The 71171-nt window shown below is 46.5% G+C and overlaps 5 protein-coding genes across 5 annotated transcripts; 1 reads left to right on the top strand and 4 right to left on the bottom strand.

Moving 5' to 3' along the window:
• Positions 1–22134: 22134 nt before the first annotated feature.
• LOC112872725 (3-ketoacyl-CoA synthase 1-like) lies at positions 22135–24224 on the bottom strand. The gene has a single exon (XM_025935792.1). It carries the CDS (start codon positions 24107–24109, stop codon positions 22499–22501), a length of 1611 nt encoding a protein of 536 aa, XP_025791577.1. The 5' UTR covers positions 24110–24224; the 3' UTR covers positions 22135–22498.
• A 19233-nt stretch (positions 24225–43457) lies between these two features.
• LOC112876593 (spore protein SP21-like) lies at positions 43458–44576 on the bottom strand. The gene is made up of 2 exons (XM_025940737.1): positions 44275–44576; positions 43458–44144 (listed from the first exon to the last, which is right to left on the bottom strand). The coding sequence occupies exons 1-2, from the start codon at positions 44480–44482 to the stop codon at positions 43705–43707; spliced, it is 648 nt and encodes a 215-aa protein (XP_025796522.1). The 5' UTR covers positions 44483–44576; the 3' UTR covers positions 43458–43704.
• A 1506-nt stretch (positions 44577–46082) lies between these two features.
• LOC112876672 lies at positions 46083–47327 on the bottom strand. The gene is made up of 2 exons (XM_025940829.1): positions 47051–47327; positions 46083–46710 (listed from the first exon to the last, which is right to left on the bottom strand). The coding sequence occupies exons 1-2, from the start codon at positions 47265–47267 to the stop codon at positions 46274–46276; spliced, it is 654 nt and encodes a 217-aa protein (XP_025796614.1). The 5' UTR covers positions 47268–47327; the 3' UTR covers positions 46083–46273.
• A 1461-nt stretch (positions 47328–48788) lies between these two features.
• On the top strand, positions 48789–54914 carry LOC112872966 (L10-interacting MYB domain-containing protein-like). The gene is made up of 7 exons (XM_025936001.1): positions 48789–48805; positions 50581–50640; positions 50830–51139; positions 51216–51423; positions 51943–51946; positions 52006–52113; positions 54776–54914. The coding sequence occupies exons 1-7, from the start codon at positions 48789–48791 to the stop codon at positions 54912–54914; spliced, it is 846 nt and encodes a 281-aa protein (XP_025791786.1).
• Positions 54915–66575: 11661 nt separating this feature from the next.
• Positions 66576–67076, bottom strand: LOC112872965 (Holliday junction resolvase MOC1, chloroplastic-like). The gene has a single exon (XM_025936000.1). It carries the CDS (start codon positions 67074–67076, stop codon positions 66576–66578), a length of 501 nt encoding a protein of 166 aa, XP_025791785.1.
• Between the last annotated feature and the right edge of the window lie 4095 nt (positions 67077–71171).

The following is a 71171-nucleotide window of genomic DNA, read 5'->3' as shown; positions in this document are numbered from 1 at the left end:
GGGCGGCCGTGCGCGGCCCACGTGGGGAGGGGGAAAGGAGAGAAGGGGAATGGGCTGCCGGGCTGCGGAGGGAAAGAGAGAGGGAGAAAAGGGGTGGGCCGGCGTGGCCCATGCGGGAGTGAGGAGGGGAAAGGGGGCCCGAGAGAGAGAGAGGGAGCTGGGCTGCTGGGCTCTCTTTCCTTTACCTCCTCTTTTCTTTTTCTTCTCCACACTCAAACTATTCAAACAATCCATTTGAATTCAAATGAATTTGAATTCAAACTCTATACTCTCTACACAAAGAAAACCAATGCTCCAGCATGAATGCACAAACAAGTTGATCTTATATACAGATTTTATTTCCTTGCATTATAAAATTACTCTAAATGTAGGATAAATTAGAGTAGAACTCTAGAAATTTTATTTAAGCCCAAATAAATTCCTTAAAACTAGGGAAAATTACATTAGGGTGTTACAAACTACCCCCCTTACAGGAATCTCGTCCCGAGATTCGGATAGGCTAGCTAGCAAAGAGATCGGGATATGTCTTTCTCAACTCATCTTCTCGCTCCCAGGTAGCCTCATCCTCCGTGTGATGACTCCACTGAACACGGCACATCTTGATCTTCTTGTTTCTGGTAACTCTCTCAGACATCTCCAGAATTTTCACCGGATGCTCGATATAGGTCAGATCCTCCTGCACATCCAACCCTTCTATCGGTGCTTGCTCTTCTGGCACCCTCAAGCACTTCTTCAGCTGAGACACGTGGAACACATCGTGCACTCCTGAGAGACTGAGAGGCAACTCCAAACGATATGCCACCTCACCTTTCCGTTCCAACACCTTGAACGGGCCAATATATCGAGGGGCTAACTTCCCTCTTACGTTAAACCTATGGATTGCTCTCATCGGCGAGACCTTCAGATACACATGGTCACCCACTGCAAAGGTCAGATCTCGACGATGCACATCCGCGTAGCTCTTCTGACGAGTCTGTGCGACCCTCAGATTCTCTCGCACCTGCTGTACCAACTGTTCTGCCTCCTCAACAATATCCGGACCAAATACCTGCCTCTCGCCAATTTGATCCCAATACAGCGAAGTCCTGCACTTCCGACCATACAGGGCCTCGAAAGGAGATTTCTTCAGACTGGCCTGATAACTGTTGTTATACGAAAACTCCGCATACGGCAGGCATTTATCCCAGCTGGTACCATACTGAATAGCACAGGCTCGAAGCATATCCTCCAACACTTGGTTGGTTCTTTCTGTCTGCCCATCTGTCTGAGGATGATATGCAGTACTGAAGCGCAGCTTCGTATCCAGCGAATCATGCAACTGCTCCCAGAACCGCGAAGTGAACTGAGATCCTTGATCAGATATGATCTTCTTTGGAACACCATGCAGACTGACAATCCTGGAGATGTACAACTCCGCGAGTCTAGCGCCGGAGTAAGTAGTGTTCACCGGAATGAAGTGAGCAACCTTCGTCAACCGATCCACTACTACCCATATCGAGTTGTACCCTTTTTGAGTACGAGGCAAGCCAACAATGAAGTCCATAGTGATTTCCTCCCATTTCCACTCTGGAATCTTCAACGGCTGCAATAACCCTGCTGGTCTCTGATGCTCTGCCTTGACACGCTGGCAAGTGTCACAGATAGCCACGTACTCCACAACGGAATGTTTCATTCCATACCACCATAATCGTTCCTTGAGATCATAATACATCTTCGTGCTGCCTGGATGAATAGAATATGCCGTATCATGAGCCTCACTCAAGATCAACTTCCTGAGATCCGCTACATCTGGCACACATATACGGCCCTTGTACCACAAGGTACCCTGATCATCCTCTCTGAAATGAGGGGCTTTACCAATCTTAAGCAATTCACGGATCTCCTGCAGCTTCTTATCTTCTTTCTGATGCTGCCTGATCTCTGCCTCTAGAGTGGGTTCTGCCTCGAATGATGTACCCGAGGTGTGATGCAAGAAACCCAGACTCAACTGCTCGAACTCCTCGCATAACTCCTGAGGCATCTGAAAAGCCACGGCCATGTTAACGTAGCTCTTCCTGCTCAGAGCATCTGCCACGACATTGGCCTTGCCCGGATGATAGTGAATCTCCAGGTCATAATCCTTGACCAATTCTAGCCATCTTTGCTGCCGCATGTTCAGCTCATTCTGGGAGAAAATATACTTGAGGCTCTTGTGATCAGTGTAAATGTCACACTGCTGCCCAAACAAGTAATGCCTCCATATCTTCAGAGCATGCACAACTGCGGCTAGCTCCAGATCATGAGTGGGATAATTCAGCTCGTGCCGACGCAACTGCCGCGAGGCATAAGCTATCACTCTACCTTCCTGCATCAGGACACAACCAAGACCATCCCTTGAAGCATCACAATACACTGTGAACCTCTTGCTCTGGTCTGGCAGAGTAAGGACAGGCGTTGTAGTTAGCCTCTTCTTCAGCTCCTCGAAGGCCTTCTGACGCTCATCAATCCAAGCGAAATCCACACCCTTCTCCAGCAAAGAAGTGAAAGGCTTCGCAATCTTGGAGAAATTCTCAATGAACCTCCGATAATAACCTGCTAAGCCCAGAAAAGAGCGGACTTCCTTCACTGTCTGTGGTACCACCCAGTCAAGCACATCCTTCACCTTCCCGGGGTCCACAGCAATACCTCCCTTGGAGATAACATGACCGAGGAATGGAACCTCATCTATTCAGAACTCGCACTTGCTGAGCTTGGCATACAGCTTCTGCTCTCTGAGCCTCTGCAACACAAGCCTCAGATGCTTCTCATGCTCTGCTTCTGACTTGGAATATATCAGGATATCATCAATGAATATCACCACAAAGGTGTCCAGATAATCCATGAAAACCTTGTTCATCAGATGCATGAAGAATGCCGGAGCATTGGTCAAGCCAAAGGACATGACCGTATACTCGTATAGCCCATACTTGCAGGTGAATGCCGTCTTCTGGATATCCTCAGGACGTATCTTCAGCTGGTGATAACCCAAACGCAGATCAATCTTCGAGAATACACAAGCACCCTGAAGCTGATCAAAAAGATCCTCGATGCGAGGCAATGGATGCTTGTTCTTGATGGTGACTGCATTCAGATCCCGATAATCGACGCACATTCTCTTCGCGCCATCCTTCTTCTCTACAAGCAATACAGGAAAAGCCCAAGGAGAGAAACTGCGACGGATATAACCCTTAGCTAGCAACTCGTCGACAGTCTTCTTAACTTCCTCATGCTCAACAGGAGCCATACGATAGGGCCGCTTAGCAATAGGAGCTGTGCCAGGTAAGAGATCAATAGAAAACTCAATGTCGTGATCAGGCGGCATACCTGGCAAATCATCCGGAAAGACATCCGGGAATTCAGACACTACGCGAATACCATCCGTGGGTCTAGCCTCCATCTGATGAAGAAATCCAGAAGGCTCTGTGGCACCAACAGTAACCACCTGATCATCCGGTGCTGATAGAAGAACCGTCCTTTGAGCACAATCTATTCGGACTCCCCACTTAGCAAGAGTCTCCATCCCTAAGATCACATCAATACCCTTGGTGTCTAGCACCATCAGATTTGCGCTGAAATCTACCCCACTTATGGCCATACTGACTCTGGGACAGAAGACATGAGATCTCAACTGCCCTCCCGGTGATGATACTAACATGCACCTCTTTAATGTGCTAGTAGGAATACCATGATGCTCAACAAAAGACTGAGTGATGAAAGAATGCGTCGCACCAGTATCAAAAAGCACTGTAGCAGGATGGGTGTTGACCATAAACGTACCAATAACCACGTTGGGAGCCTCGGCCGCTGACTCGGCCGTCACGTGGTTCACCCTGCCCTGGGCTGGGGCCTTGGGCTGAGCTGGACGCCCCTGCGGTCCTGCCTGCGCCTTCCGAGGGCAGACGTTGGCGTAGTGCCCCGGCTCGCTGCAGTGGAAGCACACTCGCGGAAGTGCAGTGGCCTGCTGCCCAGGAGGAGTGGGCACTCCCTGCCTCTGAGCTGGTGGAGCCGGAGGCGCAGAGCGTGCCGGAGGCGCTGGAAACCTCTGGCCCGGTCCCGCCTGCTGCTGCTGCTGAGGACGAGGCGGGGACTGCTGCTGACGCTGCTGGTACTGCTGGACCTACCTCTGGTGCTGCTGCGGGTACTGGTATCGAGGCCGAGTGTTGCTACCCGATGCAGCAGGAGCCATCTTCCTCTTCTTATCCTCAATCTCCCGGCGCTTGCGCTCGGTGTTGAGGGCAGCATCAACTAGCTGGTTGAAGTTGTCAAAGCGGTGGTTCATGAGCGCATACTCCAGGTGGTCATCCAGTCCCTCCCTGAAGCGCTCCTGCTTATCGCCATCATGGGCGACCTCAGCGGGGGCATAGCGAGCGAGCTGGAGGAAGTGGTCACGGTACTCCGTCACCGTCATAGCTCCCTGCTTGAGCGCAAGAAATTCCTTGTGCTTCATCTTCATCACTCCAGCAGGGATATGGTGGTGCCTAAAACGCTCCCGGAACTGGACCCAAGTGAGAGTGTCACGGTCCCGAGCTGGGTAGGACTCCCACCAGTCGAGGGCTGAGCCTCGCAGCTGCCCTGCTGCGTACAGGACTCGCTCCCTGTCGTCGCACTGAGCAACGTCCAACTGGCGCTCCACCTGACGAAGCCAGTCGTCAGCCTGAAGTGGATCAGCCGCATGAGAGATCGTCGGTGGGTGACCCCTCAGAAAGTCCGCGCGCCTGTCGCGGGGCTGCTGTGGTGGAGGAGGTGGCAGCTGAGCGTGGATCTACTGCAGAGCCTGAACGGTGTTGTTCAGGGTAGCCATCATCTGCATCTGGAGCTGGAAGAACTGCTCCTGGGTCAGTGGTGGAGGCATCGGCAGCGGCTGGTCAGTGCTCTGGTTGTTCTGCCCCTGCTGGCTAGAACCGGTGCCGGTGCTCCTGGTGTTCACCATCTGTTTGTGGCATAGCGAAATTTATAAGAGATAGATATGGTATAACTTCGGGAAAGGAAAAACTCTGACGGGATAAAATAGGGAGAAAGGAATGTATGGTTTTACCCCCACGATCTATCTCAATTTTATTACTTAATTCAAGTTTGCGTTGAGATCGATTTGCATAAAGAGGTTCACTTCTAATCTATGCAATCAACCAAAAATCCAAATCAAACATTTGCACAATAACAAATATTCAATATTCACAACTTAGTCGAGTTTATCACACAACTCGACTAACACACTCGTTCTAGCGTATTTTTATTAGGATAGCCTAAACTTATAGCTGATAGGGTTAGACTACTCAGGCCAACGTCTACGGAGACTCAAGCTATTTCTCAGAAAAGATAGGAGAGATAGCAAATCAAAGGGCTTTAGATTCAAGGAATAGAGGCAGGAAATGATTTTAGGAGGTTTGCGGAAGCAAGGCAAGAGAAAAGAAGTCCTAAACACGACCAGTTCTATCTAGGCTTCGTCCTACAGTCGACACGGCTCTGATACCAATCTGACACACCCGATTTATAAGGACATAAATCGAGCAATCATATATGCGCCAGGATCAAGTCACGCATATATACAACAGATTATCAACATATCACTACACATGTCACGAATAAAAGCGTATAAATTGTAAAAGGAATGTCTTTATTACAACTGAATCAAGAATCAGTTCAAGGAATGCGGAAGCGTAAAATAAATACATGAAGAGTGGGGCGCCACAGGGACGTCAACTGGGAGACAACGCCTAGAAATCATCGAGTCCGCCGATGTAGTCCTCCACGTCGCCTGGTACTGAGCAGCAGTCGAAGGTATCCCAAAGAGAACAGAAGAGAGGAAGAGGCAAGTGTGAGTACACAACTTGTACTCAACAAGTATAACACGAGTATGAGGCTCTAGGGTTAGCTGACTCAACTGCAGTAGCTTTTAATCTTGGCAAATTTTATTAAAACTATTTACTATAAGTGGATGAATTACCATAAACCCATATTGCATAAGAAATTAATCAATATTAATTAAGAACTACTGAGAAATCAACCAAACCAACCACCCGGGGAAATCCCCCTAATCAAAGGTTGATAACCCCACTAATTAAAAGGAGGATCTGGGCCGCTCATGACTGTGAGCACAGCTGATATATCAGTTTTACACTCTCGAGAGGTTGCACAACTTTACCCACAAGTCGTGGGCTACGCTAGTTGTTCATCACACTTCCTTAGGTGAGATGGCTAGCAAGCACACTACGAGACCATTACAAAGGATCACGTTGGTAAGGTGTAACCGCTAAGGATTCTGAATCAGCAACGATGGGGCCCACCTCCGGAGGTACAAGACACACAGCACAGACCAAGCCGGAGGAGCAGGGACCATTGAAGCTTACCACCCCTCTTGCCCACGCAGGTAAGTTACCCCCGAACCAAAATGACCTAATTAGTAAGTCAAGACCGTCCCATTTCAGTCTTGTGGTTGCGCGGTTGTCCCAGGTTGTCGCTCTTTGAACCAGTCCTTATGGAGAGTGGCCAACCAAGCACTAAGCACCGTGCTGGCCCCCTAAACCAAGTTTCTAACAAAACATCTTTTACGGAGACGTGAGCCACTCAAGCACACAGCATAGAGGGCCACGCTCAGGATTAAGTTGCATAAGACCATTAATCAAATTTAATTAAAAAGGACCAAGTTTGTTATAGCGCAGCAACCTAGCACAACTAACCATAATGCAACCCAAAGGATATATATATATATAGGATATAAAGTGGCTAGGAAAGTCCATATAGGCATACAGTATTAAAATGCGGTATGAATTTGTATTTAAAAGTGGTAGGATGTTCATGTTATACTTGCCTTACTCAAAGTTCTCCTGCTGCTGCTCAAAAGCTTCAGAAGATGGTGGCTCCTGGTACTCGTCCAAAGGCTCCGCGTCTACTCACGATCATCAAGCATGGTCCACACATACACACATGCACAGACAATAGCAAACTATAAGAAAATAGTACACCAATACAATAGAACAGCACACAAAACTGGCCTAGAACTATTCTACGCATTACAACAATCGTGTGGACATAAAGAACACCTAAAACGGAGCTAAGACGCGAAATCTACGCTTGAAACAAGATCCAGGGACCTATCTGCGAGAAAAACTGGACTACAGGGGAGGTTCTGGACAAAAACCAGGGACCTAAACGCAAATAAAGGGTAGACACAGGGGCTAGCACGTGAAAACCCGGGGCTTGGACGGTGGGTTCAAAAACTGGAAAGCTCAGGGGGGTCCGTGCAAGAAACAGGGCTAAACTGCAATTATTATTGAACTGAAGTGGACCGCGGGTTGATTCTAGGAAAAGCCAGGGACTCTTTAGCAAAACTAACAGGCTGAACCGGTATCTTCTATTCTGGGCCCTTGGATCTCCATCTAACGGTTCGGATTAGATCTGTTTCGCGAAGGGGTACGCGCGCCTAACAGTCGTTGGATCCTGATCCGACGCTCCTGACATTCACTTCCCTTGGATCTAATACGGTGCGCTGGATCGAAGACGGACGGCTCCGATTTAAAACAAGGGGCAAACCGGTATGCGCGATTTGGGTCCCTCAGATCGCGATCTCATGGCTCAAATTCACCTCGAGCTCGATCTAATCCCGTCCGTTAGCCTCGGATCCTACGGCTTGGGGCTTCTGGGCGCTCGGGGCGGCGGCGCTGGTCACCGGTGACCAGCTCCGCGGCGGCGCGCGGCTCGGGCTCGCCGGAGCTCGACGTTCCCGTCGCTCCGGTGGCCAAACGTTCACGACTTCAAGTCAGGGAGCATCGCCGCGGCACGGGGAACTCTTCTAGGGTGAACAGAAACGGCCAAGGTGACCCTAGCGACGGCACAGTGGTGAAGAGCGGCGGACACGCCGGTGTGCACGCGTTCTAGCTGCTACAGACTGCCAAAACCCACGCTATCCGGCGCAAGAGAACCAGGGAAGGGAGGGGAAGCTCACCAAGGCCTCGGGGTGGCCGGAGCTGCGGCGGAAGGAGGAGAACGACGATGACCGGCGGTGAAAGGGCTCGGGCTCTCGCGGAGGGAGGTGATGCCGGGGTGCTCCAAGCTCCTGGGCTCCACGGATCGATGCGTGGTGCTCCTGCGAAGCCGGCGGAGGGGTCAGCGGGACCGGAGCAGCACCGGCGGCGAGCAATTGCCACGGCGGCGAGCTTACCCGAGACAGCGTTCGAGCCAAATTCCGGTGAGCACAGGGACGGAGGACTCGAGCACGGCTCGGGTGTTGACCCTGGCACTTAGGCGAAGCTCTTGCGGAGGTCTCAAGTGGCAGGACTGCAGTGGATCGCGTGCCTGCGGCGGCGGGGCTCGGCTCCAAGCAGAGGCAAGGCAGCGGCCACGATTAGGGTTTCTTGGGGCGGTGCTGTGGGGATGAGGTGGGTCCAAGGGTGGCGTAGGGGGATAAGAAGGGCAGGGCCGGGGATCTCGGGGTATGGTTGTGGCGGAGGAGATCCGGAGCTCACGGCCGTGCACCGGCGCGGCCGTTGCGGGAATGGGGTTGCGGGAGGAGGGGGATGACAGATGGGGCCGGCCTGGCAGAGGGAGAAGGGAGGAGAGGGCGCTCGAGCGGGGAGCAGAGGGGAACGGGCTGGGCGGCCGTACGCGGCCCACGCGGGGAGGGGGAAAGGAGAGAAGGGGAATGGGTTGCCGGGCTGCGGAGGGAAAGAGAGAGGGAGAAAAGGGGTGGGCCGGCGTGGCCCATGCGGGAGTGAGGAGGGGAAAGGGGGCCCGAGAGAGAGAGAGGGAGCTGGGCTGCTGAGCTGCTGGGCTCTCTTTCCTTTACCTCCTCTTTTCTTTTTCTTCTCCACACTCAAACTATTCAAACAATCCATTTGAATTCAAATGAATTTGAATTCAAACTCTATACTCTCTACACAAATAAAACCAATGCTCCAGCATGAATGCACAAACAAGTTGATCTTATATATAGATTTTATTTCCTTGCATTATAAAATTACTCTAAATGTAGGATAAATTAGAGAAGAACTCTAGAAATTTTATTTAAGCCCAAATAAATTCCTTAAAACTAGGGAAAATTACATTAGGGTGTTACAATTCTTCGGCAAACAGACTCATGTTCCAGCCCATAGCCTCATCACTATACCGCCATCCTGGCCTTTTGCTTGTTGGAGCCTCGACATGATTGGGCCCTTCACAACAGCGCCAGGCGGTTTCACCCATGTTCTGGTGGCTATCGACAAGTTTACCAAGTGGATTGAGTACAAGCCGATAGCCAAGCTCACACCAGATCGGGTTGTCGACTTCATCTCGGATATTTTGCACCGTTTCAGCTTCTCCAACACCATCGTCACGGACCTGGGATCGAATTTCATGGCCAACCAGTTCCGTGAGTTCTGTGAGAATGCTTGCATCGAAGTTAAATATGTCTCGGTCGCACACCCAAGGGCCAATGGACAAGTCGAAAGGGCGAACGGCTTGATAATCGACGGCCTCAAGAAGAGACTTTATGATGAAAACAGCAAGGGAGGCAAATGGGTGCATGAGCTGCCACATGTCATCTGGGGGCTTCGGACTCAGCCGTCCAAAGCCACAGGAAAAATGCCTTTCTTCCTCGTATACGGATCTGAAGCTATTTTACCAGCCGATATCATGTGGAAGTCTCCAAGGGTCGAAGTGTACAATGAAGGCGAGGCGGACGAGGCGAGGCAGTTGGAGCTCGATTGTGTTGAAGAGGTTCGCTGCACCGCTCTTGTTCAGTCAGCCCGATACCTGCAGGGGATCCGGCGATATCATGATCGCAACGTGAGGGAGCGGTCATTCAGCGTTGGTGATTTGGTCTTGCGTCGCATTCAGGACGAATCCGGCCTACACAAACTCAACTCAAGGTGGGAGGGCCTGTTCATCGTCAAGCAGGTTACAAGGGTCATATCGGTTATAATGTCCCGAGGGTCAGGATGTTCCGAACTCCTGGAACATTCAGAACCTGCGCAAGTTCTACCCATAATAAGATGCCCGGTGATAGCTGAATCCCCGGGGGCTTAGAAGATCTCTTTTCCTCGAATCAATTTGGAGGCTATGTGCCACAAGGTTTGGGTTGTAAATTCCTTTATGGGCACACGGAGGCCGCGGTCACGTGCAACACTTATATAAATTGACTTCTTGTCATGAATGTTACGGAGGTTACGGCCACGTTCATATCTTATTGACTTCATCTTTTGACGAAACCCTCGGCTCCGTCCAAATCCTCTACATATCGACTACCGCCGCGACCTTGGATGGTCGCACGCGACAGTAGTTGCATTTTCCCCAACATAATCGATCAGTTCGACTGATTTATACCCAGTTTGTTGGATGAGCTCATACAAAGAGCTACCTCGACTACATCCTAAGTAGTGGCAGCCAGGGTAGTCTCGTTTCTGCCAAGAGCATGGCATACCAGCGGCGACGCCCGCATTTGCTCCCAACAAGTCCGATCCGTCCGTTCGGGTCCTACCTAACTTGCGGAGCGCGCTCATATGAGGGGCGACCTTGACTACGTCCAGAGTCGATGCACTCGGGGTAGTTTCGCCTTAAGCATGGCAATCGCGCGATGATGCTCGCGTTCTTTTCTAACAGTTTTAGACCCACGATTTAGGGTTGTGGACAACTTGTTAGATAAGTTCCTACATGGAGCTATGGCTACCTTTAGGGTCGTTGCACCCAGGGTAGTGTCTACTACTTAAGCCTTGTAAGCCTGGATTCCAATTCAGCCTAGGCACATACACAAGTAGAGACATCAAAAGAAACCATATATACAAGGAAGTGAATACTTATTTTTAGTACCCTAATCCTGCATTACACTTTGAACTATACGTTCCGATACAGGTTGGGCTTCCAGGAGATATCTATCAAATTGATCCTCGGTGCAGTCCGCCGCCATTCCTTGAGCAAATATTTCCAGCTGCGCGTTTGGCAGGAAGGACTTCACAATCGTGAGGGCGTTGTTGACGCATGTGACAAGAGCCTCGGAGAGGAATTTGAATATTTTCTTCGGGGCCTCGCGGAGCCACTCTAGCAGGGGCCGAGGGTTTGTTTCGCCTTCTTTCGGTGGATCAACCATGTCCACCAGCTCCCGGGCGGCCCCCCTGAGGTCTTCGAATTCTTCGCCCAGCGTCTTGATTCGCTAAAGGCCGTTGACGAACTGTCGCTCAGTGTCGCCAATCACCTTCTGCAACCTCTCGACGTCATCTGTACGGCGATAGAGCAGGTGCTTCACATCAGTAAGTAGCTCTTCTTTACTCATTAAGATTCTCCTAAGCTCTGTGGTGGAAAGCTTTTCAGAATCCAAGGTGAGTCGTACAGTGCAAGTACTTGAGGGAAGCAATGGCTTACCTTGGTGCGCTTTCTTTTGCTCCCTGAGCTACTCCTGGTGCGCATGCTTTTGTGCCTCGAGCTCCTTCTTCTGTTCTTCGAGTTGTCGCTGGAGCTCGGCGTTGACTTTCTCGAGATGCAAGTTCTCCGTCTTCTCATCGTCAACACGTTTCTTCAGCGCAGCAATTTCTTTGTGGTCACTCACAACTCCCCGCAGTTTCTCTGATATCCTCCGGGAGTCAGTGATCATATTCTGCGTAAGGCAGGAAATCCAGATAAGAAATTCGCCGTGGTCACCAACAGGAAAGTGCTCAGGTCTTACCATGACAACGTCACACACCTTCTTGAAGTTTTCTATGCTGTCGTCTGACAGCAACGGGTCATCCGCCAGCTCGGCGGCGACGGCATCCCGATAACCTGACCCAGTCGGGAGCAGCTCAACGGGTCTCCTGGAGGTTCCTGTGGCTTCTGCAATCACAAACATTCTCAGCATACAGCACAAGGATTCCGGTAGCCAGCCGGGGCGGTCAGATGCTCACCTGTGCCATCCGTAGGAGCGGCATCGGGTGCCTCGACTTGTTCCCCACCACCAGCTCCGGCCTCGACTTGTTGGAGCTCGGGAGGCGGCAAGTCGGGCAGCATTGCGTCCGCCTCGGGGGCTAGCTCCGCAAGCGTCGACTCTTCGGGGGCCGACGGCTCGGGGGCTGGAGCTCCCATGACTGGCCCCGCGCTTGAAGATTCCTCTCGGGTCGCTGACCCGGGGGCTGGGGTCGTCGAGGCCGGCGTTAGCTGGAGGTCCGCGGCGCTCGCAGCTCTAACAAAGTCGAAGTCAGTCAGCGCACAAGTCGAAAGATCAAAATATTTATCGTGCAACCAGAGGCAGACTTACAGTATCGATTTCTTCTTGATGGCCCTTTTCATCTGCACGGCCTGTCGTGGCGTGTCCGTTGCGGGCGGTGGGGTTTCACCAGCCAACGGTGCGGTCCCCGCCATGGCGATGGTGACGGATGCGGCGGCCGATGGGGTTGTTTCTTCTTTTTTGGGCTCAACCCGGGAGGAGGAGGCGGAAGGACTACAGGAGGACATTGTAAGCATGACAAAATACCAACATATGGCAATACAGTAAGACAAACAACAAGTACCCGGAAGATTCGACTTCTTGCGCCTTCCGCTTCCGCACTATCCGACGACCTTGCGGCACCAGCGGCAAAGCGCCGGTCAACTCCACGATTGGCTCGGAGGGGTTGTCCAGACACGTTTCCTCTTCAGCTTCCTCCCCTGCCTAGGAGCTCACATCCTCGGTGGACCCGCTACTGCGTTGAGTTGCGGCAATGTGAGCTCTCTTTGCCTCAACAGCGGCACTGGGGAGGAGGTGGTCTGGCCGGGGGATGTCGGGTCGCGGCGGATAGCTGCGGTACAACTCTGTGTGTCCCTGCAGAAGTTTCTTCAGTTAGTAATGGATTAATAGAGGTTGATTTCAACAAAAAGTAGTCGAATACTCACTGGTTTGGGCGGATTTTGTGCGGAAAACAACGTTGGCACATACGGCACGGTGTCCATGTCCAGCAACACCCGCTGGACTCGCTGGAGTGCGGCTTCGTCTGATAATTCCTCTGCGCACATGCGAGAAGGATCAGCAGGGCCTGTGTACTCGAATCCAAGTCAATGGCATTGTTGGATTGGCTGGACGCGGCGTTTGAAAAAGGAGAACATGACGGAAGCACCGGTCACTCCCTTCTTCTTCTGTGCCTCTATGATGTCCAGTAGTTCCCTGACCTAATCCATGTCCCCACTGGAAGGTTCAAGATTCCACTCCGGCCTCACTATAGGCGGTCTGTTCGATTTTGCTGGGAGTTGGGGAGCATGGTTCTCGATATAAAACCAGTGATTTTTCCACCCAGGAAGGTTGGAGGGGAATTTGTATGATAGATATTTGTCGCCGGCCTGCTGACGCAGTTGGATGCTGGCGCCCCCTGCAACAGAAAGGTTTTTGGATGTGGGCTGTGGTTTGATACGGAAGAGGAAGCGGAAAAGATCCCAGTGGGGTTCAATTCCGAGGAAAGCTTCGCAGAAATAGATAAAAATGGAAATGTGGCAGATGGAATTCGGGTTGACGTGATGGAGCACTCAAGCCTGTAGTAATACAGAAGGCCGCGGAAGAAAGAACAAGAGGGGAGGGCCAATCCCCGTTCGGCAAAATGGAGAAATGTGACAATTTCGTCAACATTTTCCATGGGGAAAGGTTCACGGTAAGAAGGGCGCCAGTTGACAAGGTTCTTCTCTTGCAGCAATCCCTCAGAAACTAGCTTGTTTAGATCGTTGAGGGAGCACTTACTGTGTGTCCACTCTGTGGTTGACGGCTGCGCTTCCTTCTTCTTCCCTTCGATCTCTGACTTTTTGAGCGCCATCTCTGATTCGCTTGCCACGAGATGCTCGGGGGCTGCGGGGAGAGGGGCGGGGAGATCGGAGCGGGAGGATTTCTTTGGGGGGATGGCGGCGGCGCTTGGCTCTGATTGGGGATTTTGGTGGTTCTTGGCAAAATGCAGATTGAAAGCACAGTTTTCTCCCACTGTTGTCGCGGGGTTAAATAACCAGCGAGGTGGGGAAAAGTTACTGTTCCGAAGTTCAAGAGTCATTTTTTGGGAATATTCCGAAGATGAGGGGTCATTTGGTGGACTGTTTGGATTAAATATTTGATTAATCATTTTTTTAGGGCTAATTAGCCCAAAAAAGGGGTTTTTCGGATTCATGATCTAATTTCCATCATTTCTACCATCATTTTGGTAATTTCTCAAGTTGTCATTTTTTAGCTTGCATGCCACTGTTTTCTAATCCTTATCTCTAAATTTGTGGGATTTGGATTCAAGGCTCGGGGGCTGCGGGATACATGGCATCGACTACTTATTTTTTTCAAATTTCTTTGAAGGGATAAGGAGGATTACAGACTAAAGGACCCTCAGCCTGATTCTCCGATTCAACTTAAGGCTCGGGGGCCACTCCATATGGAGTGCGATTTTTCAAATCGCACACCATGTTAAAAATAAAATTCGGGGCATGAGCACCTCATAGCTTCGATGCAGCCAAGCAAGTACTCGAAGAAGGACTTCAGGATGAAGCTTTTCGAAGAAGTCGAAGTCTACTTCAGAAGTACTCGATAAGCCTGCAGTACTCAGCTACGAAGAGCTCGGGGGCTTGTTAGACCCGGGGCCACGGGGCTGTGTATATAGCGTAGTTTAAGAGATTAAGTCCGTCTTATCTCTTATTTACCTCGTTTATCTCTTATTTATTCCGTTTAAATAGGAGATAAGGCTAACCGATATAGGGGGAATCTACTTGAGATGTGTTCTGGTATGATTCTTTAGCTAGTGTTGGTTAGTATCTTTGTAACCCTGCCCTCTCGGATATGTAAGGGAGGACAGGGACCCCTCTCAAAACACGATCTCTAGATCATTCAACACCAAAGGCAATACAAATCATCATACAGGACGTAGGGTGTTACGCATCTTGTGGCCCAAACCTGTTTAAGCTTTGTGTTCCTTGCACCTTCGAGTTTCTGATCTCGGCGTCTCCTCACCCAAAACTTACCACCTTGGGTATATCCCTCGGTGGGCAGCCGGTTACACACCGACAGACACCCGCAGCACGTTCATGGTAGAGAGCCATAGAATCTCTCTCGTTTGCCATCTCTTAAAATGCTCGCCACAGAACTTCTCGGGCCTCAAAGCATCAACAAATCCAGCCATAAAACTGAAATTCCTATAATAAGGTTTTTGGATTGATGGAATAAATAAGAGTTTCAGTTTTAAATTAATCCAAAGATAAATCATGACCATGACGAAAATTGCGTACAGAAAATGAACATATGTAAACATGCTGATCAAATGATTTAAGATAAAATATTGCAGCAGCAAGATCAACCCTAACCAGATCATACTAGATATGAAAGACATAGTTAGCGATAGAAAACCGTATGTTTCTAGGCTGACCGGAATAACCGGGTAAAGAAGACGACGGCGACGATCAACACCTCCGCGTGCTTGACGACGCCGAGTCGCGCCCCACTGACGAGGAGGAAGATGTGGCAGAACCAACCTGAATTATACCGGCTCAAGTACGCGAGTCCACTCCGGAGGGCTCCAACGTGCTTCAAACGGTATAATCCCTTGGCCTGTCGGGTAACGTTCCGATAAACCACCGATACACAGGATCAAATAAGGTTACCTCACATGAAGTTGAGTCCAGAGATACAGTCACCATCACACTTTACATAACAGGGAATTACATTACAAGAGTTTTCCAAAAGTAATGCGAAGTTTCAATCTTAGAGAAAACACTACAAACTGTTAAAGCTATGATTTTTGGCAGCGGAAAACATACGCGATGATTACAACACGTCGTCAAGACGGATGTCATGCTAAGCCCGGGCACGACATCACTCGATATCACCAGTGCTGGCCGGGGACGGATCCCATTCCACGGACCAACATTCTGAAAGAGCACAGGGCCAAGGCAAGGGAAGAGTAGGGTCTTCAAGATATTACCTGCAAAACATATAGCTAGCAAGGCTGAGTATACTAATACTCAGCAAGGCTTACCCGGGATTGGGTATACTTTAGCCCATAACTAGACTTATGAAGGCTTATAATAGTTCTGGGTTTAGTTTCAGCTGAAAAGCAACTAAGAGTAGATCCTTATTTTCAACTTTTAGCTTTCAAGTTCTATGTGATTATCCATTCTAGATAAGCACTTATAACTAAGCAAGCTAGGTAGAGCTCTTTATCTCAACCATCAGTATTACTTATCATATAGTTGCTCTTGTTACTCTGTGTGATAAAGGGATTATGTAGTCTCAATCATCGTGAGAAGCGGACGATTCTGAATCGAATTTAACCTTGCAAGGTAAACCTAACTCACACGCTTGGAACACCAAAGGGTCGTTCCGAAGCAACCGTTTACCTTTCATTCCGACTCGTGGATCAGAGCCACCACAAGCGACTGCAGGACCATACGCACACCCAATGTGTGCAGGACGTACGTCTGTAGCGCGACTACAAAACCCGTACTCCTGGTTGCCCTTGCAATACGTATTCCCACACGTCGAACATGAGTAACCAGAAGAAGCAAGACGAGTGGTGGGAGGTACGTCCACTCATCGGGCCGATTGGCTACTAGGCTTACCGCTTACCATATTTCGCGGTATGTGGTTAGTATTTTCAAATGCTTAACCCCGATCGGCACACACCGCGACCTTATCAATTTCAACAACACAGACGGGGTATCACCTCAACCATGATACCTCATAAAACTCCCGTCCGTCATCCTTATAGTGATTGCAGGAATATAAATATTACAACTCCTATATTGCGCGAGTGACAGGAAATCACCCGACTTCTACCGGTCCTATTTAGCATAGCAGCTAGTCGGACTCAAGTGCTATTATTCAATACATTGGTTCCTAGGATCCATGCATCTAGGGTTTCAAGCAATTCCTAAGAACTTAATGCATAGGATACGTAAATAGATATAGATTGCAGTGTAATAAAAATAGTAGGTTATGTCCGTGGCTTGCCTTTATTGGTGGGGCTGAAGTCAGTAAAGTTAAGATCTTCCGAACTTTGGTTCGGGGCTTTCGATAAACCCTTGGTGACGTTCACTTGGTCCTCAGGAACATCCTCCGCAAGCTCCTGGGAGATCTTGTAGGTACCGTTGCAGAAGTAGTCGTATCTACATGTAATGCAACATTACATTCAAGTGTGCACACAAAACTACCTTACTTCACAATACAGTTGCAATCCAGCACTCATATAACACACTATTCACATAATAACCAAAAAGATTTGCAGTTAAACTCAAACAGAGCTGTAGGTGGACAACTAATTAGAATCGGCTACTCGTTGAAGATTACAACAGAGCCGATTGGGAACAATAGAGGTTTAGCTGATGGAAAGGTGCATTGGATTCCTAGATGATCGATGAAAGCATCGATTACCTTAGCAGAGGGATGATTCCTATAGCAGTTGTCTTAACTGGGATGTGCTTAAGTGTTGTACTAGGTAACTAAGTGTGGTTATATCGACTCGATTACGTCAGCACAACAATTGAGTGACGTATAGCCGAATGGAGTGTGGTTAAGGGTATATGACCGATAGATATATAGCCGATCTCTCAGTCGATAAATCGGCTGATAAAAGTGTGTGGACGAGGATGGGGAAAACTACGGATTGATCGGCCATAACCGATATGGAAAAACAACTAGAACCGGCTTGGATCGGCCGATAACAAGAATCTTAAAGTCATGCGTGAAACTCCGATACATCGTCTAGGTGCAGCCGATGTAGGACAGAACAAAGGAATTGTATCGATAGTAGCCGATATAGAAAGGTAACAACCGTATCAGCTAACCAGCCGATGGTAGAAGTATCGACTGACAGCTGTTATGCAGAAACATCATAGGCTTAAAGAAAACGGATGCTAAGTGGTTGGGTTGATAACCTGACACTGAAGCATAGCTGTCGAGACGTATTAGCTAAACAGCAGATATACATGGACCAACAGGAATCCTTATACAAAAAGGGCCTTAAGAAGATTGCAATCAAGACGAGAACAATGTCTTGATGGCAGGGATCTGAGTACTCGTGTGAAAAGATTAACTAGATATCACACATCTCCATATAAGACATACATTCTATGATTACTTTTCAGTTATAACATATGCATACAATATAAGGTTCAATAAAGCACTCATTCCCTAATATTTAACCTAGATCACAAATCAAAGACTTCCAATTCAAAAGCACAACACAAAATTTATAGATTTTGACTTAAAGGTCCAAATAAAACTGATTTTGTATTTTTATGAACTTCTTACGAAATTCTATGAAATGTAGAAGTTCATTGATTTGAAATAAAGAAAGTTCTGGAAATTTTATAAAGAACACCCTAGAACTTTCTAAAACATAGCAATCAAGTCCCTGGTCCGGGAAAACAGATAACAGGAAGTTAACGGCGATATTCCGCCAAAGGAATCGCCGGTATTAGAAAGATTCAGTGGATTAGGACAAACCTTGGGTAGCCTTGGTTATGAAGGAGAACACGCGGAAAGTGAATTCCCGCGATGAACAGGATCGGCGATAAGATGAGCTCGACGATGACGAGATTCCGTGGTTGACGAAGAAGTTTGCCGGGTAGGGTTGCCGTGCTTGGTTGCATCGAAGCTCCTCCGAGCTCGTCACGCCTAACTGCCGCCTTCGCTCCACAACTCCTCCTTCCGACTTGCCGCGCCATAAGCGCCTCTCCGCTTCTGCGAGGATCGAGGACGCTCGCCGTGCATGGCTCCTCTGAGCTCACCGCATCCGGTCGCCACCTCCCCACATCATCGCTCTGCATGTAGTCGCCCTGCGTGGTTATTCTTCTTCCTCCTGTTGTCGAGCCCGCACTCGCCTCGGCCTTGCCGCGTCGCAGGTCCCTCCGCGACCATCCTTGCCAAGGTACTGCCGTGCGCGACCTCGTTGCCCTTCGTGTGAGTCTGTCCCGAACCGCCACGCCTCACCTCCGCCCGCGCACGTCCGAACCGCGCGCGTCCTTGGCCCGTATCGTGCTGCTGCTCTCGCATCTGAAACCGCCCTGCACATCACTGCTCGCTCCGGGCCGTCCACCTCCGCTCGAGTCCTGCTCCTGCACTCACACGCCCACGCCGCCTACATCTGCGCCATGCTTGCTCCAGCCTTGCCGTGTCATTCCCGCGCATCCACGCACCAGCGCCCACTCTGCTCCACCGCGCACGTGCTACTCAATCCGTGCGTCCGCATCACCAGCCTTCGCTCCTATCCGCGCCACTCCCGAACCGACGCGCTGCTTCCACTGCGCTGCGCTCCAGCTCCTGTTCGCCCAACGCCCGCGAGCTAGCGCCGTCTGTTCGCTTGAAGCCGTCGGCTTCGCTCCTGCGCTCGGCTCACGCGCGTCACCCGCGCTCACCCAACTTCCCTGCACATCGTCGCCAGTTGCTCCTGCTCGCTCCGCGTTCGCGCCTCTGCTCGCTCCGCGTTCGCGCCTCCGCTCGCCCTTGCCGGGCCGCACGTCGCTCGGCCCAGACCGTGCGCTGCCGCACGCGGCCGGCCCCGCGCGTCCCACCAGCGCGCCTGCATCAGCTCGCCTGGCCGCCACCCTCCGCGCACTGCCGCCGCCTGGGCCACCAACCTGCGTTCCGCGCGCCGCCGCTCGGGGCCCACGCCTGCGCTCGCCGCCCTGGCTCCCTCCGCTCGGCCGCTGCCGCCACAGCCCGCGACGCCCGCGCGCGCCTGAAGCCGAGCTGCGCGCTCCGCCTCGGGCTCGCCCAGCCCCGAGTCGCTCCCGCTTCCGCGCTGCGCCGTGTAGCGCCCGCGCGCCCCCAAGCTCCTGCCGTCGCTCGCCCGGACCCGCCGCTTCGCGCGCCTGGGCCGCGCTGCCTGGGGCCGCCGGCTCCGCGCCGAGCCGCCCGCTGCGGCCTCCGCCCCAGCGCCCAGCGCGAGCGCCGCCTGGGCCCGCCGGCCCGCGCCGCTCGCGCCTGGGGCCGCGCGCTCCGCTCCCCCGCTTGCGCTGCCCACTGCCGTTGGTTGCTGCCTGTTTGTGCTGAGGAGAGGGAGGGGAGGGGAAAAGGAAATTGGACAGAGCTACTGCCGGTGGAGGAAAAAAAAGAACGTAGACGCCAGGATAAGGTAGGAGAGAGAAGAAAGACAGGATTTCCCCAAGGGCTTATATGTAAATACAGAAAACTGCAAGGACTTGCTTGTAAAATAAAATTTCCCGTTGATTTAAAACCCGAATGAAGAAATGCCCAAAATGAAAGTTGGAGAGTTTTTCAAACTCTACAACATTGCTTTAGGGTCCAAAATCAAAAATCCAAAACTTATATTTTTACACGTGAATTTTTGAATAAAAGTCGGATTTGAATTGCTTTTGTCCTAAAAGTGTAATTTTATAAAATTCAGGACTTAAATGCAAGCATTTATGACATGTCATGATGACGGGATAGAATCGTCATAATAATTGGATAGACATGTCATGATGACTTGCACTTTTACACTTTAGTCCTGAGTAAATTTGAAAGTTACTTTTGTAAATCAAATACTTGCGTAAAAGGACTTGTACTTTTATAAAATTACATAAACACCTTAACTTTTACCATTTTACCCAAAATTTTTACACACTTCAACACATGCATTTCAAATTATACTTTTGAATAAATATATATTTTTACAAGACATAAAGTAAGAAAAACATATTTCACTTATTTTGAAATTACCTTAATCCAAATACATTTTGCAAAAACAACCCTAGGTTTTTCTATAATTATAAAAATACCCTTTTTACTTGTACTTTAAATTTTCAAAAGCTTCACAAAAATACACATGAGCTTTATACAAACAAACATATATTTCACACTAACAAATTATATGCCTAGTTTACAAACACATGAACTGTCACAGAAGACGAGCCGTGGCGACGAGGATGTAGAGGACGGCGATGCGGAAGCGTTTGAGCAGTCGCGCAGAACGCTTTCCAAAAACCTTATTCGCCCTCTCCCGGTGCAGGATTGCTGAGGACGAGGTTCTGGAGACCTGCTCTTCCGATCACCGGTGCATGCCGACGAACTAGACGAAGCAGCGTACGCGGCAGCGCAGCAGGCAGGTAGAGGCGTGTTGTGTGTCTTCTATTATGTTCTATTTCTAGCCGGCACCTGTGCGTATTTATAGGAAGGAACCGTTAAGGTTTTTGGTGTCCCAAAAACCAAGTCCGTTACGAGTCCCAAAATTCCGCGCGTGAGATCCGTAACTAATTTGAAGTGGCAAAACAAATCTGCAAAAGGAAGCCGCGTTCCCGCAAGGATTGGATAGGATTTTGGCGGACCATTCACGCGCACGTCGCGCGCCCGCGCCAGGCCCGGCCCCGCGAGCGAGCACGCGCATGTGTTCTTCCTTCTTCCTCTCACCCGTACTAGCAAGAGTATGGAGAGCATCCAACTATTTAAGTTGGATTTAGTCCACCTCCACTAGTAAGGTGGGACTAACTTGTTGCCATGCACTTTTGCTACCTATAACTTTAAGATTTTATTGGAATTATTTAAATTTATATGGTGGGCAGTTAGTGGCCAAATATTCCAACAATTACCGTGTTACCTACGTATATATAGATTCTGCTCGTAGCTACAGGATATAAAATGAGACGTATAAAACATTGCAGCTCAGGAACGAGCCATCACGTCCGTCCAGTCAAGGCATTAAGCTCCTCCGGTATTGTCTTTTACATAAGAGCGGGGATTTATAAGTTCAGATTAAAGCTTCACAGGATTAAAACTGGAAAAAAGCGTCGGCATTTGTACTTTGTATACGAAAGAGTGAAGTTGAAATAAACTTGAAAGTACCCAACTTTTAGGGTCAATAAATCCAACGCATATTTGCATAAAGGAGATCGTCGAGGTCACAATTGTCAGATATCCTTGAAACCAAGTCGTACTTTTTGTTGCCGCCGCTGCTACAAGCCAACGATAATCACGCTTCCGAGTACACCGGCGGAGACTGATGATGAAAGCAATCTTTCAGTAAGTTGACCAAACATCAGCTGAAGGTTACTACAAAGCATGCTGATTTATCAAGCCCACTCAACTACCGGTCTACCACATACAAGTATGATTGATTGACAGACAGTACTGTGAATCAAATAAATAGCCGCTGTATGCCTAACAACGTAGTAAATGCTATGCCGTGAAGATCGGCAGCACCGAGAACAGTCGCTTTCAATCATGGACTAACTTGTCAGTACTACAATCTCTTACGGAAACGCAAATTAATTTACACACGCATTCACATTACTACCAGCATCTGTTACAACTTCCAACGGCACCCCTGATCTCTGATTTGTACATCTACTTAATAAGAAAGGTGAAAGGCAGCCCAGTGATCTCATCCACAGTATCATTATCCTAACCATTCACCCATCCACAGCACAGTACTACAGACATTGTGGTCTTTCATGCACAACAGATAGAATAGAAGAAGATTCAGCAACTCCTACATGATGAAGAAACAAATTAAACGAAAATTATAGTCCTGTGTGTCGTTTTATCATACAGTTCTCGTGCAGCTGCAACTGATCCAACGGCGCGATTCAGTCGCAAAGAAGATGACGCTCAGTCTCAGATGTATGCTTTCGGCGGGTAGCTCTGAATGCTGTCCACCCACGGGTTGCAGTTGCTGCTGCCGCCGGTGCCGTCGGCGGACACGGGCGCCACATCGCGGAGCGCCCGCCAGACGGCGCTGTTACACTTGAACCCGGAGCCGAAGCCAATCTGCCACACGCGGTGCCCGCGCCGGACGCGGCCCTTGGCCTCGGCGTAGGCGAGCTCGTACCAGAGCGAGCTGCTGCTGGTGTTGCCGAACCGGTGCAGGGTGCACCTGCTCGGCTCCATGTCGGCGTCCCGGAGCCCCAGGCTGCGCTGCACCTCCTCCAGCACGGCGCGCCCGCCGGCGTGCACGCAGAAGTGCTCGAACGCGCGCCGGAAGTCCGGGATGTACGGGCGGACGCCGCGCGAGCGGAGCACGCGGCGGAGCACCAGGGACTTGAGGAACTTGAGCTGCTCCGACAGCGGGAGCACCAGCGGGCCCAGGGTCGTGATGTTCGTCTTCAGCGCGTCGCCGGCGACGGCCATGAGCTCGCGCGCCAGCGACACGCCCACGCGCCCGGTGCCGTCCTCGCGCTGGTACACGCAGCCGTAGCTCTCCTCCGCGGCGCCCTTGTGGGTGCGCACCGTGTGGAGGAGCCTGTACTTGGCGCGCCCGGCGTCGGCGCGGCTGTTGGAGAGCAGCGCGGCGGCGCCGCCCATGCGGAAGATGCAGTTGGACAGCAGCATGGAGCGGTTGTTGCCGAAGTACCAGTTGAGCGTGATGTTCTCGGTGCTCACCACCAGGGCGTAGCACCCGGGGTTCGCCTGGAGCATGTCCCTGGCGAGGTCCACGGCGATGAGCCCTGCGCTGCAGCCCATGCCGCCGAGGTTGAACGACTTGATGTCCTCGCGCATCTTGTACCGGTGCACCACCATGGACGCCAGCGACGGCGTCGGGTTGAAGAGGCTGCAGTTGACGACGAGCACGCGCACGTCGCGGCGCGGGTCGATCCCCGTCGACGCGAACAGCGCGTCGAGGCACCCGAACATGACGACCTCGGCCTCCGCGCGCGCCTCGGCCATCGACAGCCGCGGCGGCCGCGCCTGGATCCCCGGTGGGAGGTATGTCCGGTCGCTGAACCCCGAGCGCTTGGTGATCTTGGTCTGGAACTCGAGCGCCTCGGCGTTGAAGCAGCCCGTGCTCTCGGTCATCTCCAGGAAGCCCTCCTTGGAGATGGAGTGCTCGTCGCCGGGCCTGTAGCACGCGAAGTCCATGAGGTACACCGGCCGTGGCCGCTTGAGGAAGTACACGGTGAGCAGCAGCACGGCCGCGCTGAGCCACGCGACGCAGGTGAGCAGGTCGAGCGAGTACAGCCTATCCACGCCGACGAGCGAGTGCGCCGCCGCGGCGAGGAGCGGCGGCGCGAGCGCGAGCGGGACCCAGGACGAGAGCGCGGGGATGCCGCCGGAGCGCAGGCCGAGGCGGACGTACTTGAGGTTGACGCTGCGCGCGAAGTCCGGCAGCCGGCGGCGGATCTTGACGACGAAGCTGCTGGGCTCCGCCGCGGCCTCGGCGACGACGTCTAGCTCGGCCGTGAGGCGCTCGCGCTCCATGACCGCGGCCGTTGACGGCGCGGCCTCCATGGTCGCGTCGGTTTGGACGTGAGCTAGCTCGAGTTCTTTGCGTGCGCGGGACTTGGTTGGGTTTGGTTGGAGTTGGGTGGGAAAAATGGACACGGGTGGCAAGTCAATTTATAGGCGTTTTCTCGGGGTGGAAAACGCCGCGAAAGTAATTGGCGTCGAGGTGAAGCTTTGGGAGAGCTAGAGCTGCCATTTTAGCGGTCAAATTTCAGGTCCGGGATGGAAAATTTGCCAAGAAAGGCTTTTGAATTTTAGCTGTCTTCTCGAATTGCAGAGCGGTTTTGTTTGTGCATGATGAGTCGGTTAGAGAATATTTGGTCAGACACCGGAAGATACTGATCCGCTTGATGTCACTCGTCTGTTAGCTTGCCATGTACAAAGACCACATGAAAGCTATGGTCGCCAACTGCTTCGTGGTCCTCAGCTCCCATGGGGCTTCATTCGATCTCTGCTCGCAAAATTAATCACAGTGTTGGACTCATTGACTTAGGCGATCTGGGCGCGCCGAGTTGCAACATTTATCAAGCAGGCACGGACCTAGTCAAGCCAATCCAAATTCATTGTCAACCCTAAAGATTGGTTGCTTTATTTGGTTAAAAATAACGAGCAAACTTGAACTCGCAACTACAACCATCCCATCACCGTCGGTTTGGAGGATGTTGGATTAGAGTCGGCGGTGATGAATCTGGTCATCAACGGCGGTGAAACTTAGTCATCATCGTAGGTCCGTCTTTAACAAGCTTGTTTGAACTGAGTTGGGCTAAAGCCAAATAGAAGTGGTTTTTTAGACTCGCGAGCCTAAAAGAACACGGAGTCACCTATAAGATTGGGTACCAATCCTACATATTATTTGTGGCTTATGATTTTTTATGCTTTTAAATTTTAGGGTACCATCTCCTCCCTGTGTTATTCTCTTTGGTGATTTTCGGAACCATCATGGAAATCTAACTGGTTTTCCAAGAGTGCTATATTATCTAAAAAATTTATACTTTTGTTGTTCTTAATTGTGGTTGTACTCTCGTTTTTAACTTTGTAATTTTTCCCTTACTTTTTATAAGTCAATACGATTTTGCCCTTGGTCTTTATGTATTTGCCCCTATTTTGATCGTTGACTAGGAGCAAAATCTCATTGACTTGTGAATTGTAAAGGGAAAATTAGAAAGCTAAAAAAAATAAAGGTAAAATCATACACTTCAAAGTAGGGAAGGAACACAAATGCGCTGAAGATTTAAGTTGATGAATAAAATAAGATATCACATGCATAATTTCGTAGGCTAGTCATAGTTGTGAGGCAGGGAATTGGATGCAATTGAATGAAATGAAAGTCTCTACTCCTAATATAAATTTCAAGAGTTTCCATAGTCTTGAAAACAATATACACCGAGTTCATCCTTTTTTCTTCATAATTATCTTGTCATGTTATTGTCGAAGCTAAGGTGTCACCATATTTAATGTGTATGAAACCTCCATAAAACTTGCACCAGGACTAGTCATATTCTAATCCATTTTTTCATCAGATGCGGAGCGAAGTGGATATTGTAAGGATGTGAATATAGATTTTTGAGGATGTCGGAAATGGTGCAGACTCGGATTGGCATCGGAGCAGAAGAGGAGTAGAATAGTCGAATAATACATACTCAAATATAGCTATTTATGTTGATCAATAGTCCATAAACCAAAGCCATAAAGTAGCAACATAACACGAAAATACTCTTCATATAGTACAACACAGATCATATATAAAACGATCTTAATAATTTTTTTGCCACTTCACACTTGATTGTGTTGAGCTCGTTAATATTTTTAGATATTCTATTATAAGCCTCGGATAATCCCTGTTCAATTCTTAGATAATCCAAATGCCACACCCAGTTTGGAAAAGGTAACCGAATGCATCCCATATGTGCGCTAGGATCAAGTTCTGCACATACAGTAGACGTCACAAGCGAATATCCGAAACAATACTTTAACAAAATAGAGTTTAATAGTGCTTTATTACGTGACCGACAGTCTTAATCTTAAATGAATAAACAAACATCGATAAATAGCAGTGAACTTCATCTTCACAGGCAGATGACTGGGAGACATACGCCTAGTATTCTTCGAAATCTTCGGGGAACACTGACAATTATTTTGTTCTGAGCAGCATTATTTTTAATAAAGCAAGTGTGAGTATACTTATGGTTGGTACTCAGCAAGTGGAGTAAATTATATGATATGCAAGGCTATGATCAAGGATAAGCTGACATGGTTTGACTGCGATAAGTATTTTTAGTTGGTCAAGTTTTAATTAAGCAAGCTTTAGCTAAGTGTAAGTATATGCCAGCCCTTAAATAAACTATCTGAGGTAAATCAATCCACAACCCAAATAAATAAATAAATAAACAAGAACCGTCAATTTAGATCATCTTTAAGTTTAATTATCATGTGAGTGTCCAAGCCTCTCTTAACCGTGAGCACGGCTGATATATCTGTTTTCATTCTGCAGAGATTGTACACTTTATCCACAACTTGTGTTTCCCTTGATGTCCGGGTTTGCAAGGCTCTTAAACACTTCCGAGGTGAGTGGCAGGGATTCACTACAAGGCCTTTATAAAGATCCTCTAACTTATGACAATCCACTAAGGTTTCAAGCCAAACCGGTCATAACTCTCCCTAATGAGGAAACGCCTTAGCCAAGGACCACGTATAGCCATATGCCTCAAGAGAACCGAGCTATACCCCGACGATGCAACCCCTCTTGCCCTTTCAGTAAGATCATCATAAGCTAAAGTTTCTAATTAATTAGCTAAGACCAGAGCCATGTAGTATTGTGGTTGCACTGTTTTCCTGGGTGGTTCTCCATATTCCAATTAATTCAATAATCTTATTTATCCCTAATCAAATATTACAGAACATGAGTGAACCAGTGTATCATGATATCCAGATTATCCAACCAATATCTAAGTAAAAGCAACTAGCGTAACTACAACATAAATATAAATACACAGGTTTATTCAAGGAAGTTCCGATGAAACTAGGCATATCCTTAACTTGGGATCCCTTATACTCTAGACACATGCATGCATATAAAGTAAAAGTGTATAAGTATAATATTATTAGGACTGAAATATGATCAAGGACCACTTGCCTTCATTATCAAACTGCTTCTGCTTAGGAACTTCTTCAAAGTTCGGCTCTTGCGGACCCTCGAACTGCGTATCGTCTATCGTAGCACACAAATACATACAAGCAAACAAACAATATACCAATTAATATAAACAGAACAAAATAATGTAATAGAGCTACTGCATATGTCGTAAGGATCACGTGAGCGCAAGAATCGATGAAAACGGAGTTAAAACGGAGAAATTAGGGCTAAAACATGATTCTAGGGGTTTATTTGTGAAAGATTTGAAACTAGCAGGGCTCTAACAGAAGAAACCGAGGGCTAGATCATAATTAAACCGTAGACCTAGGGGTTAGATTGTAAAACAGAAGGATCTAGGATCGCAGATTCTATATTTAAATAAGTCAGGGGCCTAATCAGAAGAAAAATGATCTATTCGTGAATACTTTTGAACTAACATGGACTGCGGGTTGATTTCTAGAAAACTTAAGGGCTAAACCGCAAGAAGATCATGGGTTGACCAGTATCAGATCTTTTTGACTCGGGTTGGATTAGATTCAAACCGTTGGGTCTAGATCCAACGGCCAGGGACGCGGGGACCGTGCGGAGCGGCGGCAGTGGAGCGCCGGCGACGAGTCCGGCGGCGGCGCGCTGCGGAGCTTCACTGGGAAAATACGATAACGCGTTCCCGGCCACGGCTAAGGCTCGGATCTGGCCTGGGAGGTAGCGCGTGCGAAGGGAAACCCAATTGGGAGGGTTAAGAAGGAGCCTCGGGGGCCGTAGGCGGCAGCCGGCGGCGAGCGGCGGCTCGGAGCGACAGTGAGCATGCGAGCGCATGGGGAAAGCAGGGAGAGAGGGTTTGACCGGCCAGGAGAATTCCTTACCCCACTGCGGTGCTCCTGCGGGGGTTGTTCAACGGCGGGGAGTAGCGGTGCGGCGAGCTCCCGAGGTGCGGCAATGGCGGTGGCGGCGCGAGCTCTCGGGGCTAGGGTTTAGGGCTGCAGAGGCGGCGGCTGCGGGTTGGGGCTGCTAGGTCTTGAGTCCGCGCCTTAAATAGGGGCAGCGGCGGCTCCTAGGCGTGCGGGCCCGAGGCGGATTGCGGCGGGGACGGCGCGGGGGCGAGCCGGACTCGAGTCCGAGTCCAAGTCCGGCGGGGGGAGGACGAAGGGCCTGATAGGCGGGCCCCGCCTGTCAGCGCGAGAGAGAGAAGGAAAGAGTGGGGCCGGGGCGCTCAGCTGGGCCCAGAAGAGAGAGAGGGGCGCGGGGAAGGGAAAGGAGAAAGGGGCCGAGCCCGTTGGGCTGCGCGGGGAGGAGAAAACCAGAAGGAAAAATGGGAAAGGGAGGTGGGGCGGCCCAAGAGAGAAAGAGAGGGAGATTGTAAATAAGAAATGCAAATTCAAACGCTTTTGAATTTTGAATTTAAAATTTAAATCCAAATGAACCACAAGCAATAAAACAATGCAAAGGGCATGAAATGCACAACACCTATGTTTCCTTATATTTCTTTTTATAGATAAAATAAATACCATTAAGTGAAGTAAATATTCTAAATTTTAAAGAATTTCAATGAAACCTTATAAATTCTAAATAAAACCTAACAAAGTTTGTTTTAAACTCCTAGTTTGAAAATTAGGGTGTTACACCAAATCCTTTGGATTTTGCTAATACCATATCAGATTCAGAGTCCATATACAAATAGTTTATACCAATTAGTTTTCTTCTATACCAACTAGTCCTACTCGTATCCGAATACTTTACAATAGCATCATGAGCAAGGCACATGAGATAATCTATTCCTACTCCGGGATTGATGATCCATGTCATGTTAGTAATCCTATGGATGCTGGTCTGACACACAGATATCATTAACTCTTCCATATATCCATAAAATTCGGATTTGGAAATTATCCGCACTATTTTCACACTATTTTCACCCCTACTACCAAACAATACTATAGGCAAGTGTTACGAATAAGAATTGGGAATTGTTTTTTTAACTAGAAGTAGAATTACTTCCTCTCACATACAAAGCCTTCCTAGAATCTAAACCATCATATACTAATAAAACAGAGTGATTTTTATTCATTACTAGAGAAAAGCTACCAGTGACAAACAAATTCAGAAACAGATATCGGAGAACCCGAAACCCTACCAAACATGGCCAGATGGCCTAAGAAACGGAGCTTGATTTTCTATAAAAAGAATAATCCAGCGTATCAGGGTTAGGACTATTTTTGAGGGACTTGTGTGGTCGAACCCCAAGCTGGCAGACGTGTATATCTGGCGTCATCTTGCATGACAGTTGATAGGTCTCCAACTGGAAAGAGCAAGCAGCTCCAATTCTGCGGTGAACTAACAACCTGCTTGCTGTCTGTCCCCGCCGCAACGGCGTGGAACCTCAAGGGAACTGAGCACGGCGTCGGCAGGAGGCAACCATGTCAGCAGCGGCAGCACGGCAAGAAACCTGGCGGCCGCCGAGAGGGGGGAGGGTGGCGACGGCTAATGCATGGACGAGATGTGACGGGTAGGGGTGGTTCACCCCACGGCTCTGATCGACGCGCGCTCAACCAACCCTGGAAATTAAGATCAACGAAACGCCTCTTTGCTTATCCATGTGACTGGGACCCTGCACGCAAGCATACGTGTCATTGTGCCACCTTCCAAAGCTTTCTGGACAATTTCTAAAGGAAAAAAATGCTTTCTGTACAAGAGTCTGTGGTGAAATTACCCGGAAAAAAAAGCTTTCTGGACAAGAGGCGATGGTTAAGGGTGCCATCAATGCTGGCTAAACTAATTTTTTTTGTGTGGTCTAAACAATACCAATTTTTTTGTGTGCCCTTACGATTTGGCCTCTATTTGATTTGGTACCAACAGTGAGCAATTAATTCATGATACCTTTTGGCCTAGCTGAAATAATTCAGATTCCAATTGATTATGAAATGGAGGACTTGCCGGCTTGGCACTTTGATGCGAAGGGATTGTTCATGGCAAAATCAGGCTATAAGGTAGCAGTGTCAAAGGGGATGCAAAGGCAGGCCAGGATGCTTCAACTTCTGGGAGCATAAGAGGAGGCAATGGTGATTTTGAATGGCACAGGATATGGCAGCTTCAGCTCCCAAACAAAGTCAAAATGTTTATGTGGCGCTTAGCTCATAACAGCCTACCTGTAAGGAACAATGTGGCAAGAGGTGGTGTGGAATTAGACACTAAAGACTTGATGAGGATTGTGGACATCTTTTCTTCAAATGCAAATATGTTAAACTGTGTTGGCGTGAATTGGATATGGAGGATATCAGAACTGAATTGGCAAATTGCCAATGAGGAAAGGAAACAATGACTAAGATATGGAAGATGGAGATGGCTAAACAATTCAAGGTTATTGTATTCCTTTGGAGATGATGGTCGCCTAGGAATAAGGCAAATAATGGTGAAAAAATGCAGAATGCAAGTGAAATTCTAGGCTCTGTTTCCTACTTTCTAATGGAGTTTGAGAAGTTGCAGAATACTAGGAAGGAGGTGCTGAGTGATGTCAGACATAGTTGGAGACAACCACCAATAGAGTATTACAAGATCAATACTGACGGTGCTTTTGACCCAAACACAAGAACTAGAGGCTGAGGCTTCCTTGTTCGAAACACAAACGACGAAGTGCTGGTGGCTAGAGCTGGCAATATTTGTCATGTGGCATCTTCTTTGCAGGCTGAAATGATTGCAGCGCTCAGGGGTGTGCAGCAAGCTGCACGGCTGGGTATGCAGCAGATCATTCTGGAGACAGACGCATCTGTGCTCCCATCTGCCATCAGTTCAGCAGGAATAGATCAAGTCCTATTAGTTGCCTGGTGTACCATATTGGGGACATTATGCGATCAGAATTTCTGCATGTAGTTTCTCTATTTGTAATAGAAATTGTAATAAGGTGGCTGATTCTTTAGCTGCTTTTGGAATGGGTGTTTGCACTCTTACTCTTATGCTTTGATAAGCCAAGTCCCTGTCTTTGTAAGTGAACTAGTTTCCGGTGATTTTCCAGGATATGAAGTTGTCAACACCCGATTTTTAAAATAAAACTAAATGCATAATATTAAATTTCATATATATAGCAACATCATAATGGAATAATAAGCAATAATGTCACGAAAAATAAAGTTACAGCATTTAAAAGCCTACCAGAGATACACAGCTTATCCTGAAAATGACGGCTTCACATTTCACTGGACCGGGGGTTGCTTACGCTTGGAACTCAGCAACATCTTCAAAAAACTTCACAACAACTTTCTCTTCGGAGCAGTGGTTTTAGCAAGTGAGTACACTTATGGTTGGTACTCAGCAAGTATATTAGGAAATAAATGACATGCAAGGCTTGAACAAGGATAAACGCTAGCCGAAGAAAGCGGCAAGCATTTTAATAAACAGCTGAACATTAACAACCTATTTACTAAACCATGAATGAATATTGCCCACATTTATGGAATAAAAATATAACTGACTAATAAATAAATTTGGAACAATTAAATTACTGAATTAAATATGGATTCAATTTATTTAAGTCATGTGAGGGTCTGAGCCGCTCTTGATCGTGAGCACGGCTGATATATCAGTTTTACACTATACAGAGGTTGCACTCTTTATCCACAAGTCGTGTCTCCCTTGATGCCTGAGGTAGCTAGCTTCTTAAATACTTCCGAGGTGAGTGGTAGGGATTCACTATAAAGCATTTCCAAAGACTTCCTAACAAGTCAATAGCCTGCTAAGGTTTCAGCAGCTGCATAAACCTCCCCAAAGCGTGACAAAAATGAAACAAAAGAGTACACTCTTGGCAGGCATCGAACCCCTCATCACAAGCCCCCTCATGCGCCTTTCGGCAAGCTATGAACAAGCTAGAAATATCTAATTATTTAGCTAAGACTAGAGCTATATAGTTCTTATGGTTGCACTATTTTTCCGAATGGCCGCTCCATGGTTTAAATTAATCATGTAATCATCATTCATCATAGTGGTTCCAAAATATGTAAAACATGTATCAAGTATCATTTTCACAAACCTGCCGAAACTATAGTTTAGCAACTAAGCAAACTACCCATTATTTTAAAAGAAAACCCCAGCTTTCAAGGATATGGATAAACAATATGGATAAATTAGGAGCTCGTCAAATTAATGCATGCAAGCCTATAAATAAATAAAGGTTATTAGGATAAAATATCATCAAGAAATATACTTGCCTTCCTCAGTTATTTGCTGCTGCTCAGAGTCTTCAGCTCTTCTTCTTGCATCTCTTAATCTTAAGAGCTCTTGAACCGTGTCCTTTCTACTCGCAATAAACATCGGGCATAAATATACACGAAACAAACAAGAACAACTAAGAACACAGCACCAAATGAATAAAAGCAAAAGGAGCACGCTACGAGACAGGGCTTCAAGCTACGATCATGGGAGCGCAAGAAATGATGAAAATGGAGCTACGGTTGAAAAGATACAGAGGTTTGCATTTTAACAGAAAATAAATCTATAAGCTGAATTTATTTTAATTATGAAAACATATGTAAAGGATATATTAAAATTAATTCAATTTAATTTATATTTATAAAGATAAGATAAACTTAGTCAAATTTTATTCATCAAGGTTATGTACAAATTAAGTCAATTAATTATTTAACTAGCAAATAAAAGACATGTGAGCACAACTAGCGTGAAACTTTATGATTCGTTTTTGAACTAAACAAGTTATATTAAAAGACACATTTATATTGTATTATTCATATTAACATTACTTAAGAAAGCTGGTGTAGAAATCTAATTTGCTTTTACTTAGAAAAGCTAGTTGAATAGGTATTAATCAAATTAATTATAAATTAATTTTAAAACAGGAACTATGATACAATGACACTACTAAACTATAGCTCACGCTAAAACAAAGCTAACACAATGAACGAACTAAAACGGAGCTAAAATGTGGAAACAAGGCCGTCGGGGCCGTCGAGGCCATCGAGGCCTATTTATGATAAAACATAGATTTCAGGGACTAGTTTGCAAAATCTCAGGCTTCTCCATGGCTGTCAGACAGAAGCTTGTTGCAGGTCAAATTGTCGGCAATTTAGGGCATGAGAGGGCTTGGAATTTGAAGGAAAAGAAAGAGGACGACGAGGGGATTCCGTTTTATACCTTACTTACAGCGGGGATGGGTTATGGCGGGGATGCATTGGGATGGCCGAAACCTGATCGGGAAGGAGGAGGCGGTGTTCTGCTTCGGCGTCGGGACCTCCTGATGGTGGCTCTACTGTCATGGGGCTTGGTCGTGGCATGGCTGTAAGGGCGATGGCGCTCTGCTCCGTCGATCTCTTAAGGCCACGATGCTACACAACGCGAGGCGAGCAGGGGGATGCATGACCTCGGTTGCGGGCGTGGCACCTTGGCACGCAGGCAGGCTGCAGCGGCGGCGGCTCCTAAGCGGCAAGGTTGCAGGCAGCGGCAGAATAGGGCACGTGGCGGTAGGGCTTCGTGAGGAGGCGGCAGCACTGCAGGAGACGTGCACGAGATAGCATGCGCACGGGAAGAGGCGACGTAGAGGAGATCGCGGAGGGGGCAGAGGCGCGCCCCTGGAACGCACGCAAGGCAAGAGCCTGGTGGCGGCGGGGCTGCTTGCGTCTAGACCGGGTCGGGCTTGGCTGGGCTGGGCCGACTCGGTAGGGTTTCTTTTATCTTTTTCTTTTGGATATGCATTTTCAATTCAAAACAAATCTAGAGTAGTCTAGATAATGTATTTTGAATTAAAAAAATATCCAGAAGCACCCAAAAATTCTGAGAAATCTAGGAGATGAAGTTGGACACGACGAACCCAGATAAAATATTTGAAGCTTGTGAAAAGGTTCCAAGAAGCTTCCAAAAAACTGTAAGCGCTAGAAAAATCGAGAATAAAAATCAGAAAAATTTAAAAAATTCTCAGAAGATTTATAAACTGGATAAAAATATTTGAAAAGGTATTCACATCCCAAAATTTTAATTTTGAGGTGCAACAGAAGTTTAATGCGATCGTGCATTTCAAATAAAAAAGTTAGGGTGCCGAGCCTCGCCATAGAAAAATACAGTGGCAAGATCGATCAAAAGCCTCGCCAACGACTTGGCAGCCAAGAACGGAACTACAGAAGCTATAACCGATGTGGCACTAGCTTATGAATCTATTCGCACATTTGCATTACAGATAATTAAATCTATAAAATAATGTGTTACTTGACTATATTTCAATGCAAAAATAATGATGACATGTGGACCGTAACCTATGTCAAATTATGAAAATGAATGGATTTGGCTAGATCTGCCAAGGTTACAATCAAAAACAAATTTGTCGATGTTTGGGAGTTGCCCACGCACAACTCGGTGAATCGCGGTCACTTCCAAGGATGAACAACTATCTATAGCCATATCAAAAATGCCCCATGTCATTGATGAGAATAACAAACTCAAATACTCCTTTGCATATATCCTTTACATTTTTGCACATGTTTAAATGTAAAGAAACGACCATAACCCCATTGCAAATAAACAATCCAACCAAGTTGACAAATTCCACAACAAATCTCTTGATTCGGCGTTAGGGACTCATTGCCTTCTTTCCTATATCTTATATTTATCGTACTTTTGCCCTGGGGAGTCTCTTTCTCTTTTAACAAATGTCTAGAACTTTGGATTAAGAATTGGTGGAATACCAGGCAATCCGAAACTTTCTTAACTGATATTCAAGAGAAAAGGATTCTAGAAGGATTCATAGACTGATGTTCAAGAGACCTATAACAATGGTCGTAGGGCATTATTTCCATACACCTTAATTCATGTGCATAGTTCATCCCGTGGACCAGCTAGACTGCTAGAGGCTCAACTCAAATCAGACGTGGCGTGTTGCCGACCAATCAACAATCATACTCGAAGAATATGTTTGCCCGCCAGCACTAAAACTTCAATGCATGCTGAAGTACTTGAGTGTATGTTTTTCGTTCAGACTTGCAATGCATTTCTGCGCCTACGAATTGCAATCGAGGATGGCTGCGACATGGACGTGCCGTGCGTCTAAAGCCATGACGGTAGCCACTTGACTTGTAGTACTTGCGTGATCTCCAAATTAAACTCGTGGAATGGTGAACCTCTTATGATCAATCAATTGATGACGCATCCAGTCATATATAATATATCCACTAATATAATTAATCCAGGGATAAACGCACCAAACAAAGAGAAGTCGGACTGGTCAGTTAACTTTCGGTTTTCACTATTTTGCACGGAATGATCATCCTACCTATGCTAGTGCAAGTGATGTGTAAGTGCCTTGTCTGTCGTCCTTGCTTTGTACAAGTCACCTAGTGCTGGATTAAGTTAACTAATTAAATGGTACAGAGGATTTAAATCCTCCAAGCTATGCCTGAAGGCGGACATCATGTTGAATACTCAGGGGACCAAGAGGCAAGGACACTCACCTAAGGTGTTGGTGAAGGCTCCCTGTGGCCTTGTGCCTCATGTACAAACATATTTTCCATACCGTTTGTCACATCCCAAAATATTTTATTTTGGGATGTGAATAACTTTTAGACTGCGTTTATCCATCATTAAGATTTTCTAACAATTTTTCAGATTTTGCTGGCATTTATTCTAAATTTCTAGAGCAAAATCAAATTCTCGAAACCTTCTATAAATATTTTCACGAGCTTCAAGTATTATGTTTTGACTCCTCGTGTCCCAAACTATCTATGGAACTTTTTCCAGGATTCTTGTGGAACTTTTCACTATTTAAAAATATTATCTGTAATTTTTACGGAATCATTTTGGTTTGGAAAAGTTTTAGTCTAGTTCGTGTTTCATTTTTAATTATTAATTGATTAATGACCATTGAAACTAGCTTTTCTAACTAAAAGTTAATTAGACTTCTATCTTGGTTTTTATAATTAATGTTAATATGAATAAGACGCATATAGCTGTGTTTTCAATTGAACTTGCTTAGTGCAACCATGAAATGTGAAGTATGTGTTTAGATGTTCTCACAAGTTTACTCTTTAAATTAATTATTCAATTAGTATAATTTATACATAAATAATTATAAATAAAATTTTATTAAGTCCCACCTCATCTTTACGAATATAAATTAATATTAGTTAATTATAATCCTAGATATTTCTTTTAAATATTATTTACATGTGTTTCCCTGATAAAAATAAATCTAGTATATAGTTTTTTCTATTATAACATAACTCAAATAAGTTAATTATTTTAGAGAAAATGGAACCATTTTTAGAAGTGGCTCCTCATGGGAGCCACCTTTGGAAATCATTTTGCACAAGGTTCAAACGAAAACCTTATCTTACTACTAGTATCAATGGTTTTGTGATAAGAGATGGGAGGGTCTTTGGTTTGAGTACTATAGACCACACACTCGAGAAAAGATGCCTGGCTTGTGACTGGACATGTATGGGTAGCTCAATCAGTGTTGGGAATTCTTTTTCTCGTAGTTCTTTCACGCTCATGATTACCAACAGCTTGTGGTCTTTATAAAAAAAGGCTTTTCGTTTTTCCACAGGCGATCTCTTTTATTTGCGCATGTTCAAATAATCGGATTTCTATATCTCTTTAATCACAGGCGTATGGTTAAACGTTTGCCTATGACAACGGTTTTTTAAGTAGTCAGGGTGGTGTGAACTAGAGATGAAAAGAAGTTAGACTCGGAGCCATAGGACTGCGCATATGGCGTATATATTTTAGGATAAGGTAGCCCACGCCCTACATCAGTTGTAACTACTCGTACCGTAGTAGGATTAGTCAGAACAAAAGGAAACTATCCGAGTATTACTCGGGTAGGACTCCTAAGTTCGTATTTGGATAGGATTTTCACGTAACCCTATCCCCTCAGACTATATAAGGGTAGGTAGGGATCCCCTCAACCAACAATCAACACCTAAAATAATATAAACCACTACGCTACACGTAGGGTATTACGCTCTCGGCGGCCCGAACCTATCTAAATCTTGTGTTCCCTGCACTTTCGAGTTCCTGATCTCGGCGACACCCCACCTACAATCTACCACCTTGGTGATATCTTTGGTGGGCTTAGAGGTTAAACACCTTCAGGCTGTAGGCGAACCTTTTGATAAGTAGAAACTGAAGGGGGTTAGGAAAATATTTTGGCTGCCCAAAGTTTCATATTACTTCTGAATCACTTTAAACTACCATTATAAAACTTCATGGGTATATGACTAATTGTATTGGCCGAATGGTTACAAGCGTAGTACAAAGTGATAAAAATTTCAAATAATGATCACTCTTTTTTGAATTGATCCAATAATTACTTGAAAATTACACATTACTAGTATAGTGTATAAAACAACATATTATTGTAACTCTGGATTCGAGGGTGTTGTATATCTTCTGGCTCCCGGATTGCTGATGATTGTCCGAAACACTCGTTAGGGTTGTTCTACATCCTAGATATTTTGACACGGTGGAAATTTATACCTTTTGTAAGACAACCTCATAATAGCATCCACAGAAATAACAGTTTGATTTGGGTTCTACAAACAATTGGGTTCTACTCCCTCTGTCTCAAATTCTTATAGCTGTTTTGGTATTTTTAGATAAATAGTCTTTGCTATGCACTTAGATATACATTATGTATAAATACATAGCAAATTTAATATACGTAGAAAAGCCAAAATGATTAATAATTTAGGAGGGAGGGAGTAGAAAATATACAATTGATTCTAGTAAAGGTGGAATTGGTTCTGTAAATCAAGTCCCAGAAATTAAACGTTTACTTTAATTTGCTTCGCCTCGCAGGACTAGAATGAAGATAAAATGAACCAGTAGCTAAAGCAAAATGCTCGTAGGATAGCTCGATGTTCAGAGAGGCATTCGAGTAATGATAGCACGATACAAAGGCACACTCTTATAATAACGTTACTCTAATAACACGAATTTAACCAAGGACGGGCGTCGCCGATAAACATGCATATGCATTATTTAACTCCGAGATCCCATGCAATGTTAGAAATGTCAAACGAGACGGAAGTGACATGGACATGCTTGTAGAGCTAGCGAAGCCTTCTATAATTTCGTCGAGCAGCTAATCATGAACTCTAGCGATCGCATTCCTCGATCGACCTTGCATTTGACATCATAACGTTTAATTTGACTTCATACGTACTGTGGTGATCCAAAAGGGCGTGCGTGCAATCAAAATCAACCAATGGATGTATATTTTTGAATGGAGGGAGTATGCGTGAAGTGGGATAAGGTTGGTTATATTGGCTTGCACGAAATGGTCATCCTAAGCGTGCTAGCTCACGATGCAGGATTTCTTCGGTCAATCCAGTGACCCAAAACCCAATCCATAGTAGGGTAGAAACCCTATAAACCTAACCCAAAAATAATATGGTGCAATAACTGGTTTACAAAATGGGTCATCGGGTTACCCAAAAGAACAATAGAAGCGTCTTTCCTCTTCCCGATGTACGTTTCGCGGTCTGGTCAGTTCCGCGGCTCGCAATGCTAGCTAGCAGCACCACCATCGTCCATGGCTTTCTCCGGCGTGCCTCCGGCCGTGCTCTCGTCTAGTTCAGCTCGCAGCGACGGCCGTGCACCGGCCGGAGCCAACGACATTCGCACCTCCCGCGCCGGCGCAGCACCTAGAGGGTGAGGGGTCGCAGCAATGCTAGGAGGCGCTGGTGGAGATCGTCTTCCTCCTCGACGGTGAACGTAACTAGGGCCCCGGGTGCCGCCGTTCGTCCGTTCCATCTGCATAGCAACAATGGCGGCCGGAAGCATGGCGCGCCGCCGCCTTAGCGTGCAGTTGTCGGCTTGCGGCAAACGGTGCTGCTGCACGCGAGAGTGTCGTCGCTGTGGTCAGGAGGGTCATCTTGTCGTCGAGTTCGAAGCTCATGGCCATGTCGCTGTGGCAAGGAGGAGGATCTTGTCGTCGAGGTCGAAGCTTGTGGCCGCTGCCGGCGTACTACGGCTCCTTGGGGTCCTCCGGCAGGTTCGTGGTGCTCGCCCACCCCAGCACCTCCTTCGCCGCCCGAGGCTCCGCGTAGAAATGCTGCATCGCAGTTCACACGGATGCGCGCACCTGGTCAGAATCTTCTCATACTTCTCCGTAGAATTGCTTTCAAGAGCAGGTAGATTGCTGTGGCGAGAAGAAAAAGCACCTCGACGGACCATTAATCTGCTTTAGTACGCGTACACAGGTTCTGGTGTTTTCTTGCGTCAACCCAAAACACCGAAACCCAAATTTGCGTAGGATTGGGTTGACCCAAAACTAAACGCTAATTAACTGGGTACAGTGGGTTAACATTTAGGTCAACTTAAACAGGAACACGTACTGATAGGTCGCCGACACAGCGCCGTGTGTTCACTTAAAAAGGTCTGTTTGCAATTAGTCTACTGACTGCTATGTGTCAACTTGCTACTCCTTCATTTTTCAGACTAATATATGTATATTTCTCTTGTAAATACATTCCCCACTCCCACAAAAAAGTGCATTACTCATATTGTTTTTGAGGAAGTACACTCACAATTATTGCCAAATCTTCGTTGACTAAATAATCTGATTTGCAACCCATTGTTTACACTATAAGCAAAAGAGACTTGTTCGGAGCTACAAAGTTCACACACGCTTGAAATAAAAATCTCTGGTTTTGATTTTATTATGTACAAAAGGGAACACGTGGCAATTCCAACAAGTTCCATATACTGGTCATTAATATGTGTTAATGGAAATTGCTAACATAAATATATGCTAAACACCAAAAACTGAACGCGCAACCATTTCATTTGAGAAACCTGATTACCAGATTTTCATGAGATCATCGTGAAGACTAATGAACCTAATGTCTTCCAAAGAGGGATCTGTCACGGACAACGTACCTTACGTTGACCTTGCGTCAGCGGGTCATTTAAGATGTCCGCCTCAATGGTCGTCAAGACAAATGAAGAACAACGATTAGCGAGAGAAGGGACGGGGTGGGGGTGGGGTGGGGGGGGGGGGGGGTTGGTTGGTGTGGCGCGACCGGGCCGGTAATAGAACTGGTTGAGCCGGGAGGTGGGGGAGGGAATGTGGGTTAGTTTAGATTAGTATACTTCACGTACTCGTGGCGATCAATACTTCGTAATACTCGTAAGTTAAATCCATATAGGTATCTGAAAAAAAGGATGCTCGAAGTTTAAACGAGGAGAGGGTGAATTAGGCAATTCTAAAAACTTAACCTATAGCTCAAACTAATTAGCATAAAATATAAGCTGAAATATATTATCTAGATGTGCAACTAGGGTTGAACTAGTGTGAAATCCTCATTCCAGAGAGTTTTGCAACCTATAGCCAATCTGTTATGGACTAGTGTGAAATCCTCATCCCAGAGAGTTTTGCAACCTATAGCCAATCTGTTATCGCCATAATTTGACTGGGCCAAGGGATGGGCCGAGAGCAACATGGGTTGAAGGAAATCATCGTAATGATCTGCGAATCGGCTTCTGTGCGAACATGTCAAGGACCGGGATGGCCATGTATCTAGTAAGGATAGTTTAAATATAGTAAGTTAGAGATTGTATCGTAATCAGCTAGGGTTAGTCAGAAAAGATCAAGTCTCCGGACTATAAATATATATCGTAAGATTCAATAAAGATATCCAACGTTCACAACAAACTCTTAGCGCACCGCCACCCCTTCCTCGAGGGTTTTCTCCAGGTAATCGACATGCTGCTTCGATCATGTTCCGCATGATCGGAGCAGCGTTGTGTTTATCTGCTTATCTTTGTGTTTCTCGTACTGAAGCGTTGTTGATGGCGAGTAACACTAGTTATCTTAAACGATTATGTACTGCGTTAGTTCTGAATAATCCATCTATGTTCTGCTTGCTGTTTCTAATCGTTTAGCTATCCTCGTATGTGATTTTGGGTGCAAGGGCAGCACCTTGCTCTGTTATCGCTTAGTGGATCTAATCTGTTATGGTAGTTCTTTACATTATAAGAATTCGGTTTAATATCCATATGATTAGGCCCTTCAAACAAACGGGTTAAATGTTCCGGCTGCATGATTGATGCTTTATGGTAATCTAATGAGGGATTGTTTCGGGAATCGACTTGTTAGTTGGTTTTTAGGCCTCTTTTTGGGTTAGCGTCTTGTTATCTTTCATGTTCGTTAGGCTTAACCACGTGTAGGATATTCCGGTTACACGGTGAAAACTTTTACTATCGTAGATTGGATTAGCTTGGTGATTACAGAGCATGCTTTTATCTTTTCTATCGGATTCATACAAGGTATTCGAATATTAATAGATCCGATCTGTTAAACGAGACAATCGGCTTCTTTTAGCCAATTCTGAGAGTTACCCGAAGGTCCGACCTCGTACAAAGACAGGTTCGATCAAGTGCAGAGGCTCCATCGCCTCTTCTAGCCGATCTTGGGGGTCATTTTAAGAGCCGGTCGCGGCTCGGACTAATGTTTGACATGGCTGTGCATGCAGGAAAATAACTGATAAGGACTTCTACACCTTTCTGATCAGGTATAGGTTAGGTGGCACGCCTAGCACTTCACCAAGCCAGGGCGTGTGCTGGACTTCTGGGCCGTTGACCGAGGGACCGAGTCCCACCAGTAGTTCTGGGAGCCTCTCGGCTCCTCGTATTGCCTGTCGCTGCACGCCGGTGGGTTTTGACCAACAACACAATCCTAATAGAATACTACACTAAGAATATAAAGGCACAGGGGATGGGGGGAAGCAAACTCTCGACACGAAGATTTATCCCGTGGTATCGGTAGGCACAAGGCCACCCCTAGTCCACGTTGTTGAAGCACTCACTGAAAGTATGGCTTCCCGGTCACCGAGTCTCTTCCGGGACTTTTCTTGACTCGCCACCAAGGCTCTCGCCAAGTCCCCGGTCACCTCGATACCGTCTCCGCTAAGGAACTTCTCGACGAAGGAAGGGGGTGTCCACGACCCCCGCACAAAGCCCTCATCGCCGCTCCACACCAAGTCGGAGGGTCGATGACTTGCCGGCGAGCCACCAAGACTCCAAGGAGCCGGCACACTAAGATAAAGCTTTGGTTCACTCAAGAACCAGCACACAAGGCAACTACACCTTGCACTCTCACTCTATTTAGAGCTAGCCTAGCATTACACCTCACAAAGCTTGTGCTAAACCTAAGAATTTTATCAATGAGCTCTTTGTTTAGCTCAAAAAACTTCAGCAGAGTTTCTGTAGCTTCTCACAAACTCCAGCAACCTCAAATAACCAGGGGTGAGATCTTATATAGGCTAGAAATCCACTCCTAGCCATTAAATACTTTTTCCCTGAAAAGCATAAAGCTTCAGTTAAACCGGTCGTCACCGTCGGTTTAACCGATTACACTCAACCTGCCTATTAGCCGTTCAACTCCAACTGCCATCCTCTGCTGACGTCATTGCATCGACGCAATGCACCGACGACCGTCGGTTTAACTGGTGCTGAAGACTTTGCTTGGAATCCCTTCTGAAACAAAAATATACGTACTGAGTAATCACAACACGCTTGCACCGATGCCTTCTTTTGCATAGTTGGTTTAACCGGTGCCTCTGTCATTTCTCCACTTGATCGTCATGTCATCTCCTCATTGCACTAACGCCAGCGTTGGTTCAAATGGTGCAACAGGATTCTTCTGTACTTGATCGTTGTTTCAACTACCAATGCACCGACCCGTTATATTCTAGAACCGGTCGACTGATTTCGGCTGACATTTGTCCAATTTGTTGCTGCGATCATTTGGACACCTCAAATATATTCCCTCTATATTTTCACTGTAACATCTTGATAGCGAATTGGACCATCTTGTATATGGATCCGACTCCATTCATGAGATCTATAAATTCTACAATCTTGAGCTTACAAACTTGTTAGTCCTATTAACTATGTTGTCACACAATCACCAAAATCAAAATATGACCTAATAGGGCCATGTTCCTTGCAGTATCCACCCTCTTGCGGATTTATTTGTTAGACTTAAGAAATGCCAACAGCAACCACACCATGTGAGAAAAAAAACTTCTGGGAGAAAGTTTTGCAGATAGAATTTATGGGAGGATACATAATAAAAAAAGGCGGGTGCGGAGAACACTCTGGCGGCAAGCTGAAAAGATTCAAGTGTCGTCGTAAACAGCCGATGTCACTGGCGAAAGGGGGTAACCATTGGAAATCCCCAACGTCCACTAGGTTACCATTAGTGTTCAGTGCAGCAAGGCATGTTACTTGTGGTACAATCAAGTTTCCCCATAAACGAACCAAATAACCGGAAATGATCCTCGTAAAGAAATAGAGAAATGTTCGTCAAGGATACACACGAGATACGACAAACTGCGCAAGAGCTCACTTCGGGCCAGTGATCTAAGCCGATTGCTGGCTTGAGTCTCTCTCCGTCACTCCATCGGGAACTAAAAATGAGAGATTTATTTCAACACAGTAGGAAAGCAGGAGGCCGACGGAGACTGCAAAGCCCTCAGCTAGCTAGACCCCCTGTCTTTTGTTTGCCCGGGGTTTGGTCCGGTTTCGTTCCGTCGGGACCACCTTTCTTCGTGGTCTCCTTTCCCCGGGGCACGGTCGCCCCCAGCTCGACGCGTTCGCTTCCGCGTTGCGGGTCCTTGGGGACGGTGACCTCCAGCATGCCGGCCTTGAGGTCGGCCGTGACCCTGGTGCCGTCGTACTCCTTGGTCATGAGCAGCCGGATGTGGAACGCGCCCACGCCGTGCGCGTCCACGGCCGCCGCGGGCTGCTGGGCCGTGACCTTCCGCTTGATCTCCAGGACGTCCTCGCCGGTGGTCACCTCGATGTCGCTCGCCGACAGCCCGGGCACCTGCAGCCACAGCGTGACGCGGTCCTCCTCCTCCTTGATGTCCCACCGCTCCTTCCCGTCCGGCGGCGGCACCGGGCACAGCAGAGCTATAGTAACGCATGGTACGGTCTTGCGTGTAAGTATGGATGCATTACTACTGTTGCATGATAATCTACAAATAATAAATGTTTGCTAGTGACCCTGATCCAGCCAGTGAACGAAATGGAATGTACTCACCGGTGGGCGGGATGCTGAACGCCGGTGGCCGTTCTTTCTCCGGGAGCGCACAGGTCACGGTAAGTGGTCGCCGGCACTTAACGCCGGCACAAGGTCGGAATGCGGCCACTGCAGGCTTCCACGAATCACGGGCAAGCACGAGAGAGGAAGCTGGCAGAACCGGCGATCGGCTCACTGCAGCTCTGCAAGATCCCATAATCGTCGACATCGGTGCCGCCAGTGAGGAATGGGGAGAGAGATCTCAGTGCATGCTAATTCTGGTCTAGTTGGAGGCAGTTTTTTTTAGTGCTCCTTTGTGGTATCAAAGAAGCGTTTATATAGACTGCTGATAGGGAGAGCAGAGTGAGAATTGAGAAACGCTCGTGGCGTGGTTTGGGCACTTTGCTTGGTCGGATTGCGAGGGAATAAAGCGGCGCGGGAGGCCGCCCGCTTTAAATTTGGTACGAAAAGCTAGCTTGGATGCTTCAGAGGTCAGGTGGATGGATACCTATCTTGGGGGTGGGACAAAAATGACTGGTATTTTCTTCGCTTCTTTTCCTTTGTCCCGTTTGCTTCAGAGTAGGGAGATCCCTGATTCGTTCCATTCGTGCTTCTCATTATGTTGCCTTTTAATTTCTTCTCTTTTCTTGCTTTATTTGGTTTTGTTGTATACTGGAAACTTATTGCTGTGCTATCATGGCACAATACATCATTTCACCAAATCAAGTTTGGCTCTCGGACCACAAACTGCGGCAAATGAGAACCACTAGAAAGAGGAAGACACCCGATAGATAAATATGAACCAAGGAAACCACATGCAGTGTTCATCTTACTGATTGAGAAGGCCGACTTTTGATGATCATCGGATATTTTCGTCGTCTCATTAAGAGTTTGATCCTTTTTATGAAACACTTGAAGTCCTAATTAGTATGGAAGCACTATATATCTATCAGTGTACACAATACACTGCAGGGATATTCACAAGTTTCTCATACATATGAGGTCCATTTGCATTGGCTAGACCGTATGTAGCCCCTTTTAATCTTATTATGACACTAGCCAAACGAATAAATGTATTCATATATTTTCCACATGCCTTTGAGATATAAATCAAGGGTCCAAAGATGAGGAGACAAATCTTAGAAGAAAATCTCGTTCAGTACAACATAATAATCACTTTGGCCCTCTATGTCATTAGTTCCAGAGAACTTCTACCATCCTTTTGATGACCAATGCCAGCCAACTGAATGCAAGCAACATAAAGATGCTGGCAGGCGCAAGACTGGGGCCTCACTTGAGCCCACAGTAAGAAAAGGAAACTGTATGCGACCCAATTAAGTTTAGATACCTCATTTAGGCCTATTAACCATCAAATCTCGGATCCAGATCATGATCCAAAATGATATACTACATTACTGGGTCCAACGGTGATCGGGTGCCATTGAACTTCTGTTTCCCAATCGCAAGAAGTAACGTGGAGACTTCCGATGATGAACAAATCCAAAATTAATTGTTTAGTAATGAAATTAGTATTACTCTGTTACTTTGATTCTAAAAAGTATTACTCTGTACTCTGTAGTCTGTACTCCAAAAGATTACAAAACTATGTAGACCTTTATTTTTGCCATGCATGCTGAAAGAATTTCTGCTTTCAGTAAATCTGAACATAACGCATCGAGAGTTCAAGACCACAGTTCACCAACTTTGGTTGGGCGTAGAATAATTAAATAACAGCTAATGTATGTTCCTGATCAGGACAGACTCATGCACAAGTTAATCTTTTTGTAAATCATGTTTAGCATATTGCTTTGCGTCATGGCCGCAGAGTGTAATTGCGTACACAACAACGAACGCTCATTTTATTGATCGAGTACTTGGAACACAAAGCCAACACGAACGTATGCTTGACGCGATCGAGTACATGAGCTGACCGCGCTGTACATATACAGTATTAAGTCATGAGCCTCTTGGACAGATCAATAGCACTCCTTCATGCATGGCACGCAAGGCACATGAGCTTCTACTTGACGACGATGTCGACGCTGATCTTCCTGCGCGCCTGCTCCTTGATCTTGGCGATGCAGACCCTCAGCACGCCGGACTTGAGCTCGGCCTCCACTCCCTCCTTGCTGTACCCGGCCGGGAGGAGCAGCCGCGCGTAGATCACCTCGCCGTCCTGTGTCGCCGCCTCCTTCCCTGCTTCGCTGGCGGCCGCCGTGCCCCTTCTACTGCCCTGGGGACGATAATCCATGGCGCCGCCGCCGCTGCCTGTGTTCCGTTGGCCGATGTCCCCACCGGCGACTTGGATCTTCTTCTTGATGACGAGCACGTCCTCGTCGATCTCCACGGCGAGGTCCTCCCCGGACTGCCCAGGCACCTCGAACCACAGGTTCACCTTGCCGGGCTCCTCCTCCACCTGCCACCGTTCCTCACGCGGTGACACCGGATGCACCAGAACTTTAGACAACACAGCATCAGAATGCAGTGGTTGATAAGCAGGCCGACATGAACAATTTTTGGTGTGCGTATAGATATTAAGAAATGTATTTCCAAATGGCGATGTAATTTGGCTGTATATATCTACCAGGTGGATATAGAGGCTGGTTTATCCTTTATCTAAAAAATGGTGATGTAGTTACTTTGAATTTTTTAGAAAGAATGGATGTGTTTGCAGCTGATGCGTGATATATTTTACATGGGCATTTATTTATCTTGTTGCGTTCAACTGAAATGCACACAACTAATTAAAATGCAGTATATTCACATGAACGAGAAAAAATTAGATCGCCTAGCTTACCAAATGCAGGGATATTAAACGGATGCAAATCCGTCTTTGGGTTGTGCTCTCCTTTTGCGCTGAATGCACGACACATAGAAAGGGGCCGGGATCTCCACTGGGAAGAAAGGGAAGCCACCGCTGCTGGTCTCCCGGACTGAAGCTGCCTGCCGGAGGAAATTACCGGCCGCACCGCCGTCACACTCCTCAGAAGGGAGCAGGAAGTGACCGTCGACATTGCACTTCCTTGATTCGAGTAACTCTATCGCTCGACTCAGATCGGGAAGGAGACTGTAAGAATGTAGTATGGTGAGGTGGAGAAGATTGTGAGGGGCTTTATATATAGATAGATGAAAGAGAAAGAGAGAGGATGGAGAGAGAGAGAGAGAGAGAGAGAGAGAGAGAGAGGAGCTGACAAGGTTACCTTTGCTTGGTCCATGAATCAGAGGAATAAAGTGGTTTCTGCCTTGCTTTCTCATGAAGGGATTTGCCATTGGTGCAAATTATGCTAATCTTGTAGTTGCAAGCTAAGGCTGAGAAAAGAACAAGACCAGGTGATGCATGCAATTCTTTTTTGCTTGCTATTATGTGGTCTAGACTGAAGGTGACCGCAAAATCTGATTGCTGTACGCGAGCTTGGTCCAGCACGAAAATCCAGATTCCAGATTGGTTGATTCCTTGCTTCCTTGGGGCATTGCAGCAATTTTTTTTTTGCCAGGTTTGTAAAAATGTACACCGTTCAAATGTTTGCGTTCGCTAAGTTAGAAAATAAGAAAAAACATAGACCAACCATAGAGCTTGGAACTTTGTGCTGTTTTCCCACCAGAACAAATTTATTTCTAGTTTTCCTGGTAGCAACAAGTTGTTGACACTTCAATCCGAAAGTAATTGGTTCTCATAGCTTAAAAGGGGAAGAGAGCGAATTAGGCAATCTAAAAACATTAACCTATGGCTTCCATACTATGCATAAAATTTGAACCAGATCAATCTATCTAGATGTGCAACTATAGTTCAACCAATATTTAACCCATTCAAAAAAGAGTTTTGCAACCTAGAGATAATCCAAAAGGAGTTACTATAAAAAAGTAAAGCACACAAATTGCAATTATGAAATGCGGAAACGCAAATGAGTGATTTAGAGAGATGCAAACTTGGCACTATGATTTTATCCCGTGGTATTGGTACACATATATCACCTCTAGTCCATATTGGAGCTCCACCACGGATATGCTCCCGATCCCGATCGCCAAGTCTCTTTTGGTCAAGGTCTTGGCCTCACTGCTAAAGCTCTCGCCATGCTGGATGAGAAGCTTGCCATAAAGGCAAGGCTCACCACTCCGTTCCACCGGTCACCTTGACATCGTCTTCACTAGAAAGTTTCCGTACCAAGAAAGAGGTCTTCTCGTTCCACGTACACGATTATTGTCGCCGCTCCACACCAAGCTAGAGGATCAATAATTTATCGGCGAGCCACTAAAACTTCAAGGGACCAGCGCACCAAGCTTACAATGTAGCAACACCTTTCTCACTAATTTTCTATAGGCATAACCTAGGACTAACACCCTCTAAGCATGTGCTAAAGTCTTGGATATGATCTCTCAGCACCATGGTGGTTTGGATGTCTTTATCTGTGTGTATGAGCTTTATGTAGACTCTAGCAACCCCAAATGGGTGAGTAGATAGGGTACAAATAGCCTAACAACTCCATAAAGTTGTTGTTCCAACGGCTATAAAAAATACAGTAGCACCGGATGAACCGATGCAGTATCCGAGCAAGTATGTTCATGCGGTACCCTTTCAACCACATACCGTTGGCAACCTTTGCCCAAAGCCCTTTTTGCTTGCGTCATTGAGCCTATGCTAGATACGTGGCTTGCTGCAGTATCCCGTCGGTTCATACAGGGCTGAAACAATTTCTTACAAAATCTTCTGGGACTGAAACATACCCTCTGAGTTAGTAATGGTCTGCACTTTAGGCTCCCTTTGGTTCAGCTTCCCAGCTCAGAATCGCGTTGGAGAAATCGGATTGGCAACCAAAGGGTTCCGGCAAACGAAGCGATTCCGGTGAATCTACCGATTCCAGCCAGTGCGAAGTGAAATCGGTAGCGAGCCCAGATTTCCCAGCTGCGGCGCGTTATTTACCCGCTATGCCATCGGTTACAATGATCGCGAATCGTTTTTTGTTCCCGTGAGCTTCTCTTTCCTCCATCCACGAGCTGCAGGTGCTCCCGCCGCCGCCCCCACACCCCCCCGACGCCCCCGCCGGCCCCGCCGCGCCCCCCGACGCCCCCCAACGTACCGCCTGCTGCCCCCGCCACCCGCCCCCGACGCGGCCCCCGCCGCCCGCCCCGCGCCGCCCTCCGACGCGCCCCGCAGCGCCCCCCGCCGACCCCGCCCCCGCCGCCCCCCGACGCGCCCCGCCGCGCCCCCCCCCCCCCCCCCCGCACCCCGATCGAGGTGCAGCGCCGGCGGGTGGGCGGGGGGTGGACGAGTCGCCGGATCTCCTTCTACGCCTCCTGCACCTACTTCCGGCTCATCATCCTCCAGATCCCGCTCTTCCGGTCGGTAACAGATCGCTGCCACGCTCCCTTCCATCTACTCCCCACGAGCAATAATCTACCAGTGCATTGCTTTCTCCTTGACTTTCCAGTTCTCGTAGATTTCGGCGACTCTGAGCGCCGGGCGTGCTTATGTTTGGGGCTAGATCCATTATTTACTAACTCATGATTAGTTCTCGTGCTTTTGCTGTATGTGGGCGTCGAGAGGGTTGAACGCAAGTTTTGTGATTCCGTGCCTTGATGTCGTAGTGTTGAACGCTTTTACACACTCATTGCGGTAGTGTTTTGTTTCCATGTCTTGTTGTGGTAAACCTTACTGGTTACTTCTGTCAGTGCTAGTGCTTGCGTGATTGCCATCTCAAAAACGGCAAGCACCCCTACTGGTGCGAAAAGGCCTGCACATAAGCACATTGATTATATCTAAGAAAGTACACTTCTGGAACTGGAAACCTCAGGATGCAGTAGTTCCTGGATTTTACAGTGTTTCTCAAAGTCTCTGTGTGCTGTTAGTATGAGAGTGCAGCAGCAGTTTGGCCAAGTGTTCATTTCTGTGTGCTGTTAATAAAGTTTGACTGGATAGAGTCCTAAAATGACCTACATTTGGAATGGAGGGAGTAAAGGTTTATAGCTAATTCCATTCGAAGTTTCACTGATGCTGTTTACTGAGACTATGCAGTGTCTGAAGATTATATATGTGCGCAAATGCACATATTTCCACAACCTATCTGAAATAAAGTTGTCTTTTCTCAAAATTCCCTTTTACAACATTGTTCACTGGTGACCATACATTTAGGATTATCTTATCAATTTCTAGAGTTACACATGTAGCTGTTCATGTCATCTTCTAACTATAGTGCCAGAAATTTTTGTACTCATGTACCAAATTTCCATCTTGTTACCATTTTGCAATGATGTTTCAGTTAACTCATCATATGATAAACTATGCCACTGGCTTCTAAATATTTTGATGCTTACATTGATCTTTATTGGCAGGAAGGTCAGCATCACGCCCTGCTCCGCGTGCTGCTCCAGTGAGAAACCCACCACAGCCAGGTACTTTTGTGATTTACAACAATATAATGAATAGAAGCGTGACTTGACATTTGATTTTAATTTGGTGTTGTTGCATGGTTTGTATTTGGGTATTATATCTTCTTGACAACACTATTCGAATTTGTAACTGGTCATACCAGTTTTACATTTACATTCTGGCAGCTTGATAATTCTTTTTATTCACACTAGTATGACTGAGAAGGCGGTGTGGGATAAGGAAAATGTGAAGCACTTCTGTGACATATGCATGCGTGAGGTTAATGCTGGGCATAGGCCATTAGGTCATTTGAACAAAGTCGGATGGAAGAATGTTGCAGAAAAGTTTGAACACATAACTGGTTGGAAACTAGAACATTTGCAACTCAAGAATAAATGGGATAGTCTGAAAAGAAGTTATACTGTTTTTATGGAGTTAAAAAATGCTGCCACTGGACTTGGTTGGAATGATGAAAAGCAGACCGTAGATTGTTCAAATGAATGGTGGAACGAGCATCTTGCGGTGAGTGTCGCAAGAATTATCATTTTGTAGTTTTGTTGGATATTTTGTACTATCTAATTGAACCATTGTATTGCAGAGATGTCACGATCCAAGTAATGGAAGGAAATGCAAACATGTTCAGTTTAGAAAACGTGGTCCGGACAACTTGGAGGCGATGCACATCATGTTTGGAAGTGCACATGTTACTGGGGCATCTGCTTCCATACCGGGAGATTTGTCTGATAATTGCAGTGATGATGAAGTGCATGAGCTTGAGAGAAGCCCCTCAAATATCGACATGTCCAGTATGCTCCAACATAAAGGCAAGAAGCGTAAAGGCCCTTCTTCTACGTGTGCGGATGACAAGGAAGAGAAAAGTCCATTTTTACATCTGTACAAGCAAACCTGCAGCAAGATCGAAGATGGAGTGAACAAGATTACCAGTAGTATAGAAGCTTCATCGGCCCCTTATATGACCAGCAACATTCCTACCCTTGCGGAGGCCTTGAGGATGGTGAAAGAATGTGAAGTACAGGAGAAAACTTGCCTCATGCATACAGCTGCAATGTCGATAATGAAACCTGATTTTAGGGAGCTCCTCGGATTGCTGGACACAAATGAAGGAAGACTTGATTTGCTGCAAAGGGAGCATGAGATGAAGAAGTTGCCTTAATCATTATGTTCAATCTTGTTATGTGAATCCTTACTGTTGTTTGGACCATTATATTGTTGTTCTTGTGTTTCCAAACCTTTATGTTTGAGTCCTTGTTTGTTCGGACCCGTATTTGTATGAAACCTTTATGTTTGCGTCCTCATTTGTTCAGACCTGTATGTTGATAATCTGAAATGTGACTTATGGTATGTACTTGTTATGCTTATGCTTGCAGAGGCATGGACGATTTGGCAAAGAAGGGTCACAATGGACTTCAACTTCTAGCCGAGTTGTCCAAGCAGGCTGCCACCATTGGACATTTAGGTGACCAGTACACCGAAAGGTACTTGAATAAAAATGATTACAGAAATCCTCAACAATCTGGAATTGAGTGGGTCGAAGAGTGCCTAGCTGCCCCTAGATATTTCTACAAGATGTTTAGGATGACTCCTGAGGTTTTCTGGGTAATTCATAATTTGCTTGTCGCTAACTACGGTTTGAAGTCAACAAGCAATGTTTCATCTGTGGAGTCACTAGCTATGTTTTTATGGATTGTTGGAGGACCTCAATCTTTTTCTCAAGCTGAAAACCGCTTCGTTCGGTCCCTATGGACAGTTCACACTAAATTTAAGGAAGTCTTGAAATGTTTGAGAAAATTAGCAAAAGATAATATCACTCCGAGGGATCCTACTTTCAGTACGGAGCATGCAAAGATTAGAGAAAACCGTTTCTGGCCTCATTTCAAAGATGCTATTGGAGCCTTAGATGGGTCACATGTACAAGTTTCGGTACCTACAGAGGATGTTGTCAACCACACATGTCGGCATGGGTACACATCGTAAAATATTCTAGCAGTTTGTGATTTTGATATGAGGTTTACTTTTGTGGTTACGGGTTGGCTAGGCTCTGCACATGACACACGGATCCTCAATCATGTCTTAACAAATTTTGGTGACAAATTTCCGAAACCACCTGCAGGTACAAATGCTAAGTTTGTGTATACTTTGGTATTATTTGAAGTATAAGTCATGAAGTATATGTCATTAACTTGTGTTCTTTTTTAGGCAAATACTATCTTGTGGATTCCGGTTATCCGAACCGAACCGGATATCTTGCTCCTTATAAAGGAAGTACATATCATCTACCCGAATTTCATCTTCGCAGACAGCGAGCAACTCAAGGGAAATATGAGATGTTCAATTATTTGCATTCATCCCTTCGCAATGTAATTGAGCGTGCATTTGGAGTACTTAAGCAAAAGTGGCGTACATTGAAGTCGATGCCAAGTTTCTCAACTCGTACGCAGGCGCATATCATTATGGCTTGCATGGCATTGCACAATTTCATTCGTGATAGCGCGTTACAAGATGATGCGTTTGATAAATGTGATGAAGATGAGAACTATATGCCGCTGTAAGGATCGATGGACCAAGAGGGGGGGTGAATTGGGCCTTTTTTCAAATTCGAAAACAAAGTAAAGCAATCTTAACCTATGCAATGCTAGTAAGGCACCAATTCACCAACCGGATAACTAAGCTACCTACACAAGCTAAGAGAGATAAAAAGAGAAGTAAAGCCTAGCAAGGTAGAGCAAAGTTATGATCTCCAAGTCAAGCACATGAATAAATTGCATGAAAGAAAATGCTTGAATAAAGAGAGTGGACAAGAGATGACCGAATTTTTTTCCCGTGGTATCGATGTGTTGGCACACACCCCTAATCCACGTTGTGACACTCACAAAGAGTCTTGTCACCTCCCAAGTCACCGAGACGAGAGCGCTCACTAAGAGTCTCCGTTCACCATCCCGGCGTGGTGGAGATCAAGCCACGTACAATCTTCTTCTCCGGGCTCCCACAATCCTTGGCAAGCTCCGCGAGAAACACTTCGATCACCAAGATCGCCTAGGTGATGCCAATCACCAAGAGTAACAAGCTAAGGCCTTCACTTGAGCAAGAACCGATCACCAAGAACGGATGCACACAAGCTTCTCTCTACTCAAGTCCTTACTCTTGCTTCTTGATTGATTGAATGAACAAGTATGTGAAATGATGAAGCTCAAGGTGGCTCTTGACTATATTATGAGTGTTTGGATGTTGCCTGGTGTCAAGAGTAGCAAAATGACCCATTGGAGGGGTATATATAGGCAGCTCACACGAATAGAGCCGTTGGTGAAAAAGCTGCCAGAAAACTGCGTAGCGCCGGTTAATCCGACGTACCTCCAATAGTCATCGTCGGTTTAACCGGTGATTGTAAACTGCCCCTTCTGAAAACTAGCCGTTACAATTTGGGCAGATTAACCGTCGTACCATCGGTTTAACCGGTGAGTGTAGTTGTCCACTGATCAACTGAAAAACCAAGTCTCTGGACAACTGCACCGACGTCCCATTTCAAACATCGTCGGTTTAACCGGTGTATTGACTTGAAATACCCTGGAAAAACCAACTCTGGACTAAATGCACCGATGTTAAATTCAAACACGTCGGTTTAAACGGTGTATTGATTTGTCCAGACTATGCTGACTTCGTTTAACCGACGTATAGAAAGTTGAGAGCGTCGGTTAAACCGGCGTTAAGGATTTTTCCTAATTTTGCCTTTTCTGATTTGAGTCTTGAATGAAATCCAAATATTCTTGAGATATGAGTTGAGAGCCACTAATTTGAACTTCTAGAAACCTGAGTGACCATTGTGTGCATCCATTTTCAAATGACCATGTCCATGCTCAAGTTACTTAGCCTTAACCCCTCTTAATAGTGCGATCACTACAAAACTATAAAACTATACTAACCTAAGTGTCCTTCTCAACCTTATGACACTTAGGACTAGAAAGATCCTTAGTCTTGACATATGATTGAGTTGAATGCCGAGATCACCTTTTTGAATAACGAAAATTAGGGGCCTCTTTTGACATATGACCAAATGAGCGATAACGATCTATTAAGCTGCACAAACTCATTAGTCACAATAATGGTTGTCATTAATCACCGAAACATACCTTGAGGGCCTAGATGCTTACAGCCGCGAGATGAGGACGACACCGAGGAACCAGAAGTGGCGCAACTAGAAGTGGATGAAATTATTGAGGAGGAGAACGAGGTTACCATGAACATTGTTCGTGATAACATAGCTAATGCTTTGATTAGTTGAAGATAATATTTTAGTTAGGTCGATGTGGATCTATATATCTTTTGTATTAATTATATATGTCAAACAATTCTAATTATGTTAATTTCTTTTCCAAAACGATCATCTACGTATCCTTACGATTAATCAGCATATAAACAGTCCTATACAGTCTCAAGGACCAAACAGCTTTCAGCTTTCCCACAGCTGTCAGCTCACAGCAGCTTTCCCATAGCTGATTCCACAAATCAGATTTTCAGGAATCCACAGCTGTACCAAACACACCCTTAGTCCGCTGCCACTGACCTGGGTACAAGATCATCCGGTATCGATGAAAATGAACGCTTTTTCGTCGGCAACCGACGAACATATAGCTATTTTCGTCGGCCAACTAGGCCGACGAAAATAAACACCAGATTTCGTCAGCTGCGCTGGCCGATGAAAAGGATAGAGTTTGTTTCGTCGGTCTAGAAGACCGATGAAAACAATTTACTTAGTTTTTTCGGCTCCGCTAGCCGACGAAAATACTGGATACGCTCCAGTATTTTCGTCGGCCACGTGGCCGACGAAAATACTGGGCGCCTGGTAAAAACAGTTGCTGCATTTTCCATAGTTTTGCAGAATTACAAATATCAGTTTTGCAGAATTACAAATAACAGTTAATTAATATAAAAATAGCCATCCATAACACAATCGTAAAATACATCATCACACAATCATGAAATACATCCAATACGTGCAATCATGAAATTCATAGTCTAAATGATATATATGTGTCAACGAAACGCAAAAGCTAAAATTAATGAGGGGTGATATTATGTCCGCTGCCGCCGTCACCTCCAGAAATGTTACGCGCTGTCGATGCTGGCGTGGACGGGCTGCCAGAAACTCCTCAAGAATGACTACTCGTCGAATCCTGATTATAGTCAAAGTTAAATGTATATAGTCCTTATATATAAGAAAATTTGAGTATTGCTAATTATACGAAAGAATTACCACTTGTGGAGATGGTAGATGCATGTATGGTGCAAAAGTTGCGGTGGTGGAGGAGGTGAAGGAAGAGGTGGCAAATTAAATTATGATCCAAGGGTAGCCGCTAACATTTCTTAAAAGCCGATAGTAAATCAGGTATCTTATAGCAATGAAAAGGGCACAATAACTTGAAAAATATCAAACTTGCATATTAGCTGAAGCTGTCGTTGCTGAGCGGAAAAAACCTTGCATGTACTCTTGTTGTTGTCTTTCCCACTCCTCTTGCCTCTGCATGGCCTCTCTATGCTGCCTTATCTCCTCCTGCAGTCGACTTTCCCTTTCGTAGGCCTGAGAACTCTAAGAGGACTGAAAAGACCTTGCCTCACTCAAAGCACCACTTGTATCAATAACACCTGAAGAAGTGTCCAGAACCTACGGTCGACCCTGCTGTCACGTGTCACGGGGAACCAGTCCTCCTCCTGAACACTCCACCTGAGCCTGTTGACCTTCGCCGCATTGGCCTTGGTCAAGTTCTGGAGCAGCACACGTGGCTCCAGACGCACAACAGTGTCCATGCGGAACACTGTGCGCTCGGCCGCTAGGGCCTCGGCTCGACGAGCTGCTGCTGCTGCTGCTGCGGACCTGCGAGGCTCCTGTGGCTGGTGACCTCCTCGCGTCCTCGGTCTAGTGCGACGCTCGGTCGCTGGCGAAGTGTCTCCTGCTGGGGACGTCTGCCGAGTGCGGCCAGAACGTCGTAGAGTCGGTGACTCCTGTGTGCCCTGCCCCTGTGACTGCTCAGACTGCTCTGCCTCTGTAACTGAATCTGACTCTGCAGCTGAACGTGACTGATCTGACTCTGCTGCTGCTGCCGCAGTCGTGGCTCTGGTGGCCCTGGCACCTCTGACTCTGCCCATACCTCGACCTCTGCCTCTGCCCCTGGCTGGCGGATCCCTGATCGCGAACGGGCGAGCACGGCCTGATGCCTGCTCCTCGGCAGCCTTAGCCACCATCTCGGCCCTCTCGGCCTCTCTCGCTGCATGAGTCCGCTTGCGAGCGGGCTCCTCGACCACAATCTCCTTCCACTTCCTCTTCTCACGACCCATCCTGACAATAGCGAATGACAGGGACGCGGCGCTGCGAGCTACGGCGAGCGCGATGGCGGTTGCGCGCGGGCGGCACAAAGCAGTGGCGATGTCGGTGGTTGCGCGGCAGCGCAAGGCGGTGGCGAAGGCGGTGGTTGCGCGCGGGCGCAGGTGATGGCGGCGCGGAAGGCAGTGGCGGCGGCGCGGTGGCGCGCGGGCGGCGCAGAAGGCGGTGGTGGCGCAAGACGTGCGGGCGGCGGCACGGTGGCGGTGCAAGGTCGTGTGGGCGGCGGCGCGGTGGCGGTGCAGTGGCGATGGCGCGGTGGCGAGGAGGTGGCAGAAGGCGGAGAGTCGGAGGATGGGAGTGGCGGCGCGCGGGCAACAGATATATGACAGGTGGACCCCGCGGATTATCTTATCGCCGGTTGATCCGACGCTTAGGGTTCAAACATCGGTTGATTGCGTCGGTGTAGTTTACCAGAGATTCCACCGAATCTGCATCTGAACACCGGTTTAACCGATGCTCCGATAAATGAACTCGCCGGTTGAACGACACAAATGCCGGTTGATTACTGGGTCAGATCTGTGATACGTTCACCGGTTGATCCGATGCTCCGTTATTTGTATACACCGGTTGAACGCTTGAATTGACTGAGCTGTAGCTGAAATTTAGTAACGCCGGTTAAACCGATGGGTAAAGATCCATTGAGCGTCGGTTTAACCGGTGAAGCCAAAAACCTTCACTCAGCTCACTCTTCTATGCTAAGTCCAATAAACTTATAAAATTTAAATAAACTCAAGTTAATGGACTTGCATAGGCGACTTTACCCCTCAAAGCAAATGGGATAGCTCACTAGCTTAGATAATTTTTCTTTTCAAACACAAGGAAAAGCCGCAAGAGAGACAAAATGCCAAATAAAATGTATGAGCCATGTCATAGGAATGTTGAAGAAGGAAAGCTTCAAACTCATCATAACATTGCTCACTAGGCAATAGCGCACCTAACACTTTACTCTTTTCACTTTTCATGAATTAAGATCTTGTATATGAAACAAGTCTCATTTTCATCAAGTGCTCTCCTTTGTGACCCTTACGCATGCAATGATAATGCAAGCTACAACCACATGCGAAAGTAAGGCAAACATGAAGTGCACATCTATATGACAAGAAATGCATAGTAAGAATTTAAATTTTACTTGTCAAGTTTGAACCCACGGGAAGCTTCTTCATGATGAGCCTTTCTACAAGCCTAGAGGAAAACAAGTGGACCACCACCTCTAGCTACACCCTTGCTCATCACTATCTTACCATGGTTAGACAAGTGTCTTATATGTATGCATTTTTCTATATGACATGGCAACTTACATGACGTTTGCCGCATCTAACACATTAAGCTCATTCCTTAGCCTAACAAAAGTACTCTCGTCTAAAGGTTTTGTGAAAATATCCGCCAATTGCTCCTCGGATCTCACACCTTGAAGGGAAATGTCCCCCTTGGCTTCGTGATCACGCAAGAAGTGATGGCGAATATCAATGTGCTTTGTGCGAGAGTGTTGAACCGGATTCTTGGCAATTTTTACGGCACTTTCATTGTCACAAAGGAGTGGTATCCTATCTAGTTTCACACCAAAGTCCAAAAGGGTTTGCTTCATATATAGGATTTGGGCACAACATGCACCGGCTGCTATATATTCCGCTTCCGCGGTGGACAAAGCCACAGAATTTTGCTTCTTACTCGACCAAGAAACTAGAGAGCGTCCAAGCAAGTGGCAACCCCCGGAGGTACTCTTGTGATCCACACGGCTTCCGGCAAAATCCGAATCCGAGTATCCCAAGAGATCTAAGCTAGCGCCTTTGGGGTACCACAAGCCTATGCTAGGGGTGTGCTTGAGATACCGAAGGATCCTATTCACAGCCGAAAGGTGTGATTCCTTTGGGTTAGCTTGAAAACGGGCACACAAGCACACACTAAACATTATATCGGGCCTAGATGCGGTAAGGTAAAGCAAAGACCCTATCATAGAACGATAGAGGGATTGATCAACCGATTTACCGTCCACATCCAAGTCGAGATGCCCATTGTTTGCCATGGGTGTCTTGATTGGCTTGCACTCATCCATCTTGAACGTCTTCAAGATATCTTTAGTATACTTTTCTTGATAGATGAATGTCCCTTCCTTCATTTGTTTGACTTGAAAACCATGGAAGAAGGTCAATTCGCCAATCATGGACATCTCGAATTCCCTAGACATCATGGTAGCAAACTCATGGCTTAGTAAATCATTAGTTGAGCCAAAGATAATATCGTCAACATAAATTTGGCAAATGAAAAGATCCCAGTTGACGTCTTTTGTGAACAAAGTCGTGTCCACCCTCCCGATCTTGAAGCCTTGCATGATTAGGAAGTCACGAAGCCTCTCATACCAAGCCCTTGGAGCTTGTTTGAGCCCATAGAGTGCTTTGTGCAACCTATAGACGTGGTTAGGATTCCTCGGATCTTCAAACCCGGGAGGTTGCTCAACATAAACAAGTTCGTTAATAACGCCATTTAAGAATGCACTTTTCACATCCATTTAATATAACTTTATGTTATGATGTGAAGAGTAAGTAAGAAGTATACGGATAGCTTCAAGTCTTGCGACCGGAGCAAAAGTTTCACCAAAATCCAAACCTTCAACTTGAGAAAACCCTTTTGCCACAAGTCTTGCTTTGTTGCGTACCACCACCCCATGTTCATCTTGCTTGTTTCGAAAGACCCACTTTGTGCCGATGATGTTCTTGTCTTTCAGAGGAGCTTCGAGGACCCAAACTTCATTGCGGGTGAAATTGTTCAATTCTTCTTGCATGGCCATCACCCAATCCGAGTCCTCAAGTGCTTTCTCTATGCTAGTGGGTTCAATGCAAGAAACAAACGAGTGATGTTCGCAAAAAGAAGCATGCTTAGAGAGAGTTCTTACTCCTTTGGAAGGACTACCAATGATTTGACCAATTGGATGATCCTTGGAGATGCGACCATGCTTCATTAGCGGTACTTGCGTGGATGCTTGTTGGGGTGGATCATGGGTGACTTGTGCTTGTGGTGGAACATTTTGCTCTTCTTGTTCTTGGACTTGGGGTTTTGGCGTTGACACATTTTCTTGAGGTAGTGGATCATGTTTTTCTTGATCTTCATTCACTTGGGGTGCCGTGGAGGTGCTTGGTGTAGATGAGGAAGATCCTCCCCCTTGATCATTGCCTTCATGCACCTCTTCCGGCTTGATATCCCCAATGGACATATTCTTCAACACTTCATCAATTTCTTCATCACCTACTTTTTCATAGCCAACAACCTCCTCTTGGGAGCCATTAGATTCATCAAACTCCACATCACATGTTTCTTCAACTAACCCAGAGGTTTGATTGAATACTCTATATGCTTTGGAGTTTGATACATAACCAAGAAAGAAACCTTCATCACATCTACTCTCAAACTTACCGAGCCTTTTCTTCTTATAGATGAAGCATTTGCAACCAAAGACTCGAAAGTAGGATATATTTGGTTTTCTCCCAGTGATGAGCTCATATGGAGTTTTCTTGAGGAGTCGGTGAGGATACACTCGGTTGGATGCATGACATGCCGTGTTGATTGCTTCCGCCCAAAACTTCTCGGACGTGCCATAATCATCCAACATTGCTCTTGCTAGGGTGATGAGAGTCTTGTTCTTTCTTTCCACCACTCCATTTTGTTGAGGCGTGTAGGTGGCGGAAAACTCATGCTTGGCTCCCTCTTCATCGCACCATTCTTCAATCTTCATATTCTTGAACTCGGTGCCGTTGTCACTCCGGATCTTCACAATTGGGAATTGTACTCCCTTTGAGCTTTTCTTGCAAATGTCTTGAAGATCTCTGGAGTTTCACCCTTATTGCCTAGAAACATGACCCAAGTGTAGCGTGAAAAATCATCAACGATTACTAGGCAATAGAGGTTACCACCAATGCTCTTGTATGATGTTGGACCAAAGAGATCCATGTGTAGTAGCTCGAGCGGCTTGGAGGTAGACAACATCGTCTTGATAGGATGATGTGTTGCAACTTGCTTCCCGGCTTGACATGCTTTGCATAACTTGTTCTTGTCAAAAGTGACATCCTTCACGCCGGTGATCATCCCTCTCTTGTGGGCTTTCTTGAGGTTGCTCATGCCAATATGAGCAATTCTTCTATGCCAGAGTTACCCAAGAGACGACTTGGTGAAGAGGCATGTCATGGTGCTTGTTTGCTTTGAAGAGAAATCCACTAAATAGATGTTGCCATGCCTAAACCCCGTGAATACCTAAGACTTGTCTTTTTCATGAGTCACTACAACACTATTCTTGTCAAAGGCACACGTTAGTCCAAGATCACATAATTGAGCAATAGAAATAAGATTAAAACTAAGTGCTTCTACAAACAAGACATTTGAAATGGATAAATCTTTTGAAATTGCTATTCTACCCAAACCTAAGACTTTCCCCCTTGAGTTATCACCATAGGTGACATGTTCATGATCACCGGGATCTTCAAGAGAGGTGAACATGCTATCATTGCCGGTCATGTGTTGAGAGCAACCGCTATCAAGTACCCAATGTTTTCCACCGGCTTTGTAGTTCACCTACACACATGAGAATTCACTTTTGAGTTTTAGGAACCGAAACAAGCTTTGGGCCTTGCACATGTGTGACAAGAGCTTTTGGGACCCAAAGTTGCTTAGGGAGCTTCTTCTTTGACTCCTTAGCAATTTTCCCAATGAACTTGGCCTTCACCTTGCCTTTCACTTTACTCAAGAGAAAATGGTTATTTTAAAACATTGATGAGTAATTCTTGGGTAAATTAGGAAGAGGACGTGATGGTAAAGTGCACTCCCTAGTGTGGTGCCCGGTGACTTGGCAATGTTGACAATATGAACCAACTTCCTTGATGAAGCTAATCTTGATCTCCGGAGAAGAAGTAGTAGCTATGTTTGGCTCCGGAAATGAACCAAGACCTCTCTTGCCATAGTCACGGGCATTGTTGAAGAGAATCTCCTTGTGGATGTATTCTCCTCTTGAGAGTTTCTCCACACTACTCTTGAGGCTTGCCACTTGATCCATCAATTCCTTTTCCCTAGAAGGAGCAAGCTTGGACACAATATTAGTGGCATTAGCACTAATGAATAGGTCATCACATGAAGTAGAAGCATTGACCTTTTCAAAAGTTTCAAGAGCAAATTTCTCAAGGCTTGGGTCAATTGCTTCATAGGCAAATTCAAGTTCTTGATACTTGTGAGCCAACTCCCTATGCTCTTGTTTGAGCTTTTTGTGGCTCTCTTCAACTTGCTTAGCAAGTACAAGTGACTCATCGTGCTTTTTGAGCAAGTCATTGTACTTACCAAGCAAGTCGGAGTGGGCAAGCTCTAATTTGGTATGAGTGCTCTCAAGAATTTTGACTTTGCCCTTTTCCCTCTTGATGACGGATGTATACTCATTAATGAGGTTAGTGAATTCATTAGGGTCAAACTCTTCATCACTATCATCTTCACTATCTACCTCACATACCTTGGTGTTACCTTTTGCCATGAGGCACATAGGAGGCGAAGGTAGTGGTGGTTCTTCATTGGTGAGGGCGATGGTGACGATGTCTTCTTCATCACTTGAATCTTCGCTTGATGAGACATCGGTCACCCACTCTTGTTTTTCCACCAAGAAGCTTTTCTTGGTGTGCCCTTTTTTCTTTGGGAAGAGCTTGATTTTCTTGTAATGGGTCTTCTTCTTCCCAAGTCTCTTGTTTTTGTTCATCCTTTCTTCTTCTTCATCATCGCTTGAATCATGGCGATGCTTGCTCTTGTTATCCTTGTTTCTTTTGTCCGGCTTGGGGCAATTTGGACGGATGTGACCTTTTTCTCCACAATTGTAGCAAATTTTGTTCTTGACATCCATTGGCCGGAACATTCCCTTTTTGGAGTCAAAGTTGAAACCCTTCTTATTGATCTTTTCATTCAAGCGTGTGAACTTTCTCATCATGAGAGCAAGTTCTCCATCATCTTCAACATCGGATGAGCTTTCTTGATGATCACCTTCTTCATTGCTTGAGCTTGAATCTTGCTTGATCATCTTGAGCTTGCGGGATTTGTTTGCCTTGGTTTTTAGAGCAATTGATTTGCTTGAAGTTGGCTCTTCGGAGATACCAAGAATACTCATTTCATGAGCTCAAATTTCCCCCACAAGTTCTCCTACTTCCATTATGTCAAGATTCTCCTTTTGAAGCATAGCATTGATGATGTTATACTTGGGCTTCGGGAGGAGCATGAGAATCTTGCGATTGATAGAGGCACTGTCAATTTTGGATATTTCAAGTGCATTAATGTCCTTGACAATGACATTCAAGCGAGAATACATATCATTGCAATTTTCATGAGCTAGCATTTTAAAGGAATCATACTTAGCTCTAAACAAGTGATATTTTGCTCACGAACTTTAGTGGAACCTTCATGAATTTCAATGAGCTCCTTCCAAATATCACTTGCTAGGTCCATGCCATTAACTCTAGCAAAGACTTCCTCACTAATGGCTTCGAAAATTGCATTTCTAGCCTTGGCATTCCATTTTAATTGTTTGGTGGTGGGAGTTCCGATGAACCCGGTCTTAGTTGCCGACCACACTTCGGGGGCAATCGCATCAAGGTATGCAGCCATGCGAACTTTCCAATAAGCAAAGTTCTTGCCTTCGAAGTGAGGCGGCGAACCACCAATCTTGGCCATAGCTCTAGGCGGTGAAGCCTAATGATCCAAATGAGCAACGAGGCTCTGATACCAATTGTAAGGATCGATGGACCAAGAGGGGGGGTGAATTGGGCCTTTTTTCAAATTCGAAAACAAAGTAAAGCAATCTTAACCTATGCAATGCTAGTAAGGCACCAATTCACCAACCGGATAACTAAGCTACCTACACAAGCTAAGAGAGATAAAAAGAGAAGTAAAGCCTAGCAAGGTAGAGCAAAGTTATGATCTCCAAGTCAAGCACATGAATAAATTGCATGAAAGAAAATGCTTGAATAAAGAGAGTGGACAAGAGATGACCGAATTTTTTTCCCGTGGTATCGATGTGTTGGCACACACCCCTAATCCACGTTGTGACACTCACAAAGAGTCTTGTCACCTCCCAAGTCACCGAGACGAGAGCGCTCACTAAGAGTCTCCGTTCACCATCCCGGCGTGGTGGAGATCAAGCCACGTACAATCTTCTTCTCCGGGCTCCCACAATCCTTGGCAAGCTCCGCGAGAAACACTTCGATCACCAAGATCGCCTAGGTGATGCCAATCACCAAGAGTAACAAGCTAAGGCCTTCACTTGAGCAAGAACCGATCACCAAGAACGGATGCACACAAGCTTCTCTCTACTCAAGTCCTTACTCTTGCTTCTTGATTGATTGAATGAACAAGTATGTGAAATGATGAAGCTCAAGGTGGCTCTTGACTATATTATGAGTGTTTGGATGTTGCCTGGTGTCAAGAGTAGCAAAATGACCCATTGGAGGGGTATATATAGGCAGCTCACACGAATAGAGCCGTTGGTGAAAAAGCTGCCAGAAAACTGCGTAGCGCCGGTTAATCCGACGTACCTCCAATAGTCATCGTCGGTTTAACCGGTGATTGTAAACTGCCCCTTCTGAAAACTAGCCGTTACAATTTGGGCAGATTAACCGTCGTACCATCGGTTTAACCGGTGAGTGTAGTTGTCCACTGATCAACTGAAAAACCAAGTCTCTGGACAACTGCACCGACGTCCCATTTCAAACATCGTCGGTTTAACCGGTGTATTGACTTGAAATACCCTGGAAAAACCAACTCTGGACTAAATGCACCGATGTTAAATTCAAACACGTCGGTTTAAATGGTGTATTGATTTGTCCAGACTATGCTGACTTCGTTTAACCGACGTATAGAAAGTTGAGAGCGTCGGTTAAACCGGCGTTAAGGATTTTTCCTAATTTTGCCTTTTCTGATTTGAGTCTTGAATGAAATCCAAATATTCTTGAGATATGAGTTGAGAGCCACTAATTTGAACTTCTAGAAACCTGAGTGACCATTGTGTGCATCCATTTTCAAATGACCATGTCCATGCTCAAGTTACTTAGCCTTAACCCCTCTTAATAGTGCGATCACTACAAAACTATAAAACTATACTAACCTAAGTGTCCTTCTCAACCTTATGACACTTAGGACTAGAAAGATCCTTAGTCTTGACATATGATTGAGTTGAATGCCGAGATCACCTTTTTGAATAACGAAAATTAGGGGCCTCTTTTGACATATGACCAAATGAGCGATAACGATCTATTAAGCTGCACAAACTCATTAGTCACAATAATGGTTGTCATTAATCACCGAAACATACCTTGAGGGCCTAGATGCTTACAGCCGCGAGATGAGGACGACACCGAGGAACCAGAAGTGGCGCAACTAGAAGTGGATGAAATTATTGAGGAGGAGAACGAGGTTACCATGAACATTGTTCGTGATAACATAGCTAATGCTTTGATTAGTTGAAGATAATATTTTAGTTAGTTCGATGTGGATCTATATATCTTTTGTATTAATTATATATGTCAAACAATTCTAATTATGTTAATTTCCTTTCCAAAACGATCATCTACGTATCCTTACGATTAATCAGCATATAAACAGTCCTATACAGTCTCAAGGACCAAACAGCTTTCAGCTTTCCCACAGCTGTCAGCTCACAGCAGCTTTCCCATAGCTGATTCCAGAAATCAGATTTTCAGGAATCCACAGCTGAACCAAACACACCCTTAGTCCGCTGCCACTGACCTGGGTACAAGATCATCCGGTATCGATGAAAATGAACGCTTTTTCGTTGGCAACCGACGAACATATAGCTATTTTCGTCGGCCAACTAGGCCGACGAAAATAAACACCAGATTTCGTCGGCTGCGCTGGCCGATGAAAAGGATAGAGTTTGTTTCGTCGGTCTAGAAGACCGATGAAAACAATTTACTTAGTTTTTTCGGCTCCGCTAGCCGACGAAAATACTGGATACGCTCCAGTATTTTCATGTGACAGTTCGTGTACTTGTAATGCTAGCCGTATATGTTGTTAGTGTGAAATATGTGTTTGTCTGCATAAAGCTTATGTGTGTTTATGTGAAGCTTTTGGAAAATTTAAAGTGCAAATAAAAAAAGGGTATTTTTGTAATTTTATAAAAGTATAAGACCTTTTGTGCAAGTATTTGATTTACAAAGTAACTTTTAAATTTACTCAGGACTAAAGTGTAAAAGTGCAAGTCATCATGACATGTCATAAATGCTTGCATTTAGGTCCTGAATTTTATAAAGTTTCATTCTTTAGGACAAAAGTAATTCAAATCCAACTTTTGCTCAAACTTTCACGTGTAAAGATGCAAGTTTTGAGTTTTTGAACTTGAGCCCTAAAGCAATGTTGTAGAGTTTGAAAAACTCTCCAACTTTCATTTTGGGCATTTCTTCATTCGGGTTTTAGATTGATTTGAAATTTATGCTTTACAAACAAGTCCCTGCAGTTTTCTGTAATTACGCATAAGTCCTTGGGAAATCCTAGTTCCCTTCCTCCTCTGCTTTCCCTCTCTCTGTTCCTTCTTATCCTCTACTGCCGGTGCATCTTTCTCCTGTCTCTCCCCCTCTCTCTATCCAAATCAGGCGCCGAGCTGGTACTGGACGTGCGGGCGGCTGCAGCAGGCCGGCGGTGCGCGGACGCGCGGCCGCAGGAGCCAGGCGCGCGCGCGGGCATCGCGGGAGGCGGCGCGGCCCAGCTGGCAGTGGCACAAGCGGGGGCGAGCGGCGCAGCTCGGGTCGAGCGCGCGGGTGAGCGGGCCCAGGACGGCGCGGGCGCAGCCCGCGGGAGTAGGCGAGCCCAGGCGGGGCGCGCGCAGGCGGGGCGGCCATAGGTGCGGAGGCTGGCGCGCGGGCGCTCTGCAGGCGGCGCGCAGGTGGCCCAGGCGTGCGAGGGGGCGCGGCTCGGACGGCTGTGGCGGGCGCCGGGCGTGTGGGCGCGGTGGCACAGGAGCCAGAGTGAATCCAGGAGCGGCGCTTGGTGTGGCTTGGCCGGCGCAGGGCTGAGCAGCGCGGCTCTAGGCGGCAGGAACATGGGCGCGCGGCTCGGGAGGCATGGAGCAGACGCGCGTGCGGAAGCGAGCTGGCGTGGCGGCTCGTGTGCAGAGCAAGCGGCGTGAACGGGCGCCGAGCTGGCGGCGTGAGCAGGCACTGGAACGGAGAGCGAGGGAGGAGTTGCGGCACGCGGGCGGCGCAGGACGCGGCAGTGTAGGGTTTCTGCGCGAATCGGTGCGGACACCCGGGGTCAAACGATGGTGACGTCCTGGGTTTACTCCCCTGCGACCTCCTGTGCAGACGAGCAACTACGGCACGCACGCGATTCGAGCGTGCGCGGAAGTGACGTGGCAAGACCGGAGTAAGCGCGGATCCGGCAATCGAAGAAAGAGAAGGAGCCATGCAGGGCAACGGCACCGGTGGAAAGCTATTGCGCGAGATGCAGGAACGCGACAGCCGTGTCAAGGACGCAGCTCAAGTGTTCGATGAAATGCCGATACGCGTGCTGCTGGAGGACGCGAGGGTCCTGCCGTTGGGCGAGGCGTCAAGGGTACAAGACACCGTCGGGCGGATGTTGCGACGGTGTGCAGAGCAACGGTGCGCCGATGCAGCACGACAAGGCCGAGACGACACCGGTCCAGCAGATAAGGAGGAAGAGGAGCGACAGCACGCGGTGGTCGAGGAGGAAACAGCGGCGCGGATTTGACAACAGCGGGTCCGCAAACAGCATGGCGTCCAGGGTTTCCTTCCAGGATTTGACCACGTCGAGTGCTCAGCGTGGGGCGGCGGAAGCCACAGATAGTGATGCGGCTACGAGTTTGGCGAGGCGAATCGGAAGGAGGGGTTGTGGAGCGAAGGCGGCAGTTAGGCGTGACGAGCTCGGAGGCGCCTCGATGCAATCAAGCACGGCAACCTTGCCCGGCAAGCTTCTTCGTCAACCACGGAGTCTCGTCATCATCGAGCTTTTCTCTTCGCCGATCCTGTTCGCCACAGGAATTCACCTTTTACCCGTTCTTCCTCCACATCCGAAATTACCTCAAGGTTTGCCCTAACCTACTGAATCTTCTTAATGCCGGCGATTCCTTTGCCGGGATATCGTCGTTAACATCCTGTTATCTGTTTTCCCGGACCAGGGACTTAATTGCTTTGGTTTAGAAAGTTTAGGGTGTTTTCTGTAAGATTTCCAAAACTTTCTTTATTTCAAATCAATGAACTTCTACATTTTTTAGATTTTCGTAAGGAGTTCATAAAAATACAAAATCAGTTTTACTGGAAACCCTAGGTCAAAATCTACAAGTTGTATGTTATGATCATGAGATAAAAGTCTTTGATGTGTGGTCTAATTGTTTAGGTCAAATGTTAGGGAATGAATGTTTTATTGTGCCTTATATTGTATGCTTGTGTTATAGCTGAAAAATAAGCCATAGAATATATGTCTTAAATAGAGATGTGTGATGTTTAGTTAATCCCTTCATATGAGTGCTCTTATCCCTGCCATCAAGACTTTAACCTTGTCTTGATTGCCATTTCCTTAAGATCCTTTTCGTAAAAGGATCCCTATTAGTTTATGTGTTTTTGCTGCTTAGCTTATACATCTCTGCGGCTATGCTTCAGCGTTAGCTATCAGTTCAGCCGCTAAGCATCCGTTTCCTTAAGTCTATGATGTTCCTGTGTAACAGCTGTCAGTCGATACTTCTACCATCGGCTGGTTAGCTGATACGATTGTTACCTTTCTAGTATCGGCTACTGCCGATACAATCCTTTTGTTCTGTCCTACATTGACTGCACAGAGTCGATGTATCGGAGAGACACCCACGATTTTAGGGTTCTTGCCATCGGCCACCCAAGCCGATTTTGGTTGCTTTTCTATATCGGTCAAACACGACCGATCGATCCTTAGTTTCCCCATCCTTATCCACACACTTCTATCAGTCGATTTATCGACTGAGAGATCGGCTATATATCTATCGGCCATATACCCTTAACCACACTCCATTCGGCTATGCGTCACTCAATTATTGTGCTGACGTAATCGAGTCGATATAACCACACCTAGTTACCCAGAATAACACTTAAACACATCTCGGTTAAGACACAAACTGCTTTAGGAATCTTTCCTCTGCTAAGGTAATCGATGCTTTCATCGATCACTTAGGAAACGATGTACCTTTCCATCGGCCAAACATCTGTTGTTTCCAATCGGCTCTGTTGTAATCTTCAACGAGCAGCCGATTCTAATTAGCTATCCTTCTAAAGCTTTATCTAAGTTTAGTTTTAGATCTTTTTGGTTGTTATGTGAGTAGCCTGTTAAATGAATGTTGAATTGCAATTTTGTTGTGAAGTAAAATAGTTTTATGTGCGCCCTTTGAATGTAATGTTGCATGGCATGTAGATACGACTACTTCCGCACACGGTACCTACAAGATCTCCCAGGAGTCTGCAGAGGATATTCCTGAAGACCTAATGAATGTCACCAAGGGATTATCTGAAGCCCCGGACCAAAGTTCGGAAGACAATGATGCTAACATCTCTGACTTCAGCCCCACCAGTAAAGGTAAGCCCCGGACATAACCTACTATTTTTATTACACTACAATCTATATCTATTTACGTATTCTATGCATTAAGTTCTTAGGAATTGCTTGAAACTCTAGTTGCATTCTCCTAGGAACCAATGCGATGGATACTAGCACTTGAGTCCGACTAGCTGCTATGCTAATAGGGCTGGTAGAAGTCGGGTGATTTTCTGTCACTCGCGCGATATAGGAGTTGTAATGTTTACATTCCTGTTATCACTATAAGGATGACGGACGGGAGTTTTATGAGGTATCATGGTTGAGGTGATACCCCGTCTCTGTTGTTGAATTTTGATAAGGTCGCGGTGTGTGCCGATCGGGGTTAAGCGTTTGAAAGTACTAACCACATGCTGCGAAATATGGTAAGCGGTAAGCCTAGTAACCAATCGGCCCGAGGAGTGGACATACCTCCCACCACATGTATTTGGTTCTTCTGGTTACTTGATTCGACTGAGGAAATACGTGTTGCAAGGGCAACCAGGAATACGGGTTTTGTAGTCGCGCTACAGACGTATGTCCTGCACTTTGGAAGTGCGTATGTTCCTGCAGTCGCTTGTGGTGGCTCTGATCCACGAGTCGGAATGAAAGGTAAACGGTTGCCTCGAAACGACCCTTGGGTGTTTCAAGCGTGTGAGTTAGGTTTACCTTGCAAGGTTAAATTCGATTCAGAATCGTCCGCCTCTCACGATGATTGAGACTACTTAATCCCTTTATCACACAGAGTAACAAGAGCAACTATATGATAAGTAATACTGATGATTGAGATAAAGAGCTCTACCTTGCTTGCTTAGTTATAAGTGCTTACCTAGAATGGATAATCACATAGAACTTGAAAGCTAAAAGTTGAAAATAAGGATCTACTCTTAGTTGCTTTTCAGCTGAAACTAAACCCAGAACTATTATAAGCCTTCATAAGTCTAGTTATGGGCTAAAGTATACCCAATCCCGGGTAAGCCTTGCTGAGTATTAGTATACTCAGCCTTGCTAGTTTTATATTTTTCAGGTGAAGCCTTTAAAGACCCTACTCTTTCCCTGTCGTGGCCCTGTGTTCTTCCAGAAGATTGGTCCGTGGAATGGGATCCGTCCTTGGCCAACACTGGTGATATCGAGTGATGTCGTGCCCGGGCTTAGCATGACATCTATCTTGACGACGTGTTGTAATCGTCGCGTATGTTTTCCGCTGCTAAAAACCATAGCTTTAACGGTTTGTAATCTTTTCTCTAGATTTGAAACTTCATACTTCATTTGGAAACTCTTGGAATATAATTCCCTGTGATGTAAAAATGTGATGGTGATTGTATCTCTGGACTCACCTTCGTGTGAGGTAACCTTATTTGATCCTGTGTATCGGTGGTCTATCGGGACGTTACCCGACAGGCCAAGGGATTATACCGTTTGAAGCACGTTGGAGCCCTCGGGAGTGGACTCGCGTACTTGAGCCGGTATAATTCAGGTTGGTTCTGCCACATTTCGTCGGCCACGTGGCCGACGAAAATACTGGGCGCCTGCTAAAAACAGTTGCTGCATTTTCCATAGTTTTGCAGAATTACAAATATCAGT

Source organism: Panicum hallii, chromosome 9, assembly GCF_002211085.1.
Source record: "Panicum hallii strain FIL2 chromosome 9, PHallii_v3.1, whole genome shotgun sequence".
NCBI classification, from domain to species: domain Eukaryota; kingdom Viridiplantae; phylum Streptophyta; class Magnoliopsida; order Poales; family Poaceae; genus Panicum; species Panicum hallii.
The sequence above is the reverse complement of the archived record's forward strand: the minus strand, read 5'-3'. Positions and strand labels throughout refer to the sequence as shown.

What these genes read in the sequence shown, in the direction of transcription:
- LOC112872725 (XM_025935792.1), bottom strand. Translation starts at nt 24,109, where the DNA reads ATGGAGGCCGCGCCGTCAACGGCCGCGGTCATGGAGCGCGAGCGCCTC.
- LOC112876672 (XM_025940829.1), bottom strand. Translation starts at nt 47,267, where the DNA reads ATGTCGACGGTCACTTCCTGCTCCCTTCTGAGGAGTGTGACGGCGGTG. An exon ending in GTTTAATATCCCTGCATTTG is followed by an intron (nt 46,711 to 47,050) that starts GTAAGCTAGGCG and finishes TGTTGTCTAAAG; the next exon opens with TTCTGGTGCATCCGGTGTCA.
- LOC112872965 (XM_025936000.1), bottom strand. Translation starts at nt 67,076, where the DNA reads ATGTTCCTGCCGCCTAGAGCCGCGCTGCTCAGCCCTGCGCCGGCCAAG.
- LOC112876593 (XM_025940737.1), bottom strand. Translation starts at nt 44,482, where the DNA reads ATGTCGACGATTATGGGATCTTGCAGAGCTGCAGTGAGCCGATCGCCG. An exon ending in GTTCAGCATCCCGCCCACCG is followed by an intron (nt 44,145 to 44,274) that starts GTGAGTACATTC and finishes GCGTTACTATAG; the next exon opens with CTCTGCTGTGCCCGGTGCCG.
- LOC112872966 (XM_025936001.1), top strand. An exon ending in GGTGGAACGAGCATCTTGCG is followed by an intron (nt 51,140 to 51,215) that starts GTGAGTGTCGCA and finishes ATTGTATTGCAG; the next exon opens with AGATGTCACGATCCAAGTAA. An exon ending in GGTGACCAGTACACCGAAAG is followed by an intron (nt 52,114 to 54,775) that starts GTACTTGAATAA and finishes TTGAGGGCCTAG; the next exon opens with ATGCTTACAGCCGCGAGATG.